At 48.9% G+C, this 60,948-nt stretch overlaps 5 protein-coding genes across 12 annotated transcripts; 2 read left to right on the forward strand and 3 right to left on the reverse strand.

Moving 5' to 3' along the window:
- Positions 1-7,746: 7,746 nt before the first annotated feature.
- On the reverse strand, positions 7,747-13,543 carry TUBG1 (tubulin gamma 1). Its single transcript, NM_001280021.1, is given in 11 exon segments — positions 7,747-8,141; positions 8,328-8,489; positions 8,573-8,725; positions 8,987-9,136; positions 9,252-9,338; positions 9,918-10,044; positions 10,485-10,564; positions 10,848-10,916; positions 12,401-12,568; positions 12,771-12,883; positions 13,205-13,543. Coding segments are annotated over 11 exon segments (1,356 nt in total). The 5' UTR covers positions 13,254-13,543; the 3' UTR covers positions 7,747-7,943.
- RETREG3 (reticulophagy regulator family member 3) lies at positions 13,486-43,162 on the forward strand. 2 transcript variants are annotated; one of them, XM_001162621.7, is made up of 9 exons: positions 13,486-13,904; positions 30,513-30,619; positions 34,819-34,849; positions 35,792-35,918; positions 36,544-36,628; positions 37,419-37,556; positions 39,092-39,174; positions 39,863-39,995; positions 40,399-43,162. In XM_001162621.7, the coding sequence occupies exons 1-9, from the start codon at positions 13,666-13,668 to the stop codon at positions 40,854-40,856; spliced, it is 1,401 nt and encodes a 466-aa protein (XP_001162621.1). In that variant the 5' UTR covers positions 13,486-13,665; the 3' UTR covers positions 40,857-43,162. The 2 variants fall into 2 exon arrangements, with proteins under 2 accessions (XP_001162621.1, XP_016787270.1); XM_016931781.4 differs by lacking the exon at positions 13,486-13,904 and adding an exon at positions 26,488-26,582.
- Positions 43,163-44,755: 1,593 nt separating this feature from the next.
- Positions 44,756-50,367, forward strand: PSMC3IP (PSMC3 interacting protein). Of its 2 annotated transcripts, none has more exons than XM_001164255.8 (8): positions 44,756-45,025; positions 45,117-45,217; positions 45,373-45,462; positions 48,458-48,569; positions 49,054-49,199; positions 49,313-49,366; positions 49,511-49,570; positions 49,653-50,367. In XM_001164255.8, exons 1-8 carry the CDS (start codon positions 44,845-44,847, stop codon positions 49,707-49,709), a joined length of 801 nt encoding a protein of 266 aa, XP_001164255.3. In that variant the 5' UTR covers positions 44,756-44,844; the 3' UTR covers positions 49,710-50,367. The 2 variants fall into 2 exon arrangements, with proteins under 2 accessions (XP_001164255.3, XP_003953063.1); XM_003953014.5 differs by having other exon boundaries at positions 44,949-45,025; positions 45,373-45,595.
- Positions 49,964-55,668, reverse strand: MLX (MAX dimerization protein MLX). 4 transcript variants are annotated; one of them, XM_511513.9, is made up of 8 exons: positions 55,544-55,668; positions 55,055-55,091; positions 54,149-54,238; positions 53,764-53,870; positions 53,404-53,503; positions 53,101-53,200; positions 52,524-52,725; positions 49,964-51,150 (listed from the first exon to the last, which is right to left on the reverse strand). In XM_511513.9, exons 1-8 carry the CDS (start codon positions 55,583-55,585, stop codon positions 51,094-51,096), a joined length of 735 nt encoding a protein of 244 aa, XP_511513.2. In that variant the 5' UTR covers positions 55,586-55,668; the 3' UTR covers positions 49,964-51,093. The 4 variants fall into 4 exon arrangements, with proteins under 4 accessions (XP_511513.2, XP_001163625.1, XP_001163548.1 ...); XM_001163625.8 differs by having other exon boundaries at positions 55,382-55,652; XM_001163548.8 differs by lacking the exon at positions 54,149-54,238 and having other exon boundaries at positions 55,544-55,660.
- A 762-nt stretch (positions 55,669-56,430) lies between these two features.
- Positions 56,431-60,634, reverse strand: COASY (Coenzyme A synthase). Of its 3 annotated transcripts, none has more exons than XM_063798557.1 (10): positions 60,487-60,634; positions 59,384-60,094; positions 58,531-58,745; positions 58,129-58,260; positions 57,808-57,997; positions 57,659-57,723; positions 57,395-57,479; positions 57,138-57,235; positions 56,901-57,047; positions 56,431-56,800 (listed from the first exon to the last, which is right to left on the reverse strand). In XM_063798557.1, exons 2-10 carry the CDS (start codon positions 60,081-60,083, stop codon positions 56,738-56,740), a joined length of 1,695 nt encoding a protein of 564 aa, XP_063654627.1. In that variant the 5' UTR covers positions 60,084-60,094; positions 60,487-60,634; the 3' UTR covers positions 56,431-56,737. The 3 variants fall into 3 exon arrangements, 2 of the variants coding, with proteins under 2 accessions (XP_063654627.1, XP_009430422.1); XM_009432147.3 differs by having other exon boundaries at positions 60,219-60,581; XR_010152846.1 differs by lacking the exon at positions 57,138-57,235 and having other exon boundaries at positions 56,901-57,100; positions 60,219-60,581.
- Between the last annotated feature and the right edge of the window lie 314 nt (positions 60,635-60,948).

Consider the following 60,948-nt stretch of genomic DNA (forward strand, 5'->3'; position numbering starts at 1 on the left):
GACTCACTCTTGTGGCCCAGCCTGGAGTGCAATGGAGCGATCTTGGCTCACTGCAACCTCTGCCTCCTGGGTTCAAGTGATTCTCCTGCCTCAGCCTCCCAAATAGCTGGGATTACAGATGCCCACCACCATGCCTGGCTAATTTTTGTCTTTTTAGTAGAGACAGGGTTTCACCATGTTGGCCAAGCTGGTCTCGAACTCCTGAAGTCAGGTGATCTGCCCACCTCGGCTTCCCAAAGTGCTGGGATTACAGGCTGAGTCCAGGAATTTGAGGCTGCACTGAGCTATGATCATGCCACTGCACTCCTTGTCTCCTAAAAATAAACAAACAAAACAAACAAACATAAAAACAAAAAAAAAACTTTTGTTGAGATACTTTATATCCATTTGTATTGCATATTAATGTATACAATTGTATATCATGAATGTATATTTTATAATACCTGTACACTAACTAATATATTATAGAAAGTTCATTTAGAATGTTAAGTTTTCTTGTTGGTCATGGTATGAAAAATATTGAGCTTGTTTCTTTGCTTGCTATTCTTTTGTAGTTCTAAATTTGAATCAAATATATCCACTTTTTTTTTTTGAGATAGAATCTCCCTCTGTTGCCCAGGCTGGAGTGCAGTGGCACAATCATAGTTGACTGCAGCCTTGAACTTCTGGGTTCAAGCAATCCTCCTCACTCCAGCCTCCTGAGTAGCTAGGAATACAGGCACCTGCCACCAGCCCTGGCTTATTTTTGTGGAGACAGGGTCTCGCTATGTTGCCCAGGCTGATCTCAAACTCCTGGCCTCAAGTGATCCTCCTGACTTGGCCTCCCAAAGTGCTGGGATTACAGGCATGAGTACCCAGCCTCCACTTGTTTTTTGAAATAACCCTAAACCCTCATGTCTCCCATAGTTTTCAGAAAGAGAGTAAAAATCTGTCTGAAATAAGAATGTATTGATCTCCACCACCAAGCAGTTAGATTTCTCCTTCTGTTCTGTTATAATCATCTCTGTTTTTCATATCTACCTTATTGTCATTTACCATCTGTGGCCACTTTAGCTTCTTTTCCTGTTTACTCTTCTACTTATTTACACTTAAAATATACTTCTTTCTGATTATAAAAGTAATACATATTAATTATAGACCATTTGGAAAATATAGAAAACAAAAAGAAAGGCCAGGTGCAGTGGCTCATGCCTTAATTCCAGCAATTTGTGAGGCCAAAGCAAGTGGATCACTTGAGGCCAGGAGTTTGAGACCAATCTGGGCAATACAGTGAGACCCCATTTCTAAAAAAAAAAAAAAAAAAAAATTAAAATTAGCCAGGTATGGTGGCACCACCTGTAGTCCCAGGTACTTGGCACACTGAGGCGGGAGGATTGCTTGAACACAGGAGTTCAAGGTTACCATGAACTATGATTGTATCACTGTACTCCAGCCTGAGTGACAGAGCAAGACTGTCTCTAAACAACAACAACAACACCCCCAAAAACCACTGAGTGTTTTTTCATTCAAAAAACTGCCAATTTGCTGATTTACATTTTAAGCCAGCTTCAGACAAAGTATCCTAAAACACAGACTTTTATTTTTTTTGAAACAAGGTCTTGCTCTGTCACTCAGGCTGGAGTACAATGGTGTGATCTCGGCTCACTGCAACCTCTGCCTCCTGGGCTCAAGTGATCCTCCCACCTCAGCCCCCCAAGTAGCTGGGACCACAGGTGCACACCACCATGCCCTGCTAATTTTTGTATATTTTCTAGAGACGGGTTTTGCTATGTTGCCCGGGCTATTCTCAAACTCCTGGGCTCAAGCAATTTCACTGCCTCAGCCTCCCAAAGTGCTGGGATTACAGGTGCAAGCCACCGCACCAGCCCTAAAACACAGATTTCATCATGTCCCTTCTCACTTAAGAACCTGCAACTGAGGCCAGGCCCAGAGGCTTATGCCTGTAATGCCAGCACTTTGGGAAGCTGGGGCAAGAGGATCTCTTGAGGCCAAGAGTTTGAGACCAGCCTGGGCAACATAGGGAGACCTTGTCTCTACAAATAATTTTAAAAATTAGCCAGGCATGGTGGCGCGCACCAGTGGTCCCAGCTACTTGGCAGGCGGAGGCAGGAAGATAGCTTCAGCCAAGGCTGAAGTGAGTCATGATTGTGCCACCCATACTCCAGCCTGGGCAACAGAGGGAGACCCTGTCTCAAAAATAAAACACAAAAGGCCGGGCACAGTGGCTCATGCCTGTAATCCCAGCACTTTGGGAGGCCAAGGCGGGTGGATCACCTGAGGTCAGGAGTTCAAGACCAGCCTGACAAATATGGTGAAACGCTGTCTCTACTGAAAATACAAAAATTAGCTGGGTGTGGTAGCATGCGCCTGTAGTCCCAGCTACTTGGGAGACTGAGACAGGAGAATTGCTTGAACCTGGGAGGCGGAGGTTGCAGTGAAATGAGATCGCGCCACTGCAGTCCAGCCTGGGTGACAGAGCGAGACTCTGTGTCAAAAAAATAAATAAATAAAACTCCCCAAACCAACAACTGCAATTCAGGTTGCATCACCTCTGAACACTTCTTAGTGGGTGTGGAGGAAAGAGTGTATTGATTTGGTGCCAGAGGACATGAGGTCTAGTGTGTCTTTTATGTACCAGCTGTGTGATGTTGGACAAATTACTTAACCTCCCTAAACCGATTTCCCTATGATGATAAATGACGAAAAAAACCTCCCTCAGAAAACCCAGATAATGAATGCATGTGCAGGTGCATCGTGCAGGGTAAAACACTATCCAAATGGTAACAATGCTATATCACCCCTCTAGTAAAAGTGGGAACCCCTTTAGGTAGGGTCCATTGTGAAGCTTAGTGCTGAGCAACTCAATCTCCGTTTTTAATAAATCCTTGCTTAATTCATGAACAAATATCTACCAGGCCTTAATTCAGCCCTGATTATTTATATGTACTGCTTTGCGATTTTCTAATCATTCTCCGTGGTGGTTTTTCATTTAGGGTGACCAACTGTCCTGGTTTTCCTAGGACTAAGGGAACGTGGGGATTTCTGGGGGCGGGGGGGTTGTTCTTATTTTATTTAATTTTTTGTCCCCATCATGGAATTTTTTTTTTTTTTTTTTTTTTTTTGGAGTGGCCAGGGTCTCACTCTCTTGCCCAGGCCGGAGAACAGTAGCGTGATCACAGCTCACTGTCTTTGACCTCCCGGGTCAAGCGATCCTCCCACCTCAGCTTGTGGAGTAGCAGGGACCACAGGTATGCACCACCATGCCTGGCTAATTTTAAAACTTTTTTTTTTTTTTTTTTTTTTTGAGGTGGAGTCTCGCTCTGTCACCCAGGCTGGAGTGCAGTGACACAATCTCAGCTCACTGCAACCTCTGCCTCCTGGGTTCAAGCAATCCTCCTGCCTCAGCCTCCTGAGTAGCTGGGATTACAGGCCTGCCAGCACACCTGGCTAATTTTTGTATTGTTCATAGAGACAGGGTTTCACCGTGTTGGTCAGGCTGTTCTCGAACTCCTGACCTCAAGTGATTCACCCGCCTCAGCCTCTCAAAGTGCTGGGATTACAGACATGAGCCACCGCACCTGGCCAAATTTAAGTAAATCTTATAAGTGATGTATTAGTAGTTCAGAATGTCAATTTCAAATATTTCTGTTACTTTCCTAGGGCAGCCCCTTCCCTGCTTGAGACACCTGAGAAGGAATGGAAAGGGAGCAAGTGCTGGAGGTGGGCATTACTTGGGGGTGGGTTACATGTTGGATTTCAATGGACTCTCCACTGAGGAGCCCATTTATTAGGGAGATCTAGAATGTTTGCAACTGGTAGAGACCAGGATAAGGCTTAATGGACTGACCCACCAACTCTTTGTCCAGTGTCTCTGCTCGCCACGTGCTCCCCACCCACCGCGTGTGCTCGCCACCTCTTCACGTCTCACTTTCCAAAGTTACAGCTTCTAAGTTTCAGATTCATTTACACAGCTCTATTTTTGCCTATGAGCTTCCTGATATAGATGTCCGTGTCATGCATGTTTGAGGGTCCCTGGGGTCACATCACACTGAAGTCTAGGAACATTAGCTTTAAACAGCTAATTTTCTTTTATTTAGTTGCAGAGAAGTTCCTATTCCAGGCTTGAGCACTGGCCAGCCTCCAGGCTTTCTCTTTCTGCAGCAGTCCTTGTCTCTCAGCGGGGACAGTCTCTTCTGTGGCTTACAGTCTCTCAAACCACAGGGACTTTTCACTACCAGCACCACCTGCTGTCCTGATTCCCAGAGGCCTCCCTCCCTTTCCACCTGGCCTCTGAGCTGCCCTCTAGTTGACACACTTTGGGGTTTGCAGGCTGGCCAAGAACAGGGAGGGGCTGCCCTGGTTTGGGGTGATGGGTGATCTGGAAATAGCCTTGGGGGAGGGATCTGGTTCTGAAGTTAGCACCAAAGGCTTTGTCTGTGCTTAGAATGCCTGATACTTAGCCATCAGGAAAAGGAGGTGTCTTTGCAGCTCCATTTTTCCCCCCAGGGCATGTATTCACCCCTCTGGGTTGGTGGCTGTAGTACTAACCAGACATAACTTTTATTCTGGACTACCTGGTGTTTTCTCCTGCTCAGGGCTTTACGTGCTACTTAACTGGATCCTCCAAAGGAGGGCCTGGGGGTTGCTTATGGCCTGGAGGTGGGCCAGCTGGCCACTCACATACAGCAGCCTCGCTACTTGTGCCAGCTTGTGATCCCCCACTCAGCACCAGCACTCGTGCAGATGCCTGGAGCAACTAATGCAAGGTTGGTCTTCAAGGGCAGGGGAAGGAAAGGAGGACTGAGGCAAGGAACCTAGTGGTACAGAAGTAGGAGGAGGAGCTGAGAAGGGACCAGGTGCACACTGGTTTTCACTGAAGTCATCTTCCTTCCTTTTGGGAGAACAGGCAGCTGGTTCACACCAACCAGGCTGGCTCTCCCTGAGTCAGCCCCCTGAAGACACTGGCAACTGATAATGACAGGCTGGTTGTCTTGGCTGTGATGATAACAGGCTCGTGGCCTCTCTGCTACCCCTCAGTCAGCCTAGGGCCTAGCTTCTGATGGCCTGTTCTCTGCCCATCAGTCCTGAAAGGGTTCCCTCTGTTCATAGGGGCCTGGCCTGTATATTGTTCTCTGTTCACATGTAGAGCTTTATGAAAGATAAACAGGTTCATACTTACCTGGCAAAGGGGGGATAACCATGAAAGATAAACAGGTTCATAGAAGGAAAAGTACATTCCTAGGCCAATAGTGAGCAAGTACAGTTGTCTCTTGGTACCCACAGGGTATTGGTTCCAGGACACCCAAGGATGCCAAAATCTGCAGATCCTTAATTAAATAAAATGGTTTAGAAAAAATAAAATATGGCCATGGCTCATGCTTGTTATCCCAGCACTTTGGGAGGCCAAGGTGGGCAGATCACTTGAAGTCAAGAGTTCGAGACCAGCCTGGCCAACATAGAGAAACCCCATATCTACAAAAAATACAAAAATTAGCTGGGCATGGCGGCGCATGTGTGTATCCCAGCTGCTAGGGAGGCTGAGGCACAAGAATTGCTTGAACCTGGGAGGAAGAGGTTGCAGCGAGCCGAGATGGTGCCACTGCACTGCACTGGGCAACAGAGTGAGACTGTCTCAAAAAAAAAAAAAAAAAACAGAAAGAAGAAAATATATAAGATGGTGTAGAATTTACACATAACCTATGCACATCCTCCTGTACAGTACTTTAAATCATCTCTAGATTACTTGTAGTACCTAATACAAGGTAAATGCTTGTAAATCATTGTTATACTGTATTGGTTTTTATTTGTACTTTTATTGTTATTTTTATTATTTTTTTGAGACAAAAGTCTCACTCTGTTGCCCAGGTTGGAGTGCAGTGGCGCGATCTTGGCTCACTGCAAGCTCCGCCTTCTGGGTTCACGCCATTCTTCAGCCTCAGCCTCCCGAGTAGCTAGGACTACAGGCGCCTGCCACCATGTCTGGCTCATTTGTTTTTTTTTTTGTATTTTTAGTAGAGAAAGGGTTTCACCATGTTAGCCAGGATGGTCTCGATCTCCTGACCTTGTGATACGCCCATCTCAGCCTCCCAAAGTGCTGGGATTACAGGCGTGAGCCACCACACCCGGCCTTATTGTTTTATTTTTATTTCTTTTTTTGAGACGGAGTCTTGCTCTGCCACCCAGGCTGGAGTGCGGTGGCGCGATCTCGGCTCACTGCAACCTTTGCCTCCCAGGTTCAAGCGATTCTCCTGCCTCAGCCTCCTGAGTAGCTGGGATTACAGGCATGCACCACCATGCCCAGCTAACTTTTTGTATTTTTAGTAGAGATGGGGTTTCACCTTATTGGCCAGGCTGGTCTCCTAACCTCAGGTGATCCGCCTGCCTTGGCCTCCCAAAGTGCTGGGATTACAGGCGTGAACCGCCTCACCCGGCCTTGTTATTGTATTTTAAAAATTAGTATCTACCAGCCAGGCGCGGTGGCTCACACCTGTAATCCCAGCACTTTGGGAGGCCGAGGCAGGTGGATCATGAGGTCAGGAGATCGAGACCATCCTGGCTAACACGGTGAAACCCTGTCTCTACTAAAAATACAAAAAAATTAGCCAGGCGCAGTGGCGGGCACCTGTAGTCCCAGCTACTCGGGAGGCTGAGACAGGAGAACTGCTGGAACCCGGGAGGTGGAGCTTGCAGTGAGCCGAGATCATGCCACTGCACTCCAGCCTGGGGAACAGAGCCAGACTCCATTTCAAAAAAAAAAAAATTAGTATCTACCACTTCATAGGGTTGTTGTGAGGATTCAACAAAATAATGTACTTCTCACAGCATATGTGTGCATGTTAGCTGTCACTACTATATAACTTTATGGTGTGTATAAGAGCCTAATGGGGCCCTGACAACCCACCATGCTCTAAGGAGAACCTGCTTTGCCCTTTTTATCCTGAAGATTTAGGTGGTGTGTGCCTGTGATCCCAGCTACTTAAGAGGCTGAGACAGGAGGATCGCCTGAGCCAGGGAGGTCGAGGCTGCAGTGAACCGTGATTATGCCACTGCATTCCAGCCTGGGTGACAAAGCGACAGAGCAAGACCCTATCTCAAAAAAAAAAAAAAACAATCCTGAAGACTTAGGCCCCTATGTACTACCTCCCTGCAATCTTCCACCAGAAGTAGAAGGCAGTGGCCATTTAAATTACTGGCAACCACTAGAGAAGAGAATTATGGTGCCTTAGCTATGGAACCACTTATGATCCTGCTTACAGTCTACGTTTTAGATTTGGTCGCTGACTTGATGCTGCTAGACTCCAACTGCCTGAAACGAGCGGCTCTCCTGGACTGCTTGCTAGAAGCTTAAAGGTATTGGGTTGGACTCCATTGCTTGTTCATGGCCTAGTGGCAGTGGTGGTGGCCTTGGGCCTCAGGTTGTGATTAATCAGACACTCTGATGTGGAAACATGAGGCTGGTGAATATTCACCTGATACAGTGAGGGTGGGAGGGAACGGGGACCCAGAAAGGGTCAGACAGAGAACAAAGTAATATCTCTGGGCCTTTTTACCCTGGAAAGGAATTTCAGGTGGGTCAAACCCCACCAGCGTTCTCCAAAACTAGGCAGAGGAAAAACCTAGGGGAAGCTGTTGGTTCAGAATTGAAGATGCTGGAAGTGGGTGAGGACCCTGTCAGAATGATGGAGAAAGAACAGGCATCCCCCCACCGCATCTCCAGAACCCAAAGGCTTTAAAGGGAGCAGTGACTTGATTTATATCCAGTGCTTTATTAAAGATAAATAGTCTCATAAGAGGAGAAGTAAATGTGTTTGCAGGCCAACAGAGAGTGCATGTATATGAGAAAGAGATGAGTGAGGTCCCTGATCTGTGCTCTGAGGGGGTGGTCAGTCAGGCAGGGCCTGGGCCAACCAGTAAGGCAGATGAGGGTCCCTGTCCTGGGGGACTCACTGCTCCTGGGTGCCCCAGGAGATGTAGTCTGGCCGTGTGGCCGCATGGTACTCATCGATGAGCTGCTGCACAATCTCCCTGGATGTGTCCATCTCATCAAAGTTGTCCTTGAACATGTCCTCCTTGCGGAACTGCTCCAGGAAGGCCTCCCGCTTACGCAGCTTGTCATATTGGCGACAGGTTCTCTCGAAGAGCTTGGGGTGTGCAGAAAACAGGGGTTACAAAGAACTTCAAAGAATAATGTGGCCCAGAAAGCTGGGGAACCAAGGCTGGGCTATGCCCACAGCAAAAAAGCTAGAAGCAGGGCCAGCAGATGCAGAGAGGTGAGGTATAGTCAGGAAACTGATTCAGGGAAAAAAGGTGCAAACTTTGAGACTCACCGAGGAGATGCTGGTGTGGTTGGCCATCATGAGCCCGCTGACCCGGTGGGCCGAGGGCAGGTAGGGAGACTTCCTCGACAGGGCCACCTGGATGCTGGCGGGGCCCCACGGGATGAAGTTGGCCAACTTGCGTTCCCGGATCCTCTGCAGGCTCTTGTGGACCTGGGGTGGGCACAGGAGCAGTGGAGGTGGCCTCTCCTCTACCCCTGCAGGTCCAGGGTGCGGGATGAAGGGGCCTCCCCTACCTGGGTGGGGTCCACCTCTCCCTGGATGATGTTGAGGATGGCGATGTAGCAGTGGTTGGTCTGGCGGTCTCGGCCTGTGGACACCATCACGTTCTTGGGCTGCAGCAGCCGCCTCATGACATCCAGGACCGTGGTCTTCCTCACACTGGCCACCTGATAGGACAGTGAGACAGGGACCCGGCCGGCGCTCAGGGCACAGTCCCCCTTTGGCTTCTCTTTGGCAGAAGCCAAAGGCAGAAGGAGGGTGGAGAGCAAGTCAGCAAGAAAGTCGCCCGCTCTGTGCCAGTCCCTGAGCGCAGCGCCTTGGGGTCCGCAAAGGGTAGCTCCTGGGGCAGTGGGGAAGAGAGAAAAGCTAGGACAGGGCCTGTTGGGCCCAGGGCCGGCCTGGCCTGGGACACTGAAGGCTGCTCTTACTGACTGGTCCGTAGTGAGCGGGGTGTAGCCGGTCATGAGGAAGTGGAGCCGTGGGGTGGGAATGAGCGAGGCGATGAGGCCGATGAGGTCATTGTTCATGTAGCCGGGGTAGCGCAGGGTGGTGGTGCTGGCCGACATGATGGTAGACACCTGGGGACAGGCGTGCCATGTTATGGGCCTCAGCCTGTGTGGGACCTCCCTTCCCCAAATGACCCTCCAACAAGGAGGGCTTCAAGTCCAAAGGAGTCCAGGAGTGGGGGCCCACCAGCTGGTTGATCTGGGAGAAGGATGGGTTCTGGATGTGCAGGCGGTCTGTGGCAATCCGGTTCAGGGCTGTGTTGTCCAGCACCACCTGGGGGGACAGAAGAGGATCATAGATCAGATCAATGGGGATAGGAAAAAACAGGAGCTCTGCCTGACCCTAGGCTCTGAAGCTTAATTTCCTTTGAGCTTCATGGCCAGAAAGACTCACTGGAAAGGGATTTGCACTGACCTAGGGCAAAGGAGAGCTCAAAATGGATTTTTAAATTTTTCTTTTCATCTTAATTATTTAAACAGTTTTTTTTTTTGTTCTTGTTTTTTGAGACAGGGTTTCACTTTGTCACCCCGGCTGGAGTGCAGTCAGTGACATGATCTCAGCTCACTGCAGCCTCTGCCTCTGAGGCTCAAGTGATCCTTCTGCACATATCACCACTCCCAACTAATTTTTGTATTTTTAGTAGAGATGGGGTTTCGCCATGTTGCCCAGGCTGGTCTCGAACTCCTAAACTCAAACGATCCAACGACCTTGGCCTCCCAAAGTGCTGGGATTACAGTCATGAGCCACTGCACCTGGCTAAAATGGATTTTTTTTAAATACGTGAAAATGATTTAATAGACTCGAGTGGGTATGGGGTGTTGAGAGTTGGGAGAGGTAGAATCCAGGACTCACCACACAGTCTGCATTCTGCGTCAGCCTCTTGAGTGTGAGGAGTGAGTTGTAAGGCTGGACCACCACATCGCTCATCTCGTCCTGGTTGGGAAACACTGAGTATGTCTGCACCAGCTTCTTAGGATACCTGGTGGGGGTTGGGGAAAGGATCAGGGCAACAGACTGAAGGCCTGGTGAACATGGCGCTCCCTAACAACTGTCCAGAAGCAGATAAATCTTGATGGCGAAACTGGGATGGGGTCAGATCAGTAGAGAAGGGAGCCTTGACTTTTGGAAGTCTGTAGCCCTACAGGGGGAAGGGCAGAGACATCTTAGACTCTGGGCTTCCAAATTGATACCTGGCCACACTCCCTCGACTTTCATCCAGGGCTCAGGTTCTAGGCTCCAGTTCCCACTACTGGGAGTGTGATGGGGTTCTCAGTCATTGTAACTTCATTTTCCTCTCTATAGGAGGGAATATAAGAACTCTTTCCTGTTCCAGCAAATATGGAGTTATATCTGCTGGGTCCCCTAGTCATTTAGGAAGCCAAGTTGGAGACCTTTCCTAATCCCCAAACACAAACTTACCTGTCATTCAGCCGTTCTAAGAGGTAGGAACCCAGTCCAGAGCCTGTCCCCCCAGCAATGGAGTGACACAGCACAAAGCCCTGCATGGGGAAGGGGCAGTCAGTGTACAGGTATCTAGTGGCAGGATGTCAAACTAGACCCATCTCATAGTTTTTTAGGACTCCCATTTTCCCGAGCCCTTGCTTCCCATCCAGTCCCCTCACTTATACAGCTTAGGCAACTGCCTTGTTTCCGGCAAGGCCTGATAGCTTCTGTCCAGTGCAAAGGGTACATGAGTGGGTCTTGTTCATAACAGGTCGCTTCTAGAGGGTGCTGCCAAGCCTTGCCCATGTCGGCTCCTACCAGCATTCCTGGGACACTTACCTCTAGACTGTCACTACCATCTGCCTCCCGGTCTATGATGTCAAAAATGTCCTCATGGATCTTTTCTCCCTGTACAGACATAGGGGAGGGTCAGAGTGGGACAGAACCATGGGAGGTCTCTGACCTCAGAAAAGCCACCCTCAATTCTCCTTATAGCACCCAGAAGTCCTTTTATGGAGCATAGCTACCTGCTTTTATCTACATTGAGAGGCAGTATGGTGCAGTGGTTACAAGAAAGCACTCTACACCCAGACTACCTGGGTTCATACATTAGCTCTATTTTTTTTTGAGACGGAGTCTCTCTCTTTCTCCCAGGCTGGAGTGCAGTGGCGCGATCTTGGCTCATGGCAATCTCCGTCTCCTGGGTTCAAGCGATTCTCCTGCCTCAGCCTCCCCAGTAGCTGGGATTATAGGCGCATGCCACCATGCCCAGCTATTTTTTGTATTTTTAGTAGAATCAGAGTTTCACCATGTTGGCTAGGCTGGTCTTGAACTCCTGACCTCAGGTGATCTGCCTGCCTTGGCCTCCCAAAGTGCTAGGATTACAGGCGTGAGCCACCACGCCTGGCCCATTAACTCTACTTCTATGTAGCTCTGGGCAGCTTATTTAATTGCTCTATGCCTCAGTTTCCTCATCTGTACAATGAAGGTAATAATACAGGTCCATATACCCTTATCTAACAGTGTTGGGGCCAGTTATGTTTTGGAATTCAAAATATTTCAGATTTTAGAAAGGTATTATGGTATATATACTATATATTAAATAAAATTCCAGTGGGAATTTTTATTTAATCAGAAGCACGTTAATCAAATATATTAGTATTTCTGTAATAAAAGGCATCACTAATGACAGTAAGTTGGATAGAAACTATAGGGCCGGGCATGGCGGTTCACGCCTGCAATCCCAGCACTTTGGGAGGCCAAGGCAGGTGGATCACGAGGTCAGGAGATCAAGACCACCCTGGCTAACACAGTAAAACCCCGTCTCCACTAAAAATACAAAAATTAGCCAGGCGTGATGGCAAGCACCTGTAATCCCAGCTACTCGGGAGGCTGAGGCAGGAGAATCGCTTGAACCCGGGCAGCAGAGGTTGCAGTGAGCTGAGAGCGTGCCACTGCACTCCAGCCTGGGCGACAGAGTGAGACTCCGTCTCAAAAAAAATACATAAATAAAAATTAAAAAAAAGAAACTATAAAACAGCCTGTCTTCATTGAAATTTGTTTTTGCTGATAAACTAGTTATGAAATGTCCTTTGGTTTCATGGCTTTCTGGATCCTGGAAAGGCAGATAAGGGACTGTGGACCTGTAGTACTTACTTCTAGGGTTGTTGGGAGATTTAGAAAAATTAATATATGTAAAGCACTTAGAATGACCTGGCACACTGCATTAGCTAGTGTAGGCGCTTGACAATATTACATAGTCCACTCCCTGCAGCCAGGTCTCTCCCTCCAGCATTCATACATCCCTGATCCGGTTTCCCCTCTCTTCGGGACGTCATAGAGCCTGTCCCTACCCAGCGAGTTGTGGGCCCTGCCAGGGAATAGGAAACGACCTGGGAGAATCCGCTGGCCCAGTTGTTGCCAGCTCCTCCTCCATGTTCCGACAGGTAGATGTTCTCTGGGTTGTAGAGCTTGGCATAGGGGGAGTTGAGGATGGAGTGGATCACCCGGGGTTCCAAGTCCAGCAGCACGGCCCGGGGGATGTAGTGCTCATCGTCTGCCTGTCAAGGGGAGTCCAGGAGGGGGCCCAATCAGCTAGGGCGGCCCAAGTCCGAAGTCCTCCCAACTCTGGCTCCCTCCGGCCCTCCCTCCTCAAGCCAGCCGCCTGGCCCTACTGCCCAGCGGGGTTCCCAGTACCAGGCCACTCCCTTCCCTTCCGCCCCCTTGGGCCACTGCCGCCCCCGGCCAAGTCGCTGGGGGCACCTGGTAGAAAAAGACGTCCTTGCGGTCAGTGCCCTCGGTGGCGAACTCCTCCACGATGCCCTCGGGGCTGATACCATGCTCGGCGCACAGCTGTTTCCAGAACTCGAACCCAACTGGGGGGAAGGGGCGGGCAGTGGAGAAAGAAGATATCTAGGTCCGGGCAGGTTCCAATCAGGAGCCGGGGGACTGGGCGCCTGCGTCCAGGGATAAGAAGTCAAGCCGCAGGACTCTCCCGTGTCTGAGGAAAGGACTGTACGCCAGGGACTGGGCAGGGGAGGGCCCCTCGGGGTTGGGCAAGTGGACACTGGGTCAGGGATGTCTCGCCTTTCAGAGAACTACGATTCTGGCAAGGACAGATGGAGTCCAGGATCCCACAGCGAGATCCCATTGACCCTAAGGAACCTGGCTAGCTGAGGGGCCGGAGTTTCGCTCACTCTGATTGCCGCACTGGCCCAACTGTAGGGTGATGATTTCCCTCGGCATCGCTCCTCAGGCACCGGCGTTGCAGCCGCTCCCGCCCGCAACGGCGCCGCACGCCAGCCCGCTCGCCGCAAGACGCAGGCGCCAAACAACCAGCTCCACCCACGAACTTCCTCCGCTCCAATGAGAACCGAGTTCTGGCAATGAATGGCAGGTCTTTAAGCACTGGCCTTCGTTCATGCAGATTGCGCGTGCGCAGCTCCGGATCCGGCTCGGCGCCTCCGGATCCGGCTCCGCGCCTCAGCGAGGGCGGGGTACGGCGTCCTCCCTCCCCTCTGGGTGGGCGCCTGCTTGCGCCTGCGCGCATGCGCGCTGTGGTGCGAAGCCACCTCCCCCGCCGAATCGCGCATCTGCGCAGTTGCTGTTATTGTGACTGTCGGGCCACGGCCCCGGATGTTGTGGCTGCCGCGGGGAGATGGCTGAGGCCGAAGGGGTTCCCACGACCCCAGGCCCGGCTTCGGGGTCGACTTTCAGGGGCCGCCGAGATGTGTCAGGCTCCTGGGAGCGGGACCAGCAGGTTGAGGCGGCGCAGCGGGCCCTGGTGGAGGTGCTGGGGCCTTACGAGCCTCTGCTGAGTCGGGTGCAGGCAGCCCTGGTGTGGGAGCGGCCAGCTAGGAGCGCTCTGTGGTGCCTGGGGCTGAACGCGGCTTTCTGGTGAGAGAACTGGACCCTCGGAAACCCTCCGAGTCCCGAATTCGTTGGTTCCTCTAGGGCTCTACTTCTCGCTTGCCCTGTTTTCTTCGCTGCACTGGCTCCTTCCTGTACTTGCCTAATTTTGCCTCACCTCCTTCCACTCCATCCCGCCTGCAGGCTTCGGCACCCCAGTTCTTCCCAGGGCCGTCCACCCATCTTCTCTGCCTTACCTGTGCCCGCACCCCCGCCCCGCACATCTGGCGGGAGCTTCTGGTAACATCTTGAGCCGCTCAAGAGTGAGCGAGGGCGCCTCTTTTGAGCCCGACAAAGCTGCGTCCCTTTAAAGCCATCACTTCCTTTCTCGTGTCTGCTCAAGTGCAAGTTCTAGATTGTTTCCAGAGGTTTTAGTAGTTTATTGTTGGAGTAGAGGCGTGAAGTCTTGCAAAGGTATCCATAGGTGTGATTATAAAACAAGCTTGAGCGATTCGCATGAATTAGCATGTTATATATCTAGGAAGGAAGTTTATGAAGTCTGAGCGTCAGTGTGAGCCCCCAAAGCTGAAAATTGAAAGAAAATTACAAGCTTTTAAAGAACAGTTAGGAAATGATGACGGAGATTTCACGCGTGTCAAAGCCACCTGTGATTGTAACTCCTCCCTGTTCCAAGGAATTAGAGAGGCATCCTTAGCCATGGTTTATAGGCAAGGAAATTGATGTCTAATACTGTGTGTGAGTTTTCCTGAGCTGGAAAAGTAGCACTGTAAATATGCTTTATTTGTGTGTGTCATGCTCTGTGAAAATGGAACTGCTGCTTCTCTCAGTTGTCATCACCTGAAGTGGACCTAGGACTTCATAGGATCTACCAACCATAATTTTGGATTTATTTGTAATGGAGGAGGTTCCAAGGGAACTGGATTATAGGGGGCTTTCTGCTGCTGAATGGATTAAGACTATTCTGGATAAGCCTGAAACAACAAAATATGTGTGTTTTTTAAATGTGTTTTTGCTAAAAATAGCTTTCCCCTTAAAATTGGTTTTAAAATCAAAACATTTATTATCCTTTATCTGAAAGATTTTCAGTGAGCTGAAGCAGAACAAATAATTCCAAGTTCATTGACCCGAAAACAGTGTTCAGCTATTAAGCTAATCCTCTCCCAGTTTGAAAGAGACCCAGTTAAAGGTGTCACAGTAGTCTCTGGCATTTGTGGCTTCCAGAGCCTTTAGCAAACTCGATGGTAAACTTTTCCTACCACGTTCTTCATTTATTTTTGGTAGTGCTTTTTCCCTTTTTTTTTTTTTTTTTTAAGACAGAGTTTCACTCTTATTGCCCAGGCTGGAGTGCAATGGCGTGATCTCGGCTCACTGCAACCTCCGCCTCCCAGATTCAAGCATTTCCCCTGCCTCAGCCCCCCAAGTAGCTGGGATTACAGGCATGAACCACCACAACCGGCTAATTTTGTATTTTTTTAGTAGAGATGGGGTTTCTCCATGTTGGTCAGGCTGGTCTCGAACTCCCGAGGTCAGGTGATCTGCCTGCCTCGGCCTCCCAAAGTGCTGGGATTACAGGCGTGAGCCACTGCGCCTGGCCTTTTTTTTTTTTTTTTTTTTTTTTTTTTTTTTTGAGACAAGGTCTTGCTCTATCACCCAGGCTGGAGTGCAGTGGTATGATCTTGGCTCATTGAAACTTCCACTTCCTGGGCTCAAGCAGTCTTCCCACCTCAGCCTCCACAGTAGCTGGGACCAGAGGTGCACATCATCATGCTTGGCTAATTTTTTAAATTTTTTGTGGAGACAGGGTCTCACTATATTGCCCAGGCTGGTCTCGAACTCCTAGGCTCTGGTGATCCTCCTGCCTTGGGCTCCCAGAGTGCTGGGATTATAGGCATGAGCCACCGTGCCCAGCCAAGTGCTTCTTCCTTGACCCCTAGGTACTGATTCCCATTGCTCTCTGTAGAAATCTTCACTATAGCACCTCACTGAAGAGTGTTTTATCCAGTCAAAACATTTCCCACAGTGGTTTTGGTATCTCTAGCAAGAAGGCTGGGCCTCATTAAACCAATTTGTATCAAGGTATGACTGCCTGATGGAAAAAAACACTTTATCAGGGTTTACTTATTTTTGTTTTGAGACAGTTTGGCTCTTGTTGCCCAGGCTGGAGTGCAATGGCACGATCTCGGCTCACTACAACCTCCTCCTCCCAGGTTCAAGCGATTCTCCTGCCTCAGCCTCCCGAGCAGCTGGGATTACAGGCATGCGCCACCAATGCCTGGCTAATTTTTGTATTTTTTTGTAGAGACAGTTTTGCCAGGTTGCCCAGGCTCGTCTCAAACTCCTGACCTCAAAGCAATCCACCTGTCTCAGCCTCCCGATGTGCTGGGATTACAGGTGTGAGCCACTGCACTGTACCGGGCCTTAAATGGATTTTTAAACCAAAGATTTATGAATGCAAATGAATTAGTAGCATGTATGCTGTTCTTTTTGAGGAGGGGACCTTTTTTTTTAAATTAATTTTTGTTTTTTGAGATGGAGTCTCGCTCTGTCGCCCAGGCTGGAGTGCAGTGGCGCCATCTCGGCCCACTGCAAGCTCCGCCTCCCGGGTTCACGCCATTCTCCTGACTCAGCCTCCCGAGTAGCTGGGATTACAGGCACGCGCCACCACGCCCGGCTAATTTTTTGTATTTTTTTTTAGTAGAGACGGGATTTCACCGTGTTAGCCAGGATGGTCTCAATCTCCTGACCTCGTGATCTGCGAGGAGGGGACCTTTCGTCTGCCGCTTGTCTGAGAGAGGTTTCTGAAGCAGAATGTGAGGTTGAGGTCTGCACATAAAAGAGCTGCTGTGACTGGGACATATCTTTAGATGTTACAGCTAGCTTTAATTTGCTGGCCTCTACCAGTGTTTACTTAAGCTTATTAACATGCTATGTTTAGAGGCTCACTTAGAACCCCTTTTGTACTCTGGGTCTCTTAAAGCATTGCTGTGATTGGTCTTTATCTTTGGCATTTCCCAGTAGCTTGTCTGTTGTGTATCCAGAACACAGTTACTCTTGTTACAGTCCCATCACATTTTAAGAAGGTGCAGGAGAGAGACAACAAAATGAGGATGTGACTTTTTTTTTTTTTTTTTGAGATGGAGTCTCGCTCTGTCACCCAGGCTGGGGTGCAATGGCGTGATCTTGGCTCACTGCAACTTCCACCTCCTAAGTTCAAGCGATTCTCCCACCCCAGCCTCCCGAGTAGCTGGGATTACAGGCACCCACCATCACGTCTGGCTAATTTTTGTATTTTTGTAGGGTGGAGTTTCACCATGTTGGCCAGGCTGGTCTTGAACTCCTGACCTCAGGTGATCCACCCACCTCGGTCTCCCAAAGTGCTGGGATTACAGGCGTGAGCCACTGTGCCTGGCCGACAATGTGACTCTTGAGACTAAAAGAACAGTTGGGTATGCCATTTCTGGAGAGGACTCCTACCTGTGAAAGGCACAGATACTGTTAAGTCCCCAGAAACTTGGATAGTCTGGCATTGGAGTTCACAGAATTGTTTGGGGAAATGAGCTTCCTTGGTAGGTAATTAGAGATTTAAAATGAAATTTGGGCTTCACATTCTAGTAGTGTCATATTGAGTATGAGTGTTGACATTTCGCTTAGAAATGTGGAAGAGTAACTGTTCAGTTAACAAACATTTTAAATGTTTAAGAAAGGGAGGAGGATCATTAGCTCAAGTCAGAAAAATCAAATCTGAAATATTTAGTTTCTCTTTTATTGTATTGAATAATGGGACAAAAATGACATATCATTAACTGAGATTTTTATGCATTTTGAGGTATTAGGAGATAGGAGTACAAAAAAAAAATCAGAATTCAGGTAGGTAGCTCTTAATTTTCAGTGTTTTGTATCCTCAGTCATATTTTGCTGTAACTGTGAATATGCCCTCTTACATCTTAAAAAAAAAAAAAAGATGGAGATAGATGTAGATACCTTGTCACCATAGTATTCCAAGGTTTTCACACTTTTTTTTTTTCAGGTACCAGAGAATTTATGGTGGCCATATCAGAGGTCTTCCAGCCTAGATTACTTCTGGTCACTGATCTGTTATTGTCTCTAGGATAATAATAGAAATGTCAGGCCGTTACTTCCAATAGCTTGTGTTTTCATTAGTCTCAACCTCATCTGTGAATGAGTGATTTGGGGGAAGAATATGAGAGTAAACAAGCATGTATCCTGACAGGATCAGAAAAGAACAGGTTTGGGTAACTTTTTGGTTTGACTTGTACTCTGAGATCAGAGGAGGGTAAATGAACACTGGAAATGTGTGAACTCCAAGCTCCCTCTCCCACCTAACATGAAGAGATAGTTCAAGGAGGCCTACATAACTGCTGAGCTCTTTCGGTTTTTTTTTTTTTTTTTTTGCTGGGGAATCGGGGGTTGTTGGGGGGGGACAGGGTCTCCCTCTGTTGCCCAGGCTGGAGTGCAGTGGCACAATCATAGCTCACTGCAGCCTCTACCTCCTGGGCTCCAGCAGTCCTCTTGCCTCAGTCTTCCAAGTAGCTGGGACTAGAGGCACATGCCACTGGGCCCAGCCTATTTGCAAAACTTTTGTAGAGACAGAATCTTAATATGTTGCCCAGGCTGGTCTCAAACTCCTCATCTCTAACAGCCCTCCCGGCTTGGTCTCCTAAAGTGCTAGGATTACAGGCATGACCCACTGCACCTTGACTGCTTTGTGGTTTTTAACAATCTGTGAATCTACATAGTCTATGAATTAGGAATATTGTTTTGGAGCAGTCCACAAGCTGAGTACCAAGTAGAGATCTCTGTTGGGATCTGCTTTTTGCAGTCACAAGTCTCAGTGAACCATACTGTATTTCTAGGAGGTTATTATAGAATTTGTTATTTCACAAATGAAATGTAAAAATTGTATCTTTGTCCGCCCCCCCAAAAAAATAAATAAATAAAAATGACCCAAAAAAGTGATTAAGGATATACAGCAATTCTGAGTTAGAAGGTTAGGATTTGAGTAAAAAATAATAGAAACAAGAAATGGAAGATGGGGAGCCCATTTAAGTAGAGATATTTGTTCTGTTAAAAAAAATCTACACATCTGATTTCTTTTCTTTTTTTTTTTTTGAGATGGAGTCTCGCTCTGTCGCCCAGGCTGGAGTGCAGTGGCGCGATCTCGGCTCACTGCAAGCTCCGCCTCCCGGGTTCACGCCAATCTCCTGCCTCAGCCTCCCGAGTAGCTGGGACTACAGGCGCCCGCCACCATGCCCACCTAATTTTTTGTATTATTAGTAGAGACCGGGTTTCACCGTTTTAGCCAGGATGGTCTCAATCTCCTGACCTCGTGATCCGCCCGCCTCGGCCTCCCAAAGTGCTGGGATTACAGGCGTGAGCCACCGCGCCCGGCTACACATCAGATTTCTAATGAAATCTGTTGAGCGAATGTTCCTGATGATAGTCTTTGTAGGGTTCTTGTCTCTGTGAGCCGAGAAGACTCCCAAGGATGCCTTGGTTTATTTACTTCCCCTCTCTTTACCTTTAGTTTTTATCTGCCCTAATTGTATGGTTGAGTGCTTTCTCTCCACTGTTAGCAGCTAGCTGATTTCATTTCTGGTTTTTTTGCAAGCAACAACTGTCACTGCATAATATAGGTTGGGTTAATTTTTCCTTTGAATTTACCGGTGACTTGGGCTCATTAACCAGGCGGTCACAAGTGCTGTACAGTAACAGGCTTTCTGTCCCTGTAGAATGGGATGCTTTGTTTTGAAGTGCCCTTGAGACAATCTTAATCTGTAATAACAAAGGAACCTAGAAATCATGTCTTTGAAAATAGACATGTGGTCATTATTTATGATTATAGCAAACTTTAATTTACTGGTACTAATAGTGAGGCTCCATGGTATAGTTAATCACAAAAGTTTATGTTTGGTTCTGGAATTTCTCACGATGTTTCTGGACACCAATTGCTATTCCAGGGATATTTTATTTAGACTGATCATTTAATTGGATTTTAGTCCCTGACAAAGTGGAGGGACAGTTCACAAAAGGGGAAAAAAAAAATCAATGGATATATAAAATTTCACTCTCACAAATAAGAAAAGAATTCAAATATATGTAAATGGAAATTATTTACTAATTTCTATCTTAAGTTTTTTTTTTGGCGGGGGACAGGATCTGACTGTCGCCCAGGCTCGAGAGCAGTGGTGTGATCATGGCTTATTGCAACCTCAACCTCTGGGCTCAAGCCGTCCTCCCACCTCAGCCTCTCAGGTAGTGGGGACTACAGGTGTGTGTCACCACACCTGGCTAATTGTTTTGTATTTTTCGTAGAAACAGGGTTTCACCATGTTGCCCAGGCTGGTCTTGAACTCCTGGGCTCCAGCAGTCCACCCACCTTGGCCTCCCAAAGTGCTGGGATTACAGGTGTGAGCCGCCACACCTGGCCTTAAGTATTTTTAATGATCATAATTAATTCTGGGGAAAATATGGAAAAATGGGCATATGGCTGATAGGAACATAAATTGGACAGCCTTTCTAGCAAGTAGTTTGGTAACATATTTTAAGCCACTTAAGAAGCTTTTCCAGGGCTGGGGGAAATGGAGAAAGAATACTAATGGGTATGGGTTTCTTTTGGAGTGATGAAAATGTTCTGAAATTACATAAGGCTATTAGTCGTACAGCATTGTGATTTTTTTTTCATCTCTGCTGCTGGCAGATGAATTGAAAGAGAATTTTATCGTATACAAACCATTATCTCAATAAAGCTATTTTCTTACCTTTTTTTGTTTTTGAAACGGAGTCTTACTCTGTGGCCCAGACTGGAGTGCAGTGGCGTGATCTCAGCTCACTGCAACCTCTGCCTCCCAGATTCAAGCAGTTCTCCTGCCTCAGCCTCCCAAGTAGCTGGGACTACCGGCGTGCACCACCATGTCTTGGCTGATTTTTGTATTTTTAGTAGAGATGGAGTTTCACCATGTTGGCCAAAGTGGTCTTGAACTCTTGACCTCAAGTGACCCACCTGCCTCGGCCTCCCAAAGGCTGGGATTACAGGTGTGAGCTACGGTGCCCGACCAATAAAGCTATTTGTTTAAAATAGTTAATGCATTTGACCCAGTAACATGCTCAGTGATGTATAGTTCAGCTTTTATTACATCAAAAAATTGGAAACTTTCGGCTGGACGCAGTGGCTCATGCCTATAATTCTCAGCACTTTGGGAGGCCGTGGCAGGCAGGTCACCTAAGGTCGGGAATTCAAGACCAGCCTGACCAACAATGGAGAAACCCCATCTCTACTAAAAATGCAAAATCAGCCGGGCATGGTGGCGCATGCCTGTAATCCCAGCTACCTTGGGAGGCTGAGGCAGGAGAATCCGTTGAACCTGGGAGGCAGAGGTTGTGGTGACCCAAGATCGCGCCACTGCACTCCAGCCTGGGCAACAAGAGCAAGACTCCGTCTCAAAAAAAAAAAAAAAAAAGTTGGAAACTTCTTAGTTTATTTTTCGTTTATTTTTCTTTTCTTTTTTTTTTTTTGAGAGAGTCTTGCCCTGTCTGTTGCCCAGGCTGGAGTGCAGTGGCGCGATCTCGGCTCACTGCAAGCTCCGCCTCTCAGGTTCCCGCCATTCTCCTGCCTCAGCCTCCCGAGTAGCTGGGACTCCAGGCGCCCACCACCACTCCCGGCTAATTTTTTGTATTTTTAGTAGAGCCAGGGTTTCACCGTGTTAGCCAGGATGGTCTCGATCTCCTGACCTCGTGATCTGCCTGCCTCAGCCTCCCAAAGTGTTGGGATTACAGGCTTGAGCCACCGTCTTAGTTTATTTTATTTTATTTGAGATGGAGTCTTCCTGTGTTGCCCAGGCTGGAGTGCAGTGGCACAATCTCAGCTCACTGCAACCTCCGCCTCCCGGATTCAAGCAGTTCTCCTGCCTCAGCCTCCTGAGTAGCTGGGATTACGGGCACCCGCCACCATGCCTAGCTAATTTTTGTATTTTTAGGTAGAGATGGGGTTTCACCATGTTGGCCAGGCTGGTCTTGAACTCCTGATGTCAAGTGATCTACCTGCTTCAGCCTCCCAAAGTGCTGGAATTACAGGTTTGAGCCACTGCGCCTGGCCCATTCATTGTTTTTTTTGAGACAAGGTTTCACTCTGTCACCCAGGCTAGATTGCAGTGGTGTGATCATGGCTCACTGTACCCTGGAACTCCTGAGCTCAAGTGATCAATCCACCTCATGGCTGATGAGACCGCAGGAGTTCATCACCACACCAGGCTAATTGTCTATGTATTATGTGAAAAAGTTTTAAAACCATAGTGTTTTTATATGTGAATTTTTTAATGAAGAGAATAGCCTGTCTTCACATTTTTTAGAGTACATATGTGGATAATGGATCATTTTAAAAATATTTTATTATGGAAAGCTTAAAACGTGTAAGTAGGCAGAATAATATTGTGTGCCACCATGTACATAATATTATTTTTTTCAATTCCTGGCCAATTTTGTGTCTTCCATACCCCAGTTCTTTTCTACGTCTTCCTTATTGTTTGACACAAATTATTGATGTGTCATATCATTTAATCTAGGTATTTCAGTGTATTTTTCTGAAAAAGAGACTTTAAGAAACATCTGCCATCATTATCGCATGCAAAAAATTAATGATTCTAGTCAGTGTTCACATTTCCAGTTTTCTTATAAATCATAAATGATACTTTTTTTTTTCTTTTCGAGACAGGGTCTTGCTCTGTCTCCCAAGCTGGAGTGCAGTGGCACAATCAGAGCTCACTGCAACCTCAACCTTCTGGCTCTAGCAATCCTCCCACCTCAGCTTCCCAAGTAAATGGGAGTACAAGCGTGCACCACCACACCTAGCTAATGTTTTTCTTTTCAGTAGAGATGAGGTCTTGCTGTGTTGCCTAAGCTGGTCTCAAACTCTTTGACTCAAGTGATCCTCCTGCCTCAGCCTCCCGAAGTATTGGGATTACAGGCTTTAGGTACCACATGTGGCCTGTTGTGTGTGGTTTTATTTGTTGTTTTTTTTTAAACTCTTTTTTTTCCCACAAACCAATTTGTTAGTGTTTAGGTGGTTTTTTCTGTTTTGCTTTTTTGTTTTTTGAGATAGGGTCTCGCTCTGTCACCCAGGCTGGGGTACAGTGGCACGATAACGGCTCGCTGCAACCTCAGTTTCCCGGACTCAAGCTGTCATCCCACCTCAGCCTGTTGAGTAGCTGGGATTACAGGTGCCCGCCACTATGCCCAGCTAATTTTTTGTATTTTTAGTAGAGACGGGGTTTCACCGTGTTGGCCAGGCTGGTCTCAAACTCCTGACCTCAGGTAATCCACCTGGTTTTTTTGTTTGTTTTTGAGTTTTGCTCTTGTTGCCCAGGCATGTGCCACCACACCCAGCTAATTTTTTTGTGTTTTTAGTAGAGACAGGGTTTCACCATGTTGGCCAGGCTTGTCTCGAACTCCTGACCTCAGGTGATCCACCTGCCTTGGCTTCCCAAAGTGCTGGGATTACAGACGTGAGCCACCATGCCTGTACTTTTTTTTCGATAAACATGAATTCATGTTAGTTGTATAATTTTTTTTTTTTTTTTTTGAGACGGAGCCTTACTCTGTCACCCAGGCTGGAATGCAATGGCACAATCTCAGCTCACTGCAACCTCTGCCTCCTGGGTTCAAGCGATTGTCCTGCCTCAGCCTCCTGAGTAGCTGAGATTACAGGCATACACCACCACGCCCAGCTAATTTTGTATTTTTAATAGACATGGGGTTTCTCCATGTTAGCTAGGCTGGTCTCAAACTCCCGATCTCAGGTTATCCACCCACCTAAGGCTCCCAAAGTGCTAGGATTATAGGCATGAGCCACTGTGCCCAGCCGACAACCCTATTTCAATTTTTCCAGCCTACCACCTAAAGGATACTGTGACTATATGTAAGATTAAAGAATAAAAGCAGCTTAACAGAAATAAGCCTCTAGAGCTGCCTCAGGCCATTGATCTTCTCTCTAAAGCCAGTGCATCATCCCAACAAACAAGCACATTTAACAAGGCCAAGGAGAAGAGCTCTAGGGTTTCTTGCTCCCCAGTGCTGCTGCTTCCCTTCCCCAGCAGCAGCACATGGCATCGCTGTTTTCTCCAGAGTACTTGAAAGGGCTCTCTAGGGAGGCTTGCCAGACTGTTGGCAATTTCCCCTTCCCAGAGCACGATTACTAACACAAATAGAAACTAGGGTAGGGAAAGGATATTAAGCTCTCCTAAGAAGGTTGGTTTTCCAGAGATGATGGCAATAAAAACATATCCCTTATAATAAACTGGTAAACGTTAAAAAAAAAAAGACTGTTTTCTAAGACCTGGACTATTTAAATTGCTTGTTACAGCCCTTACCTTCCATTCTTAGAAGCTATGCTTCAACTCAATTCAACATACCTTTGAGTACCTGTTACATGCCGAGTACCTGTTACATGCCAAGGCCTTGTGGTAAGAAGCCCAGTTACAGAAAAAAATAAGACACAAACTTTACTCTCAAGTAAATTCATGTGTGTTTGTGTTCACGATATAACGTGACAGGTAATAATAACAAACAGGAAGATATCTAAGCTGTGATTTGCAAGATAAATGTTAAGGAAGTGGGGCCAAAAGGTGTGGTAAGAGAGAGAAGACATTCAGATAGGGAAAACACCAATCTAGTAAGATACTTAAGGAATTGCAAGTAGTTTGATAAAACTGAAATATAAAAAACAAAGGGAGGGAATCAGTGTGGGGAGAGAGGCAGGATCCAGATCATGAAGGCCCTTTTATGACGGGGGGTAATGGGATTTCATCCTGCAGATGAAGATAAGCCAATAGTTTCATAAAGGGTATATTTTCTGGGTCTTGAAGGCTAAAATTGTGAGCATCTTCCATAACAAGATTAATCCTTGTCCATAAATCAATTTTAGTCCCAGATTTATCTTTTTTTGGAACAAGCCACAATAATAACTTCAGAGGAAGAGGCCGGGTGCGGTGGCTCACGTCTGTAATCCCAGCACTTTGGGAGGCTGAGGCGGGTGGATCACGAGGTCAGGAGATCGAGACAATCCTAGCTAACATGGTAAAACCCCGTCTCTACTAAAAATACAAAAAATTAGCCGGGCGTGGTGGCGGGCGCCTGTAGTCCCAGCTACTCGGGAGGCTGAGGCAGGAGAATGGCATGAACCCGAGAGATGGAGCTTGCAGTGAGCCGAGATCGCACCACTGTACTCCAGCCTGGGCAACAGAGCGAGACTCCGTCTCAAAAAAAAAAAAAACTTCAGAGGAAGAAGAGTTTTCTTTGTGGTATAAAATAACGTTTCTTGGCCAGGCGCGGTGGCTTATGCCTGTAATCCCAACATTTTGGGAGGCTGAGGCGAGCTGATCACTTGAGATCAGGGATTCGAGACCAGCCTGGCCAACAAGACGAAACTCCGTCTCTACTAAAAATACAAAAATTAGCTGGGCGCAGTGGCGCACACCTTAACCCCAGCTACTTAGGAGGCTGAGGCAGGAGTATTACTTGAACCCTGGAGGCGGAGGTTGAAGTGAGTGGAGATCTGTGCCACTGCACTCTAGCCTGGGTGACAGAGTGAGACTCTATCTCAAAAAAAAAAAAAATATATATATATATATATATACACAAAATATATATACACAAAAATATATATACGAAATATATATATATATAAATATATATATATATATATATATATATACATACACAAAATAGATTCTGGCTGGGCGCGGTGGCTCATTCCTGTAATCCCAGCACTTTGGGATGCCGAGGTGGGTGGATCACAAGGTCAGGAGATCGAGATCATCCTGGCTAACATGGTGAAACCCCGTCTCTACTAAAAATACAAAAATTAGCTGGGCGGGGTGGTGCATGCCTGTAATCCCAGCTACTCAGGAGGCTGAGGCAGGAGAATTGCTTGAACCTGGGAGGCAGAGGTTGCAGTGAGCCAAGATCACGCTACTGCACTCTAGCCTGGCGACAGAGCTAAGACTCCGTCTCAAAAAAAAAAAAAAAAAGAAAAAATAGATTCTTCTGGCCAGGTACAGCGGCTCATGCCTCTAATCCCAGTACTTTGGGAGGCCGAGGCGGGCGGATCACTTGAGATCAGGAGTTTGAGACCAGCCTAGCCAACATGGTGAAACCTTGTCTCTATTTAAAAAATTTAAAAATTAGCTGGGCATGGTGAGGGCACCTGTAATCTCAGTTACTTGGGAGACTGGGACAGGAGAATTGCTTGAACCCAGGAGGCAGAGGTTGCAGTGAGCCAAGATGGCGCCATTGCACTTCAGCCTGGGTGACAGCCAGACTCTTATCTCAAAAAAAAAAAAAAAAAAAAAAATTCTTCCAAACAGCAAAACTTAATAGACAGATCACCTCAAAGAACTAGAGTTGACCCCTCCAAGGCAACCAGGTAATTAATATTAATGTTCTCTTACAGGTTTATCAAATATAAAATGGTATAGATAAGTGTGTGCTTCTCCTTTCCTTCCAGCCCTCAACACAAAATTCCTAAATAAAAGGGAGTATCAACATCAGATTGATGTATTTTGTATATAATAAGGTCACATTATACTTGTCATTTTAGAGATGTAACCTAGAAGTCAAGCGGTAAAACAAGCTTTGCAACTATGTGGATGGACAAGATGTAATTGAAGATGAAGTACTTTAGAGATGGTGTGGGTAAGGAATGGAGGAAAAAAAGGGAGGATTCCTCTGCATTCGTTTAGTCCTGCAATGTCTATTCATGCGGGCCAAAAAACTCACAAGCAGATATAACAGTGTAATAAGAAAAAAACTAAAACATTTTTATTTCTTTTCTTTTTTTTTTTTTTTTTTTTTTTTTGAGAAAGGGTCTCAGATTTGTCAGCCAGGCTGGAGTGCAGTGGCACAACCACGGCTCACTGGGGCCTCAACCTCTCAGGCTCAAGCAAGCCTCCCGAGTAGCTGGGACTACAGGTTTGCATCACCATACCCGGCTAATTTTTTTTTTTTTTTTAAATAGAGACAGGGTCTCACTATATTGTCCAGGCTGGTCTCGAACTCCTGGGCTCAAGCCATCCTCCCACCTCAGCCTCCCAAAGTGTTGGGATTATAGGTGTAAGCCGTTGCACCCGGCCGAAAACATTTTTCGGCAACGATAATGAGCATGAGAACTTTCCAACTTGGCAAAAACAACTGCAAATATAGTCAACTCTGGAAATTCACACATGAATTATTCAGTTTGGGGACTGTGATAGCCTGTTACTCCTTCTACCTACTGTAGGCTCACAATCTATTTTTTCTTAATGATTTTTTTTTTTTTCTTAGACAGGGCCTTGCCCTGTTGCCCAGCCTGGGGTGCAGTGGCGTGAACACGTTCACTGCTGCCTCAACCTCCTGGACTTAACCAACCAATCCTCCTGCCTCAGCGCGCTGAGGCAGGGAGAATCAATCTCTTGAATCTGGGAGGTGGAGGTTTCAGTGAGCGGAGATCGTGCCATTGCACTCCAGCCTGGGCGACCAAGAGAGAGACTCCGTCTCAAAAAAAAAAAAAGAAAGAAAGAAATAGGGTTGTCATTGGTGACTGGATTTCTGAGTTCTTGTTGCCGTCCATCCCTCATTCTTTGTATGATTTTAAAATGTTATTTTTAAAAATTATGGCCAGGTGTCATGCCTCACACCTGTAATCCCAGCTACATGGGAGGCTGAGGCAGGAGAATTGCTTGAACCTGGGAGGCAGAGGTTGCAGTGAACTGAGATTGCGCTACTGCACTCCAGGCTGGGCGACAGAGTGGAACTCCGTCTCAAAATAAATAAATACATACATACATACATACGTTTATCCGGCTGTACATTTGAATATACATACATAAATGGGGGACTGGCCTGAGGAACTTTACATTTTGTTTGTAGATTTTTTTTTTTACTTTTTTTTTTTTTTTTTTTTGAGACGGAGTTTCACTCTTGTTGCCCAGGCTGGAGTGCAATGGCGCGATCTTGGCTCACTGCAACCTCCACCTTCTGGTTGAAGCGATTCTCCTGCCTCAGCCTCCCGAGTAGCTGGGACTACATGCATGCACCACCACGTCCAGCTAATTTTTTTTGTATTTTTAGTAGAGACGGGGTTTCACCATGTTGGCCAGGATGGTCTCGATCTCTTGACCTCGTGATCTGCCTGCCTCAGCCTCCCAAAGTGCTGGGATTACAGGCATGAGCCACCGCGCCCAGCCTTTATTTTGAAATGGAGTCTTGCTTTGTCTCCCAGTCTGGAGTACAGTGGCGCGATCTCAGCTCACTGCAACCTCCACCTCCCAGGTTCAGGCGATTCTTCTGCCTCACCCTCCCGAGTAGCTGGGACTACAGGCACGCCACTGCACCTGGCTAATTTTTGTACTTTTAGTAGAGACAGGGTTTCGCCATGTTGTCCAGGCTGGTTTTGAACTCCTAACCTCAGGTGATCTGCCCACCTTGGCCTCCCAAAGTGTTGGAATTACAGGCTTCAGCCACCATGCCTAGTCTTTTCGGAATACTGTGAAATGCTATTTATATTCTGTCCTAATCTATACATGATTTTCATATTGGCTCCAATATTTGTTTTTTTGAGACCAGAATCTCACTCCGCTACCCAGGCTGGAGGTGCAGTGGTGCGATCTCCGCTCACTGCAACCTCTACCTCCGAGGCTAGCAATTCTTGTGTCGCAGTCCCCCAGGTAACTGGGACCGCAAGCGCGCCACCATGCTCAGCTCATTTTTTGTATTTGTTTTTAGAGATGGTGTTTCCCCATGTTGCCGAGGCTTGTCTCGAGCTCCTGAGCTCAAGCAGTCTGCCTGCCTCAGCCTCCCAAAGTGCTGGGATTACAGGCATGAGCCACCACACCTGGCCAGGGCTCTATAGTTCATGTTCACATCACATGTTACTTAGGGGGAAAAAAGGGAAAAAATGACCCAGAGTGTAGCATTTATGCTATCTGTACTAATCTGTGTTTCTGAATTTCCTCATTTAATATTAAACCAAAATAGATCTGAAAAAAATAACTACCTTAACACTTAGCATCTAAAAGAAAAAATTCTTTAGTATCATTAGATGTGTTCTCAATGTCAGATTTCTCAGATTGTTCAATTTTTTTTTTTTTTTTTTTTTTGAGACAGAGTCTTGCTCTGTCGCCCAGGCTGGAGTGCAGTGGCGCGATCTTGGCTCACTGCAAGCTCCGCCTCCCAGGTTCACGCCATTCTCGTCTCAGCCTCCCGAGCAGCTGGGACTACAGGCGCCCGCCACCATGCCCAGCTAATTTTTTTGTATTTTTAGTAGAGACAGGGTTTCACCATATTAACCAGGATGGTCTCGATCTCCTGACCTCAAGATCCGCCCGCCTCTGCCTCCCAAAGTGCTGGGATTACAGGCTTGAACCACCACGCCTGGCCTCAAAATGTTTTTATGGTTGATTCCTTCAAATAAGAACTAGCTTTTCCTTTACCTTATTGATGTGATGCCTTACACTTACTGATTTTTTTGTATGTTAAACCGCCCTTGCAGTCTTGGGATAAATCTCATTTGTTCATGGTGTATAATACTTTTAATATGCTGCTGAATTTAACTTGCTAGTATTTTATTGAAGATTTTTACATCTATATTCATAAGGAATATTGGTCTACAGTTTTATTGTGTCTTTGGCTTTGGTATCAGGATAATGCTGGCCTCACAAAATAAATCAAGAAGTGTTTCCTTTTTTTGGTTTTTTGGAAGAGTTTGAGAAGCATTTGTGTTAATTCTGGAGAACTTGCTTTTATTTATTTATTTATTTATTTTGAGACAGAGTCTCACTCTGTTGCCCAGGCTGGAGTGCAGTGGCATGATCTTGGCTCACTGTAACCTCCGCCTCTTGGGTTCTAGCAATTCTCGTGCTTCAGCCTCCCAGGTAGTTGGGATTACAGGCATGCCTCAGCCTCCCAGGTAGCTGGGATTACAGGCGCACACCACCACACCTGGCTAATTTTTGTATTTTTGGTAGATACGGAGTTTCACCATGTTGGCCAGGCTGGCCTCAAACTCCCGACCTCAGGTGATCCACCTGTCTCAGCCTCCCAAAGTGCTGGGATTACAGGCTTGAGCCACTGTGCCTGGCCAGAACTTGCTTTTCAATATAGCTTTCATGCCAACTTTCTGTGTGACCTTAATCAAATATTTTTCAGGCCTCAGTTCCTATATCTGTAAAAAGATATGTAATTGAATTAAATGCTCTTGAGTGCATCTCTGTCAGTTTGTTGCCCTACACTAGGGTCTAATTTGGTAGAAAGATGTTTGCTTTCATTATAACAGCTTGTTATCAAGGATGAATTTCTCCGTGAAATTAATAGAGATATAGACTGGAAAGCTGAAGGAGCTTTAAGAGGTTATTTGATTTAGTCCTCTGCCTTTACAGCAGCAAATTATTTTCTCTGCCCCATAGGTAGAGTAGTTAAGGTCCAGAAGGTTTAAATGATTTACCGAAGGTGTATAACTAGTTAAGTGTCAGAACAAAAAAAGCTAGACCTCAAGTCTGTTTACCACAGAGCCCATCGTACACACGTGGCCTTTTCTGAAATTAGGATAACTAGGTAAATGATCTTTCTTCTGTTTTTCTTCCTCTGTAGGTTTTTTGCCCTGACATCTCTTCGTCTTGTGTTTTTACTTGCATTTGGCTTGATGATCATTGTGTGTATTGATCAATGGAAGAACAAAATCTGGCCTGAAATAAAAGGTGAGTTTGGTAGCATTTAGAACAATCTGAACTGAAGATGGCCTTTCCTATAATTTGTACCTTTAGTATTAGGGGTTTATGAGGAGGTGTATGGAGCTGGGGACTGTCTTTTGAAGTCTGAATCATTTGCTTTAGGAGGCACTTGAAGGGCTTGTGCCCCAATTATGGTTCCTTAGAGCTGGGTTCTGCCCTTCCCATTGTTACTAAGCACAGGAAATCTGCACTCACCACCTGAGTTATTTTTGCCAACATAATGGCCTGAGGAATAAGTAGTCCTCAAATGAAAAATAATAAATTATCGTTATTGGACACTGCATCTTTATTGAGGCAGTACCTCTCAGGAATTCCTTTTACATTGCTCACTTGCAAAACACTAGGCTAGGCAATTGTGACTTATAGAAAGTACCATGATGGCCGGGCGCAGTGGCTAACGCCTATTAGTAATCCCTGCACTTTGGGAGTCCGAGGCGGGTGGATCACCTGAGGTCAGGAGTTCGAGCCCAGCCTGGCCAACATGATGAAACCCCGTCTAATAAAAATACAAAAAATTAGCTGGGCATGGTGGTGCATACCTGTAATCTCAGCCACTAAGGAGGCTGAGGCAGGAGAATCACTTGAACCTGGGAGGCGGAGGTTGCAGTGAGCCGAGATCGTGCCACTGCACTCCAGCCTCAGTGACAAGAGCAAAACTCAGTCTCAAAAAAAAAAAAAAAAGAAAGTACCATGACATGTGGTGTCTTTTTAAAAAGCTAATACATACATAAACCAATGAAAAATTAAGTGACAATTATAGACCAGCACCACAGATGTCACAGTGCAGTATGTGATTGGTATACTTAGCATGTATTTTTTCCCTAGCCTGAGAGTGGAACAAAGCAAAAGATTTGAACAGATTGAGAAAAAAGTCTGTTTCTAGAGAGTCCAGTGGCTTGATTAGTCTGAGGAACCAGAAGTTGCAAAGCATTTCCTGACATCAGAGAATTGATCATATGGCCAGGATGAAGGTTCATTAAAGGGAGTGCTAGGAAATAAAACTGAAAGTATGTTGGGATTAGGTTTTTTGTTGGTTTCTTTTCTTTTCTTTTCTTTTCTTTTGAGACGGAGTCTCACTCTGTTGGCCAGGCTGGACTGCAGTGGCGTGATCTTGGCTCACTGCAACCTCCGCCTCCCAGGTTCAAGTGATCCTCCTGCTTCAGCCCTGCTAGTAGCTGGGATTACAGGCACGCGCCACCATGCCTGGCTAATTTTTGTATTTTTGGTAGAGACGGGGTTTTACCATGTTGGCCGGGCTGGTCTCGAACTTCTGACCTCAGGTGATCCACCCGCCTAGGCCTCCCAAAGTGCTGGGATTACAGGCGTGAGGCACCGCACCTGGCGCATTCTTTTTTTTCAGACAGAGTCTTGGTCTGTCACCCAGGCTGGAGTGCAGTGGCGCAATCATGGCTCACTGTAGCCTCAGCCTTCCGGGCTCCAGCAATTCTCCCACCTTAGCCACCTGAGCAGCTGGGACTATAGGCACTTGCCACCATGTCCAGCTAATTTTTGTATTTTTTCTATAGATGGGGTTTCTCCATGTTGGTCAGGCTGGTCTTGAACTCCCAACCTCAGATGATCCGCCCGCCTCGGCCTTCCAAAGTACTGGGATTACAGACGTGAGTCACCGCGCCCAGCCCTATTCTTATTTTTTAACAAACTAGGTCTCACTGTGTTGTCCAGGTTTTGGAGTACAGTGGCGTGATCATAGCTCACTACAACCTCAAATCCCTGGGCTTAAGTGATCCTCCCACCTCAGTCTCCCAATTAGCTGGGACTACAGGTGCATACCACCACACCCAGCTAAGTAAAAAAAATTTTTTTTGAGACAGAATCTCGCTTTGTTGCTCAGGCTGGAGTGCAGTGGCGCGATCTTGGCTCGCTGCAACCTCCACCTCCCAGGTTCAGATGATTCTCCTGCCTCAGTCTCCTGAGTAGCTGGGATGACAGGCGTGCACCACTACGCCCAGCTAATTTTTTTGGTATTTTTAGTAGAAATGGGGTTTCGCCATGTTGGCCAGGCTGGTCTTGAACTCCTGACCTCAGGTGATCCGCGTGCCTTGGCCTTCCAAAGTGCTGGGATTACCTGCGTGGGCCACCACGCCCAGCCGATAATAAAGATTAATTTAGTAGCATTTTTAGGACCACATGGAAGGAGGAAAAGTGGAACAGGATGACCTGTTAGGAGACTGTGGCAGTGTCTTTGTGAGAAGTAGTCAGAGAGGCCTCAGTGAATACAAATGATGGGTGGCCTGGAGAGCTGTGAATAAGGAAGATCAAGACATAAATAGTTGGGGCCAGGTGCAGTGGATCATGCCTGTGATCTCAGCACTTTGGGAGGCCGAGGCAGGAGAATTGCTTGAGCCAAGGAATTTGAGACCGTCCTGGACAACATGGCGAAACCTTGTCTCTACAAAAAATAAAAAAATTACCCAGGCATGGTGGTGTGCACCTGTGGTCCCCAGCTACTTGGGAGGCTGAAGTGGGAAGATCCCTTGAGCCCTGGAGGTTGAGGCTGCAGTGAGCCGTGATCGCACCACTGTACTCCAGCCAAGACAACAGGGCGACACCTGTCTCAAAAAATAATAATTGTTATATATGTATAATAAAAGACATAAGTGGATGGGGGTTAAAGCTAAGAGAGTGGCAGAATGGCATTACACTTAGCAGGCAAAGGCAGACAGGAAAGTTGGTTTGAAGGGGTGAGAGAGGAAAACTGATGTAGATTTTAGGCAGGTTAATTTTGAAGTGTTGGCAAGATATTCAAACCAGAGTATACAGGTTTTAAATACATGCCCATCATATTTTATAGAGACTTCAAGGAATCGTGTAGTTCATCTGCCTATCTAATGGCTGGTGAATATCAAAAGACTTATACATCATTCAGGTAGATAATGGGTCTCCCCATTTTTTTTTTTTTTTTGGTTAGAGACAGGGTCTCACTGTGTTTCCCAGGATGGACTTGAACTCCTGGGCTCAAGTGATCCTCCTGCTTCAGCCCCCCAAGGAGGCAGAACTATAAGTGAGCATCACTACACCTAGCTCTGGGTCTCTTTTTAAAGAGAACAGGCAGGCTGGGTGTGGTGGCTCACACCTGTAATTCCAGCACTTTAGGGAGGCTATGGTGGGTGGATCACCTGAAGTCAGGAGTTCAAGACCAGCCTGGCCAACATAGCAAAAACCTGTCTCTACTAAAAACACAACAATAGCCAGGCGTGGTGGCAGGTGCCTATAATCCCAGCTACTTGGGAGGCTGAGGCAGGAGAATTGCTTGAACACCAGAGGTGGAGGTTGTAGTGAGCCAAGATCATGCCACTGCACTCCAGCCTGGGTGACAGAGTGAGATTCTGTCTCAAAAAAATAAAGAGAACAGGCAGATTTCGGCTGGGTACGGTAGCTCACGCCTGTGATGCCAGCACTTTGGGAGGTGGAGGAGTTCGAGAGCAGCCTGGCCAACATGGTGAAACCCCATCTCTACTAAAAACACAAAAATTAGCCAGGTATGGTGGCGTGCGCCTGTAATCCCAGTTACTCAGGAGGCTGAGTGAGCTGAGATCACGCCACTGCACTCCAGCCTGGGCTACAGAGCAAGACCCTGTCTCCAAAAAAAAAAAAAAATTAGCCGGGCATTGTGGTGGGTGCCTGTAGTCCCAGCTACTCAGGAGGCTGAGGCAGAAGAATGGGAGGCGGAGCTTGCAGTGAGCCAAGATCGTGCCACTGCACTCCAGGCTGGGCAACAGAGCGAGAAGACTCTGTCTCAAAAAAAATAAAAACAACAGGTGGATTTCTAGGGTTGGAGTTGTTACAACGTACCTTGTGTAGCCTGGCACAGATTGATGTGTATGGGTATCCCAGACACACTCAAGGGGTGAGATGGACCATTTTTCTTGTACACCTTGGCTTTCAGCTGAGGTCATTAGAAGGGGGCTCAAATAGTCCGTTTGGACCTCCCTTCCTTCCCCTCGAAAAATGAGTAGGCATAAGTGATTATTCCCTTGTCTGCAGCTCCCTAACTGGCAGTATAACACAGTGTCTCCTTTTTTATCGGCTATTACTGTTTTCTTTTCCCCAACCTATTAAAACTTGAGCTGTCAGACCAACAGCCTAACATTTTCATGTTTAGTTTTCCCTACCAACTAATGCTGGTGTTTGTTTTAATATTGTAGTGCCAAGACCCGACGCATTAGACAATGAGAGGTATGGAACACTAATTAAATCCCTTTTTGTTGCTCTGATTCATTCTCTTGTAATATTCTGGTTACATGTTGTTAACCCCATGTTCTGGACACACAGTGTAAACTGAGAACCTAGGCTGTTCCAAATGATCATTTTAACACATCCTAAAGTTCAGGCAGCAATATGTTGAGATGGCCTGTGTCCTCTGATCTTTACAAGAGAAGTTTCTGAAAAAGAAGCATTACAGTGCCCCATAACCTGACATGCCAGGGAATCAGCTGCATTATTCAGTCCCAGTGAGAAAACTTAAAGGCAGCTAACTTCATTTGTCTCCCGGCTTTTATACCAGGTCATTTAGTGTTTTCTGTGACCTCTGGCTATTTAAAGTTCCCGGTCAGAAAACACATTGGTTCCTGGCATCAGCAAGTCAAAGCCAAAGATTCCTCTTGTGTCTTACAGCTCCTGCTTTCATTTCTCAGTTCATCCACTCCATTTGTTTGATCCAAGGAATTTTCTCTGCTATGGTTTATTTTGGTTTTGCTTTATTTATTTTCTTTCTAAGGGGCACATCCACCATTTCCTCCCCCTTAGCAGCAGTGGTGTCAGTCAGACTATGCTCACTTTTATCCCTGGATTGCAATCACAGGGAATTGGAATGGTCTGAGTGCAAGGAAGAAAACGTTTCTAAGCACAAAGGGCCTTGGAGCTGGGGGCAGGTTTACACACGTGGATTGGGCTGCTTGCTCATAGGGTGGAGTTGTCAGAACAAGTTTGTCCTCCTTGTACCTAAATTCAGGTTTCAACCTGGTGAGCCAAGAAGAAAGTCATGCTTCACCTCCAAAGCACCTGGGCCTAGTCACTCCCCAAACCCCATTTAAAACCGGAAGCACTGGCTGCCTGCACAGCAAGATGGGGGGACCCTCAACACCCTCCTTTCACAGCTCCCCCTTCTCTCTCCCGTAGCTGGGGCTTTGTGCACCCTCGGTTGCTCAGCGTGCCCGAGCTCTGCCACCATGTAGCTGAAGTCTGGGTTAGTGGGACCATTTTCATAAGGAATGTTTTGCTTTTCAAAAAGCAAAACCCAGGCAAGGTAAGACTCTTCCCTTTTTCACTTTCATCTCTGGCCTCTCAATTCAGTTCATGCTAAACTGAAACAGCTCCTTTACTATGTGTCTTCATTCAAGAAAGTAAAGACTATGATGTTCATAGAGACAAAAGGAAGCTATAGGAAAGGCCTTCTGACCAGCCATTAGGACTAACACAGGAGCTTGGTGACTGCTCATTTGGTGTGGTTGCCACTTAGATGAGGCCGTTTTCTTGCTTCAGGATGGGAAAGAAAGCTTTCTTGTGTACATTCTGTGTCATATTAAATATGTGATAGGTTGTTGTGTTTTTTTGGGTTTTGTGTGTGTTTCTGTTGACTTAAAAAACCACCACCAACATTGCTTTCAGAGAGAATTTTTGGCTAAGTCCTATTCAAACCAATTTCTTGGCAGGAAAGGTGCAGCCCTATGGAGTTAGCCATGTAAAAGGAGTTTGAATAGAAGGGGACATGCTCCTTTTCTTCCCAAACAGAATCACCTTTGGATGCAACAGTGGCTGCACGTCCATGCTTGACTTACAGTCTTTCTGTCATATCTCTACCCTAACCCTTCACACCCACCCCAGTCCCCTGCCATGTGACAGAAACTTAATACTCTTTCTTGATTCCCCAGTTCTGCTTGCTGAGCTGTGGGATACTGACCTTTTTGGCTGTCTTGGGCCGCTACGTCCCTGGGCTTCTGCTGTCCTACTTGATGCGTAAGTATGACATATACCTCCCCTACAAAGTATACCCTGCTCATAGCTTTCCAACTATGGCTAACTCTAGGTGTGGGGAGAGGACTTTTATATTTCAATTCTCTAGGATATGACCTTTGCATATTTTCATGACCTGTTTAGTGTCATGAAAATATCCTTCTTTAGCAGGCTCTCCACATACAAAGTTCATTTCTTACCAAGTCAGAAATTGATGAGGGTCCACTAACATATATTGTTTGTATTACCAACTATAAAGGACTGCCTGTCCCTGTTTAAGGAGAGAATTTTTAGAGCCAGGGTATTGTCAGCAGAACATAACTCTTAGGGGTTTCTCTGGTAGGTTCTATTTATGCCAGAGTACTTTTTTCCCACTTGGAGCATAGTTTTGTAAATTTAGTTACTTCCTGTTGGCATGTACTCAGCTTGCTTGGGGCTGGAAGAACTAAGTACTTATGCCTGTGGCTTTTGTATATCAAAACCTCGCATGATTTGTTGTGTAATTTCCATTTATGGCTCAGTGACACCCATTGCCAGGTTCTGCCCTTGGCCTGTCAGCAGCATACTGTGCTGTGCACAACCCTGCAGTAGGCTTTGTGGGTGGCTATAGAAGTCCCTGCCCTCAAAAACTCCTTCATGTGTAGGGGAGACTGGTGAAGATGACTGGCAGACTTGGGCAGATCTGTTCCACACTTTGTGTCCAAGCCCTAAGGACCAATAGCAGCGCTACAGTTGGGAATGTTTTTTGCAGCCCCTTCTCCATTTTGTCACTGTTTCCCATGCCTCCTCACAGTTGTCACTGTCATGATGTGGCCCCTTGCTGTGTACCACCGACTGTGGGATCGAGCATATGTGCGGCTGAAGCCAGCTCTGCAGCGGCTAGACTTCAGTGTCCGTGGCTACATGATGTCCAAGCAGAGAGAGAGACAATGTAAGTGTCATGGTGTCATTCTTTCCACTTAACGCAATTTGGGGCGAAAAGGAGAAGCCCATAGGTCTGACATACTGGGTGGGTCCTCAAAAGTGGAAGTGGGGGGTAGTTGGTGGGGGTGAGGATTGATAGGTAAAAATGATATTCTGTTCTAGGGAAACCTGTGCAGGCTTGCCAGTTTTTATCATTTGTAATCCTAGGCTCCCGTTTTAAACCTATCTGATAAAAGCTCTTTCAAGTTGAATAAAAGCTAGACAGTGAAGATAAATTCCTAGTATTTGTGTTTTTTTTTTTTTTTTGAGACAGGGTCTCATTCTGTTGCCCAGGCTGGAGTGCAGTGGCATGATCATGGCTCACTGCACCCTTGACCTCCCAGGCTCAAGTGATCCTTCTACCTCAGCCCCGCCAAACCCTTCAGTAGCTGGGACTACAGGCATGTGTCACCGCATCTATCTGATTTTTAAATTTTTTTGTAGAGATGGGGTCTCATGTTGCCCAGGCTGATCCTGAACTCCTGGGCTCAAGCGATCCTCCTGCCTTGGCGTTCCAAAGTGTTGGGATTACAGGTGTGAGCCACTGTGCTGAGCCCAGAGCAGATCCTTTCAACTCCTAAGCCTGGTCTCTTCACTAGTAAAAGCTGCCTCCCAAAGGTGATTAAAAACTGCTACCTCAGAGGTTGTAAGTGTACTAGCCTGAGATCCATGCAACACAATGATGGTAGTACAAACTTTTCCCTCCCTTGTGTGGTCTTGTCAGGTTTTGTGTTTTATGGAGGCCTGGCCTTCAAAGAGCCCTGCACTTGGTCACCAAGGCCCAAGTCCCCTTGGGGCAGCCAGTTGAATAATACCAGTCCTCAAAAGTCTGATTTAACAAGGTGTGCATCTCCTTTTGCCCTCTCTTTGATCATGTCCACTTAACACCTTGACATTAGGTCTGCCTTTAGCCATCCAGAGAGTTGTTGACAAAGCCTGGTATTTGATCATCTGACCAGAATAGAAATGTGTGCCAGGCCGGGCGCAGTGGCTCACACTTGTAATCCCAGCACTTTTGGAGGCTGAGGTGGGCGGATCACCTTAGGTCAGGAGTTCGAGACCAGCTTGACCAATATGATGAAACCCCGTCTCTACTAAAAATACAAATATTAGCCAGGTGTGATGGTGAGCACCTGTAATCTCAGCTACTCAGGAGGCTGAGACAGGAGTATCGCTTGAATCCAAGAGGCAGAGGTTGCAGTGAGCCGAGATCGCGCCATTGCCCTCCAGCCTGGGCAACAAGAACAAAACTCCATCTCAAAAGAAAAAAGAAATATGTAGGGTCTGGTGGAGAGGGTGTTGGAAGCTGAGATATTTTCTCCAGTGTTTTCAACTCACCTTGCATTTAGGCTCAGCAGCTCAGCCTTCTGTTATTATTATGTAGGCTTAGAGCCAGATTCAGAGAGGCTCTTTGTTTTGTGTTCTGATTTTATGTCTTTAAAGTCCAAAGGGGATTTTACGCTGGGAGAAGGTATCAAGCAAGACTTTGTGCTCTTCCCACAGTACGCCGCAGAGCTCTCCACCCAGAACGAGCCATGGACAACCACAGTGACAGCGAAGAGGAGCTTGCTGCCTTCTGTCCTCAGGTATCTTGAGTGTGGGAGCTGCTTCACTGTCCAGTTTTTTCTTTAGCTCCCTTTTAACCATCCGACAGCTCACATTTAGGCCATAACCAGGTTTGAGGCCTTAGACTCCCCTTGTTCCCAAGACAAGGAGAGAAGTGAGACTTTGTTCCTAGATCTCAATTTTTTTCTTTATCATATCATTCCTGTAATCAACCTAGGTCTCAATTAGAGCCTGATGCCCAGCACCGCTCTTCCGTATCTCTTTTTACCCTACCATTATGGAAGAACTTCTGGAGCTAGTATGATCATCTTTTAAACAGCCCAGTTCACCCTTGGGTCTGTGCAGTATATGTATCCTCCTACCACTTTGAAAAATTATCTCTGGATCAATTATTTGCCTTAAAGTAAGTGGGTAATTGACTCCCCCAAGACTGCTTTTCTTCCTGTGCTTAAGAGGTTATGAATGAGTGTTTTCTTTGGGAGAGCAGCCTAAAAGGGGTCAAGATTTTTTTTGTTGTTGTTACTTTCACATGTATTGATTAAAAAAAAAATAAAGGGGAGAGGGAGTTTTCAACGGGAAGTTACCATCTATCCCTGGTTACATTGATGGCCTTCGGTTAACTAATGCTAGCTGATTAGTAAAGCTGTACCTGGTGACTACACCTGGTTCCTGATGGCATTATCTCACGTTTGTTGGTCTTTTCCTAAGCTGGACGATTCTACTGTTGCCAGGGAATTGGCCATCACAGACTCTGAGCACTCAGACGCTGAAGTCTCCTGTACAGACAATGGCACATTCAATCTTTCAAGGGGCCAAACACCTCTAACGGAAGGCTCTGAAGGTGAGGGGAGCCTTTGACCTCAGTTGATAATGGCTCTGACTGTTGCCTCTTAGCTTCCCTGAACAGAGGGGATACTGGTGCTTGCTTCTCTCCTGTTTTCTGAGCTATGGATCAGGCGGCAGAGCAGCCTGAGTGCTGTGGCTACAGCCAGGATGGCACTGCTGCCCTTCTTGAAGACTTTAGTCCCTTAGTAGCCTCAGGCACTAGCCTCACAGGGGACATAGAAGAGAGGGGGAATTGTGTAGAGATCACAGCCATCTATAAGTGGAGGGGAAAGTTACACCAGTCCCATGGGTTTATTTCGCCCTGAGAAAGCCAGGGTGGGAAAAATCTGGTCATGTGGGGCTGGGGCACAGGAGGGCCAGGTAGGTGCCATGACTCAGACACTTCTGTATTCCACCAGACCTAGATGGTCACAGTGATCCAGAGGAATCCTTTGCCAGAGACCTTCCAGACTTCCCTTCCATTAATATGGATCCTGCTGGCCTGGATGATGAGGACGACACTAGCATTGGCATGCCCAGCTTGATGTACCGTTCTCCGCCAGGGGCTGAGGAGCCCCAGGCCCCACCTGCCAGCCGGGACGAGGCTGTGCTGCCGGAGCTCCTGCTTGGTGCTCTGCCTGTAGGATCCAACCTCACCAGCAACCTTGCCAGCCTGGTCTCCCAGGGTATGATTCAGCTGGCCTTGTCAGGGGCCTCCCAACCAGGCCCTTCTGGAGCACCTGCCCAGAGAGCAACGAGAGGCTTCCTCCGGTCCCCCAGTTCAGACCTGGACACTGATGCTGAGGGGGATGACTTTGAACTTCTGGACCAGTCGGAGCTGAGTCAGCTGGACCCTGCCAGTTCTAGGAGCCACTGAGGCAGAGACTCCTTTTGGGAGTCACTGTGGTTTAGGTTTTTTTCTCCCCATCCCACTTAAGGTGATGGGGCAAGGGAAGAACTCGGCTCCCCTCCCCTGAATTATATTTGTATGCTGGGTGGCCTGGCTGATGCTCAGAGGCCTCCTTAGAGAGGACACTCACTCCCCTCCCACCAGCTGGATGCCCATTTCTGAGCTCAGTCACTGAAGTGAGAGTGTGCTCCCCCAAGGGAGGCTTCTCTCCATCAGGATGGTACTTTGGGGGAACAAAATAGTCAGGGATATTGGTTCCCCTTTGAGGAGGTGCTGCTGTTTGCTTTTAGGTATGAGTGCTCAGGGGCCCTCACTGAAAGAGCCCATGCCTGCCTTCCTCCTTTCATCGCCTCTCTAGAGCCCCCAAAGTCAGGCAGCAGCTGGAGTAGTTACATTGTCATCATCTTTTTTTTTGAGAGAGTTTCGCTCTGTTGCCCAGGCTGGAGTGCAGTGGTGTGATCTTGGCTTTCTGCAACGTCTGCCTTCCAGGTTGAAGAGGTTCTCCTGCCTCAGCCTCCTGCGTAGTGGGATTACAGGTGCCCGCCACTATGCCCGGCTAATTTTTCTTTTGGTATTTTTAGTAGAAATGGGGTTTCACCATGTTGGCCAGGCTGGTCTCAAACTCCTGACCTCAAGGGAGCCGACTGCCTTGGCCTCCCAGAGTGCTGGGATTAGTCGTCATCTTTTGTTAAACCAGGATTTGGTTTTTTTCTCTTTTTTTCTTTTCTTTTCTTTTTTTTTTTGAGACAGAGTCTCACTCTGTTGCCCAGGCTGGAGTGCAGTGGCACGATCTCGGCTCACTGCAACCTCCGCCTGCCGGGTCAAGCGATTCTCCTACCTCAGCCTCCTCAGTAGCTGAGATTACAGGCATGCACCACCATGCCCGGCTAATTTTTTTTGTGTTTTTAGTAGAGATGGGGTTTCACCGTGCTGGCCAGGCTGGTCCAGAACTCCTGACTGCAAATGATCAGCCCACCTCAGCCACCCAAAGTGTTGGGATTACAGGTGTGAGCCACTGTGCCCAGCGTGATTTTTTTTTTTTTTTAAAGCAAACTTGTCCTTTGGTTTTGCAGAACAGGCCTGCTCCCTCTCCTCTAGCCCATCATTTCTTGGGGCCTGAACCCCAGTGGTCCAAAGTATTGCTTGTGAAATTTTAAAAATGTGAATATGATGTGGGGATGGGCCTCTTCTACATTACCTTGGCCCAGGGGGATCAGCTGGCTGGGAGGATTAGTGAGCACCTCTGTATTTTGAGGTCTGAGTCTTCTGGAGCTGTGTAGTTAATCTTCGGTTTCTGATAACCCCTGGGTCCATCTGGCCATCAGCCTCAGCAGTGAGCAAAGCAATACCATACTCATTTCTATGTTCCTGTTCCTTCCTCTGCTCCTCCTTTGGAGAAGCAGTAATTCATGGGGGATGATACAGTCGCACTTTACAAATGGCTCCATGTCATTCATCCCAAGGGCCATAATCTCTTGCACCACCTATTCTTACTTCCTGTTCAGCTCCTTTACAGCTTTTATTTTCAACTGCTTCCCAACTTGGTGGGGCCTCCTTTAAGGATGAGCCAATAGTAAGAATGTGGCTGTAATCAGCAGAGACCCCTCTGAGGGGTATCTGTTCTGCAGCCCCTAGTAAAATCATGTGATGTGAGACAGAAACCTAAACATGGTACTTGATTCTAAACCTGTGCCAGTCTATAGCCTCTGCCTCCCCAATCAGAGCTCAAGCCAAACGCTTCTGTCCTCTTTCCTTCTGCATTAACCCTTTGCTGATCCTCAGGGGCCACTCCCCCAACACCCCTGTACTTGGGTGAGGGATGTTGGACAGAGCCTGTTTTCATGTACTGCAGGTGGGGGTGTGCTGACATGTTTGCTCTTGGTTGATGGAGAAGGTACAGAGGCCAGGGAGTGAAAATGGTTGACAGAAGAGGGAAGAGTTAGGTGTCTCATAGTCACTCATAGTGGGGTGGTCAGGGGTAATGGCATCTCCCCACTTTAGGCTTCTCAAACAGACTTTTGACACCTCTCTTCTCAAGTTCAGAGCTGTGATGTGGAAAGACAGGAGGTGTGGGGAAGGAGGGGGATTTCGTGTGTTTGCATGAGTGTGCGCTTCAGGCCTTGGGAGTTGGCAAGAGGGAGGGAAGGAAGGAGAGCAAAGTCTTCGGAAGGTGTTTCTTGTACCTGAGGGATCCTGCCCTGAATCTCCATAGTCTCCACTGTGAACTGAGGAGGGGAGGGGTGTGCTGGGGAATAAATCTTGTATGAGAACAATCTTTAAGAGACTGATGCTGAATGGTGTCCTACCCTTGATAGGTCTTCTCTTGTAAATCTGAGTTCTGATTAATTTGAAGTGATAGCCTTAAAAGAGGAAGCCCAGGTATGAGGGACCCACCAGCCCACCCCTATTTTTACTTCGTGATGGCCAGAACATCACCATAGTATGAGGCTACTTTCCTTCTTGTGAGAGCCCCACCATCAGTATAACTGGCACTCTTGGCTAGTACTTAGCCTGTATTTCCTTCATTTCTAATTTCTTTTTTTTTTTTTCTGAGACGGAGTCTTGGTCTGTCGCCCAGGCTGGAGTGCAGTGGTGCGATCTCTCACTGCAAGCTCCGCCTCCCGGGTTCACGCCATTCTCCTGCCTCAGCCTCCCGAGTAGCTGGGACTACAGGCGCCCGCCACTACGCCTGGCTAATTTTTTGTATTTTTAGTAGAGATGGGGTTTTCACAGTGTTAGCCAGGATGGTCTCGATCTCCTGACCTCGTGATCCGCCCGCCTTGGCCTCCCAAAGTGCTGGGATTGCAGGCGTGAGCCACCGCGCTCGGCCCTTTCATTTCTAATTCTTAATATTGTCTCCTAAACGTGCAGAGACAAGCACATGTTTTAAAGGCTAAGGAGGTTGTAGGTAGCAGAAGGCTTTAAAAAGTAGCACCTTACTCCACTGGATGGTTTGAGCTGCAGGGACAGCTGCTCTTTGGCCTTCAGCTCACCTCAGAAACTAGAAATATTTATTTCAGGCTCTGTCCCATTGGCCACTGTGGTCAGGGGTGGAAAGCACCTGCCAGGTGTTGCCCTGAGATTGTCTGGGCTAACAAACTTTTCCACAAGCTTTGTGGTTGAACAGTAGCCCCCTCCTAACCCTATCGTTCCTTGGCGTCCAAACTACAGTAGGTGTCGAGTGCCCCCTGGGTGCGAACCTCGGTATTAGGCAAATAAGGGTGGTTGCTCTCCAAGGCGCTTAGCTGTCCCCCCTTCCCACTTTTTTTTTGTTGTTGTTCGAGACTGCGTCTCGCTCTGTCGCCAGGATGGGGTGCAGTGGCGCGCTCATAGTGGCTCACTGCAGCCTCGATGTCCGGGGCTCTGGTGACCCTCCCACCTCAGCCTCCAGAGTAGCTGGGACCACAGAAGCGCGCCACCACGTTTAATTTTTTGTACTTTATTTGCAGAGATGGGGTTTCATGTTGCCCAGACTGGTATCGAATTCCTGGGCTCAAACGATCCGCCCGCCTCAGCCTCCCAAAGTGATAGGATTGCAGGGGTGACATGCCACTGCGCCCGACCAAGGCGCTTAGCTTTCTATTGTTTTCACAACCACTTTCCTACTACTATCTACTGTTCCTATTTTACAAATGACAAAACTAACCGACAAAAGAGCACTGGACCGTGGGACCAGAGCACGTCCCTGTGGGGTAACCTTGAGCTGGTCGCTTGCCCAGGGCGGCAGCGGATGTCTGAAGCGTCTTCCAGTCCCAACATTAGACCTAACTCAAGGTCACCAGCGCTCAGCTGCGGCTGGAACTGGGTCTCGAAACTTGAAGGCCTTCTCTGCTACAGCCTTCGTTCCCGGGAGCAGAAAGAGGAAGTTTCTTAGCCGTGGGCACGCCGGCGCCTTCGCAGAGGCCCATGGCTTGAGGTCCGGCCCGGATGCGCAAGTTCCGACCTGAAATGAACTATGGAGTCCGGGAGGGGTCGCTTTGCCCCTCCGGAAGGCTTCCCCTTCAGCCAATCACCGTTCGAGGCCCGCCCCCGTCGCCGGAAGGAGCCGTCGCCCCGAGCAACTACAACGTCCGGCTTTCTGAGTTGGGTGGCGGGAAAGGCGATGAGTAAAGGCCGGGCAGAAGCTGCGGCGGGAGGTAACGGCGGCGTGGGCGCGGGGAAGACCCGGGAGGGCAGTGGGTGAGGAGGTCGGTTGAGTGGCCCCCTCCCCTGCCTTTCTCTCCGTAGCCGCCGGGATCCTCCTGAGGTACCTGCAGGAGCAGAACCGGCCCTACAGCTCCCAGGATGTGTTCGGGAACCTACAGCGGGAACACGGATTGGGCAAGGCGGTGAGGACCTTCTCCCGGGATTCCCTCTCCGTCGGACTCCCTGGATTCAGGCTGGGGTCGTGCCCTTTGGAGCCTTGGGCGTTTTCCACATCACTGGCTGGATTTCCCCAGACCCAGGCTCAGACTCCTCTGATTGCTCCTCTCTCCTCTGCCAGGTGGTGGTGAAGACGCTGGAGCAGCTGGCGCAACAAGGCAAGATCAAAGAGAAGATGTACGGCAAGCAGAAGATCTATTTTGCGGATCAGGTGAGGAGAACCTGCGCCGATTGTCACCCATGAGAGCCCGACAACGGGTGAATCTACTCCTAGTGTGAACTCTTTGGGGACAAGGCCCCCCATGGAAAACTCACCTGTCTTAGGCCACCATCCTTAAATCAAGGTGTGTACTCCTCTTGTTAGGATCCCAACTTCACGAGGTTTCCAGATTTACAATATGATGGATGACAGAAGATTCTGTATTGTTGCTACCAAGATCCATTTCCGCTCCAAAGCTCTTATTCCTTATCATCTACATTAGCAACACCCTCTGCCAAATGATGTTCCTCCTGCCTCCATCCGATTCTCTAAACACACATATCAAATTTATATTCTCCAGCCCAGACCTCCAGCTGGAATCTGTCAGGCATTAATATCAGAGTCAAAATTGCCACAGTAGAATGCCTCATCTTCCCCCCACCCCGGACTGGTTTCTTTCTAACATTCTCCTCCCCTAATGGAATTACTCTTCACCCAAACCAGAAACTTGGGAGCAATTCTTGACTTCCTTTACTAGTCAACCATCAAGTCCAGCTGATTTTTCCGTTTTTTATTTTTTTTATTTTTTTTATTTTTATAGAGATGGGTCTTACTGTGCTGCCCAGGTTGGTCCCAACTCCTGGGCTCAAGTGATCCTCCTGTCTTGGCCTCCCAAAGTGCTGGGAGGACAGGCGTGAACCACAGAGACTGGCTGATTTTTCCATTCTTGAATCCACTCTCCTTTCCATCTGCCATGGTTGCTCTAGTTCACGCCCTCTTTATTTGTTGCAGTATCCTCCTAACAGATCTTGGCTCTTCAAACATATCTTAAACTCTTAAACATTGCAGTCAGAATGATCTGTCTAAATACATCTGGTCATGCACCTTCCCTATTTAAAACTCTTCAATGGCTCTCTAGTGCTGCAAAAAACATGTAAAAGGCACCGGAAGACGCCCCAGCCAGCCTCTGGCCTCACCAATCCTCATTATTTTTCTATCCACGAACACTAGATAATTCTGATGTGTTTTACTGCTCTGTCCTTTGCATGTTGTCTTCCCTGTACCTGCTTCTCTTCCTGGCCAGCTCTTTCTTTCCTTGAGGATTTCACTTAGACATCACCTTTTCCAGAAATCTTCCTTGAATGCTCCGAGCTACCTGTTTCTTTTTCAGGCCCTTACCATTTTTGTTATTGTTGTTGTTGTTGTTGAGACGGAGTCTCGCTCTGTCACCCAGGCTGGAGTGCAGTGGCACAATCTCGGCTCACTATAAGCTCCACCTCCTGGGTTCACGCCATTCCCCCGCCTCAGCCTCCCAGAGTAGCTGGGACTACAGGCACCCGCCACGAAGTCTAATTTTTTTTTTTTTTTTTTTTGGTATTTTTAGTAGAGATGGGGTTTCATCGTGTTAGCCAGGATGGTCTTGATCTCCTGACCTCGTGATCCACCCGCCTCGGCCTCCCAAAGTGCTGGGATTACAGGCATGAGCCACTGTGCCCAGCCTGGCCCTTACCTCTTTTGAGGCATGCTGTATTACAATTATTTTTACTTGTCTCCTTTATTCAACTGAAGTTCCTCTAGGGCAGACCCCATTTCTCAATTCATTTTTATCTGATCAGCACCTCCGCAGTATCTAACATCCAGCAGATATTACTCGTTAAACTGAACCAAACCACTTTTAAGGCTGACTTTCCTAAAACAGGCTGCATTGTGTTACTCATCTAAAGATAATTCTCTAAAGGAGGGTTTGGCAAACTTTTTCTGCAAATGGCCAGACAGTATTTTTAGGATTTGTGGGCCATATGTATCTCTTGTCATGGCTGGCTGTACAACTGCCACAACTACTCACCTCTGCCACTGTAGAACAGAAGCAGCTGTAGACTATGTAAATGAACGGGTGGGGCTGTTTCAATAAAATTTTGTTTTCAAAAACATGCATCTGGCAGGATTTGGCTTGCTGGCCATAGTTTGCTGGCCTCTGCCCTATAGGTTCACCTTGCCCAAGTGTAGAGTCCAGACTGCACTGGCTGGCATACTTTTTCAACCTGCTCCCCATCACCAACTGATGTGACCTCCCCCACCCCCACACTGATCCCCAGTGCAGTTCTTTTCTAGCAATGGCCCCTCATGAGAGAAGCTCCTCAGACTTACTGGAATCCCTTATCTACATGGATCCCAAGACCCAGCATAGTGGCTCATGCATGTAATCCCAGCACTTTGGGAGGCTGAGGCGGATGGATCACTTGAGCCCAGGAGTTTGAGACCAGCCTGGGCAACGTGGTGAAACCCCTTCTCTACTAAAAATACAAAAATTAGCTGCGCTTGGTGGTGCGCGCCTGTAATCCCAGCTACTCAGGAGGCTGAGGCATGAGAATCGCTTGAAGCCAGGAGGCGGAGGTTGCAGTCAGCCAAGATTGCACCACTGCACTCTGGCCTGGGCGACAGAGAAAGAAAGAGAGGAAAAGAGGGAAGGAAGGGAGAAAGAGAAAGAGAGAGGGAAAGGGAGGGGAAAGGAGGGAGGGAGGAAAAAGGAAGGAAGGAGGGAGAGAGGAAGGTGGAAAGAAGGATGGGAAGAAAGGACAGGAAGGAAGAAGAAAAGAAGTCCATCCATCCCATCCATCATGCTTCTTCACCTGTCCAGTTTCTATCTATTATGGAAACCCATGATCTAGGTTTCCCCACCGTGGGAACAATGTTACTTAACTGCTTCAGCCCAGGTAGTGGTTTTATCACTAAATGGGAAGATTTCTGTCCTAATCAGTATCCTGTCAACCTAGTAGCTTAAGGACAAGCATTAGATTTCAGCTTTTCTTTCCTACCTTTTTAGTGGGGCCGCTCCTTAACTGAAAACAATTTCTCAAAAGTACTCTCCCACTATTTCTGCAGACCCTCTGGAGAGTTTGGGGTGTGGCTGGTTCCTGAGCGTATCCAAATGGTGCCTTCCCAGGTGTGTGTTCCCATCTTTGTGCCTCACAACAGTTCACTTGTATTTTCCCTCTTTGTCTGGCAGGACCAGTTTGACATGGTGAGTGATGCTGACCTTCAAGGCCTAGATGGCAAAATCGTGGCCCTCACTGCTAAGATGCAGAGCTTGCAGCAGAGCTGCCGCTACATGGAGGCTGGTAGGACTGGGTAACCCCTCAAAAGTGCCCATAGGCTTAGGTTCATTCTAGAGGTCAGGAATTACTAAATGAATGGTTCAATTGACTGCAGCATCTTGTTGCAGCTAAGACCCCTTTGCTGGGCTCCCTTAGGCATAAAAAGAAATGTAGGATAACTAATGGCTTTTGTGTACCAACAAATGGACAAGATATGCCATTTGTTCTCCCTGCCACGATTATCAGTACACTGTCCCCACGTTTCCCTTTATTCCTGCTTCTTTAACTGGCTACGCCTAAGTGTTCAACCTCACACCCACGCTACTTGTAGATGGAGGAGGAAAGAAAATTAGAAGAATAAATAATCCTGTAAGGCTTAGTTTCCTGAGCATTTCCATGTGAGATGATAGATCCAGAGCAAGGTGGAACACCTCAGAGAGCACCCACTGGGAAAGACAGAACTCCTTCCTCAGGGGTAGCAAGTGACCCCAGGGGGATGTGGTTTCAGAGCTCAAGGAATTATCTAGTGCCCTGACCACACCAGAGATGCAGAAAGAAATCCAGGAGTTAAAGAAGGAATGCGCTGGCTACAGAGAGAGATTGAAGAACATTAAAGCAGCTACCAATCATGTGACTCCAGAAGAGAAAGAGCAGGTGAGCTGGAAGGCTGGAGGACCGCTGTGCAGGTCCAGAGTGAACATCAGGGCTGAGCCCCAGAGGGCTGCTGTGGTTCTGAGCAGTTAGAGGAACTTGCTTTTTCCTTCTAGGTGTACAGAGAGAGGCAGAAGTACTGTAAGGAGTGGAGGAAGAGGAAGAGGATGGTAAGTGTGTGGGAGCTCCGAGACAGGCCCTGGAGGTGCCTTTGAAAATGGCAGGCACCAGATCAGCCGCTACACAATATCATAAACTGACAGGCAGTGCCCAGTGCTGCCCATCTGAAAACGGGTGGTTTTATTTCTTGTCAGGCTACAGAGCTGTCTGATGCAATACTTGAAGGATACCCCAAGAGCAAGAAGCAGTTCTTTGTAAGTGGAGCTCTCTTCCTTCTTTGCTTCCCTGTGGTCTTATCCTGGTGACATCTCATTCACTTGTCTCCCTGTCTCACAGGAGGAAGTTGGGATAGAGACAGATGAAGATTACAACGTCACACTCCCAGACCCCTGAGGGGCCCACGGTCGGGACTGGTGGGGACTGCAGGATGTCAGAAGAGTGAGATGTCTTGCACTGGCTACCTTGTTTTTGGTTGGCTTTTGTTGTTGTTCCTGCTACTTTCACCTTTAAGCAGAGCAGTCAGGAGACAAGCATAAACCAGAGCACTGGGTAGAGAGGATGAGGGCTGGTGGCTGGGGGTAGACCCAGCCCATTTCATTGTCTAAATTGCAGTAGCTTGAGGTTAACATTTAGACTTGGAACAATGCTAAAGGAAAGCATTTGGCAATATTTATTATAATTTAATTTTATATAAAAATATTTAATTTCCTCTGGATAGTCAAATCTGCCAGATATCAAACCTGAGGAAGGCAGAAGTGAATTTGGAGAACTAGGGTAGAGAGAGGTTGCTATAAAACGAGCATTTGGAGGGCCCACGGCTTCACTCAGGACCTGCTGGGCTTGTGTACCCCAGGAGCCCTTTTAAGTATCTTTTGTACGCTTTTCACCCCACCCCCAAGTCCTGGGAGAAATGCAGGCAACACTGAGACATGGGAGAGGCCAAGATATGCTTGACAGAAAGGGTGATTTTGAGGCTCAGTTAATATTTCAAAATTGTAACCGTAGCAAAACTGCATTGGTATTTAGAAAAATAAAAAATTTCCAATATGTAGTGCTGTGTTATACCTGCCTCTGCCATGCAGCATCACAGCCTGTGGGAACCGGGAGGGCTTCCCTTACCACCCAGAGCAGAGGAGGAAGGTGATGGAATATGGGGTGAGGGGAGGAACCTGGTGGCCCCTCCCTGAGACGGCCAGAAAGCCCTTGGCCTCACCTGGGACTGACCAGGCAGCCCTAGTCTAGGCACAAGGTGCCCTTTCACCCTTCATGGCTGTGGGAATATTTCCTCTTACTCTTTTTCTCCCATACAGCTACTGCCAAAATGCCCAAACTTGGGCCAAATGTTGCCCAAACTTGGGCCAAATGTTGCCCAAACTTGGGCCAAATGTTGCCCAAGAGACCAAAACAGAGGAAAACAGTTTCCAAATCTATGTAGATCATGAGCAGAAATCTGAGGCTTGAATAAAGGGCTGAGAGGGCAGGAGCTCTTTGGGGTGTCCAGAGCAGACGCCCATCCCAGGGACTTCCATGGAGTGGGGGGAAGGCTGGGTAGGTTTGAGTTTTATCGTCAATATAATAAATTAATCAGAAGCTTTCACAAAACAAACACCGCAGCTCCGCTGAAGATAAAATGGGGCTGGGAAAAACCAAACACCAAGTAGAAACCAGCTGACCAGTGTGAGGTGTTGTAGTCCAGTCTCCCGGGCCCAGCAGTTCAGTGGCCAAGTAGAGATTCAAGGGCCTCTTGTTGGCTGTTCTGCAGGTTTCCAAGAACCGGTCAGTAAAGCTGGTTTTTCAATTGGTGTAGGACGCCAATCACAATCTCCCGCAGGGTCTGGCGAGGGCAGCAGAGGAAGAAATAGACAATGCCCAAGTCAACGCAGAGTAGTTTCCAAGATGCCTGCCTAGATCAGCCATGTACTTTAGAAAAGTGCTTTAAAAATAGCCCCCCGGGGGCCAGGTGTGGTGGCTCACGCCTATAATCCCAGCACTTTGGGAGGCCAAGGCGGGTGGATCACCTGAATTTCAAGACCAGCCTGGCCAACATAGTGAAACCCCGTCTCTACTAAAAATACAAAAATTAGGTGTGGTGGCACATGCCTGTAATCCCAGCTACACAGGAGGCTGAGGTATGAGAATCGCCTGAACCCAGGAGGTGGAAGTTGCAGTGAGCTGACATCACACCACTGCACTCCAGCCTTGGTGACAGAGTGAGACTCCGTCTCAAAAAAAAAAAAAAAAAAGAAAAGCCCCCAGGAAGTACTGATGTCTGCAGTTTAATTTGAGGTGCTCCTGAAGCAAGATGGAGAGATGGAAATATAGTAAAATGTTTCGGTAAAATTTAGGGAGCGGGTATACGAGTGTTCACTGTGAACTCCTCTCAACATCACAATATGTTTAATGTGTTTCACAATAAAAATGTTGGGAAACGAGGCCAGGCACAGTGGCTCATGCCTGTAATCCCAGCACTTTGGGAGGCCGAGGCGGGTGGATCACAAGGTCAGGAGATCGAGACCATCCTGGCTAACACAGTGAAACCCCGTCTTACTAAAAAATACAAAAAATTGGCCAGGTATGGTGGCACACGCCTGTAGTCCCAGCTACTCGGGAGGCTGAGGCAGGAGAATGGTGTGAACCCGGGAGGCGGAGGGTGCAGTGAGCCGAGATTGTGCCACTGCACTCCAGCCTGGGCGATAGAACGAAACTCCCGTCTCAAAAAAAAAAAAAAATGTTGAGAAACGAACAAGAAATCTCAGACACAAGTTTAAAACCTCAGAAAAAGCAACTAGACTTCAATTAGAAGACTTAGTGCAATACCATTAGCACATCTCCATTATAAATAAATTTTTAAAAAGCTCTTGGGGCAACTACTTTAGGGGGCCTAAAGGTAGGGTCCCAGAATTTGCGTTTCCAATTCTGCTGCAGATGCCTGGGGCTTCCATACAGGGGCAGTGATAACATGGGCTAGACAAAAGCCAAGAGCTGGACTTCACATTGAGCTCACGTCACACTTGCCGAATGAAACCGTAACATGAAGATGTGGGTTAGACAGCAAAGAAAAGGGAAAATACCAGGGCCCTGAAAGCTGTAGAAACGCCCTTAAGATCTAAAAGCAGCTGCCATGCTTTTCTCAACAGCTGATGGCTTGGGCCACTTTGCTTGATGGTAGAGAAAACCGCAGACCCTGTGCCTATTGTTGCCCCATACCTGAGGCTTACAGTGCTCCTCGATCCAGCTGAAGACACACGCTGACAGCTCCTGGAAGCTGGCCACTGAGATGGAGGCATTGAAGGACTGGAACAGGGAATCCATGATGCCTTGAAACACGTTGAACTTGACCTGGTCAGAGACCTGGTCCTCCCCTTCATGGGGGTTGTCCTGGTGTGCCTTCACAATCTGCTCATAGTTCCTAAAAGCATGCAGGCCAGGGCTGAGGTGCTGCAGCAGCTCCGCCCACCCAAGAAGAATGACAGGACTATCCTGTGTACTCCCAGGAATGGCAGCCCCAGAGAGCTTCTGGGTGGGGTTCAGTATCAGGGAGATACTGCTTCCAGGCCAGGAAAGGTGGCCCTCTCTCTCCAACCTTCCTTACATTAATCCAACAGGCATTTCCTGAGTGTCTGCCATGTGTAAGGACAGTTGGGGATACACAGTCCTACTGGCTAGCTCAGGAACTAAGAGTATTATCTGTACAGCAGTAACTGATGTGGCCTTTGAACAAGGGAGGGTGTGCAATGAAGTTGCCTCAGAAGTTCTGGTTCCCCCCATTCAGCACCCCTCTTACACTTTCATGATCTTTAGGGCGGTGACATCCTTGCGTAACGTGGACACCTCCTCCTCCTGCTTTTTCTTCTCCTTGTGCAAAAACTGAATGTAGTCAATGGCTAGGGTGGGGGCAAGAAAAAAAGGACAGGTACAGAAGTATTCTCAACCAAGAAGATAAGGCTGACTTTGTTCCCCTTACCCTAGACCCCAACTATCCCATGGCAATCACCACACCAAGGCCGAGCCATGGGTGGGTAGGAGGCACTGGCCTCTTCACAGCCCCTCTTGGCTCCATCCCCTCCAGTGCTTTCCCTAGCCATACTCTTTTGTAGAACGATGGCTTTGCTGAGCTTTTGGGAGCCAATGGAGAAGTCCTGCTGCTGGCAAGTGGGGACGATGGTCTGAAGGTCATCATAGCCTCTCTGTGGAAACAGCAGGGGAAATGGGTTCTTTAACCCTGAGAGATTAAAGCAAAATGGCACAAAGTTCCTCCATGACACCAAGTTCTATGCTCACAAACTCAACGGGGTGGGAAGGCTGCAAGGGAGGTGTTTGTGCCTGGGACTATACTACCTGCCCACCCCCTAGGGTGCCTGGGACTGTCTGAGAGGGTCAGGGCACAAGGAAGCTAAACTATGCAGGGCCCTCCTGCACTGGCTGAGGCACAGGCCTCCCTGTTCACCTTGATGGCGTCCCTCCTCTTCTGCTCAGCCTGAGTGTGTGCGCGCCGCCGCCGGTCTTTGTAGGACTCCTTGTAGGCCTCCTGGTGGTAATCACTGTCCTCGTCATCTACGCTCAGAGATGGGGGCAGGGAAAGGTCATCTTGGGGCCCAGTGGGGTCCAGCTAGCCCACCTTTCCCCAGCTGGGAAGAACCTGGTATCCAGAGAAGGCAGATGGACAGAACCACCTAATGTTCCAGATGAGGTGAAAGATGGTGAGACCTTGTGTCTGATACTTTGGCTCCAGCACCCCTGCGTGGATGGCTGGGGCTTCCCTGTCTAGGAAAGGTACTACAATTATGACATATCTGAGCCCCCCGAGGTGGGGGGGGGATGTTACTGCCTACCTGTGTTGGGGACAGAAGAGGCACTGGTGGAACCGATGCTATTAGCTCTGGACACTACACTCCCCTTGCGGGTGCTTTCTACAAAAAGCCCTGGAAAAGAGAGGCCCCAATCACTAAGGGGTGGGGTGGGGAACATTGCCAGACCCTCAGACACCTGTAGGACACAATGGCTTTCTTTTATTTATTTATTTTTTTTTTTTGAGACAGAGTCTCGCTCTGTCGCCCAGGCTAGAGTGCAGTGGCGCGATCTCAGCTCACTGCAAGCTCCGCCTCCCAGGTTCACGCCATTCTCCTGCCTCAGCCTCCCGAGTAGCTGGGACTACAGGCGTCCGCCACCACTCCCGGCTAATTTTTTTGTATTTTTTAGTGGAGACGGGGTTTCACCGTGTTAGCCAGGATGGTCTTGGTCTCCTGACCTCGTGATCCGCCTGCCTCGGCCTCCCAAAGTGCTGGGATTACAGGGGTGAGCCACCGCGCCCGGCCACACAATGGCTTTCTTAAATGCTGACCTCTTCCCTTCAACCCAAAGCCAACCATACTGGGCCCCCCACTTCCTGCCAGACCACGCTGCAGTGCTCTGCTCCCTAGTGTCTACACTGCTCCATAGGCCTGCATGATACCCCCTGGCTCACAAACGGGCATGTGGACGTGATGAGGGTGTGAGTGATCAGCTGCTCCACTGAGTGGTGAGTGATCAGTTCCACCACTTCCCTGTTCCAGAGCAGAGGGAACTAGGTGTCCCCCTCAGTTGTTTTCTGCCCTTGTCCTTCAGCTCCTGCTGTCTCAAGCCAGGAACTCTGCTCAGGGACAGTGGACTGTGCTCAGGCGTGGTTGGCAACGCCACAAGAATCTAGAGAGCCTGGGCGGGAGTGTCCCTCTAGAGCTTAAGATGGGGCAGCTACTCACCGGGGTCCAGGCTGTTGTCGCTGTAGGCATACTCCACCTGCGGCACAGAGCACGGGAAGGGCCCGTCAGACCTCCGCCCCTAGGGGGAGGCGCCCCTTCCACTGCTGGCACGCACAGCGCGCCCCCCATTCCGGGAAGGCGCCTCTGTCACCCTGCGTGCGCGCACACACACAGCCCGGGGTGCGCGGGCAGCTTAATGAGTCCCCCGAGACTGGCACAGGCTAGGGCGTGCGAGTGCCTCCCCTGTGTATGATCCCTTCCGCCCCTACTCCACCCCAGTGCCCCGTTCCCCCGACTCGCGCGCATACGCCTCGTTTATCTCCCCACCTTGGCACACGCGGGGTGAGAGCTGTCTTCTCTGCAGCCCCGGGGGACGGAGAGCGTGGGGGACTTTGGGGACAGGAGGGAAGCCCCTCGTCTTCCGGCCCCCCTACGTGCACGAGCCCGACCCGCCCTCCCCTCGCCGGCGTGCGCGCCCACGGGGCTTGCCTTGACCCAAGGGTCCTCGGGAGAGGCGCCCGGCTCCGTCATCTTGTACCCACCGGACCGGAAACGGGCCAGCGGGCGGGCCCCCTGCGGCGAGGAAGCGGGTGGTGTGCCCACGTGACCCGCGCCCGCCAATCCGCGACCGAGAGGTGGGGCAGGGCGAAGCATCGCGCATGCGCGGCCCAAAGACTTTACTCCACGGTTCCAGCCGTCAAGGCCCGGCGCTTGGCCTGGCGCCAGCCTCCTTCGGGACTGCTCCCCGCCGTGCCTGCCCTCCCCGGGTTAGGCAGTGGAATGGCGGCGACATGAAGCGCGTTTTGTAAGATGGAGTCCCCTCAATTGGCTTGTCAGCACACCGCCGCAGATAGTGTGTGCACGCGCACTGTCCGGCCGGCTCCCCACGTTACCCTGCGGGCGGCCTCCCCGCGCTCACCGGACCTGCACTGCTGGCCGGTGTGTCAGGAGCCGGGCAGAGAAGCCCCCAGCCACATCGTCCGACCCCACCAGGCTGCAAGCTCTGTGAGGGCAGAGGCCCCGCCTGGCGCGTGGAAGGCTGATCTTCCAACACCCAGCCCAGTGTCTGGCAGGATGCATGTGGAATGAACCCTTGCAAAGAACCTGCTAGCTAGGTTATGCGGCCTCTCATATTAAAAACAAAACAAAAACAATAAAACACGGCAGTACCTAGAAAGTCTACACCTTACTCAGAAGAACACAGCTGGTCAGTGGGAGGGCCAAAGCTCGCCTCTGGCTAGCCTCAAAGGCCATTCTCTTAACCACTGCATTGCCCAGGCTTCCAGCTCAGGCCTGGGCCCTGCACTTGTGGCTTAAGGATCCCAAAGATACTTAGGGGCATTGGAACAGGAAGCAGACACCATACAGGCAACATCTCAGAACATTCACCTTTAATTCTGTTACAGGTTCCAGTATTTGTGCTGGCCCTAGTCAGCTGTGGGTAAGAGTCACCCATGGGCAAGAGTGGGGAGGGGACTGCTCCCCCACGAACCACATCCTCAGTGTTGGCCAAATACCAGCGTGTTGGGTAGGCTTCCTGTGTCCACCAGGCCTGGCCATGTCCTGCACAGTATAGCTTGGACCTCTGGGCCTGAACCAGGGTGAGCATCAAGGCCCCCATTTCTCCTCACCACGGGGTCGCTTGTCAGCTCCAGGAGCCAGTCTGGCCCCACTGAGAACTTTTCAGTCGAGGGCCTGATGAGTCTTGGGAATGCGCTTCTGCAGGAGGGCCCAGGCTTTCTCCACCTTCAGACAGGCCAGGATGTTGGGAGGAAGAGAGGGCAGGGTCAGGCAGTACCCACTGGAGACTCCTTCCCCACAACCCGGCCTTGCCCTGGGCACCAACCTGGCGTTGGGTGATATGCGGCTCCCACAAGGTGCTGAGCACCACGTGGCTCTGTTCCACAAGCTGCTGCCCGCTCATCTGGCTCTGCAGCCGGCTTTGAGCTGCGGCTTCACTCAGGCCATCCCTCTCCACAATGCGTCTTACAGCCTGAGCACAGACGAGACATTTGTCAGGAAGAATTCCAGCTCACAGGATAGGATCTGCAGTAGGGATGGCGTGGGGGGTGGGGCGAGATACCTCAGTCTCAGGGATGACAGCAGTCCACACCTCATGGACCAGGTTCTGCCAGCCGGCTTCAAGCAACACAGCGGCATCAATCACGCACACACGCTTTCCTGTGGGGAGACCCCAGTCACCGCCAGCAGTGCCGACGTTCTCCCAGGCAGAACACAGTCCCAGGGTGAACAGACAGTCCCACGTGGGGCAGGGAAGCTCCCAGGGGAACAATCAGCTTAACTGTCCCCTTAGCTGTTCCCATCCTCCCTCCCACTCACCCTCAGCCACAGCCCGATCCATCTCCTCTCGGGCCAGCTTTGCGATAATTGGCCACATAATGTCCGTGAGTATCTTCAGCTGCTTCTGGGGAGGGGAACAGAGGGCAGAGGTTACCTTCTCTAGAAGAGGCAGCCAGCCCGAGCAAGGTGGTGTTGGGAACAGATCAATGGAAATGGCATTCTGGGCCAGACCAGAGAGGTCCACTGGACCCTGACCCCTGGGTCTAGTAGCAGCTTAGGAGCCCTTAGGAAGTTATTGTTTACCTTATTCCCAAACACCCGGCTGCCTAGGACCTTCCTGTTGATGACGCCATCTTTATGGAGAATATCTGGACAACACAGACAGACAACTGAGCACAGAGGCCTGGCTAGCTCCTCACTCCAGGCCACTTTCAGCCTTCCCCAGTTATTACCTGTTCCAAAGGCCTCCACCACAGGCTGGTAGGCAGGGCCACCTGGGGCATAGGCCCGATGACCCAGGTGGTCACTGTCAATGACAAACGCCCCCAGGCCCTTCAGTCGCTGAGCTATTGAGCTCTTCCCAGAGCCACTGATGCCAGTCAGCCCAATTACATAGAGACACGTGGGGAGCTCTGGCCTTTCCTGGGGATAGGTGAAAGGGAACCCACAGTTACTGGGGCCCTCAGCCTCATGCCTGGGGCTGAGCCCCTCAGCTTCTACTCTCCAGCATTGCCAGGACACCAAGCAGGAGGGAAGGAGGGAGAGGAGCTTACATATGGAGGCCGAAGCAGGTTCCCCAACATTCGCTGGCGGAAGCTGGAGGAGCTGACTTTGTCCTCTTCATTCTCTGTATGTCTGAGGTCCTTCAGCAGCTGGATCTGGTACAAAGCAAGTTCCTCCAGGTCCTGGGGTAAAGAGGAAAGGGTAAAAAGAGGGAAGGAGGGAGTGAGAGGAAGACCCTGACATCCAACCTGCCCCCCCATCCTCCCCTTCCTACCCAGGCTCCTCCTCCTCCGACTCAGCGGGCAAACTGAGAACCAGTTCCTCCTTGCTTCTTCCCACCACCCTGAGCCCCCACTTCTCTCCTCTGGGGCCATGGTACTTCCAACAGCCCCCTCAAAATGGCCTTCCCCGTCCCCCATCCACTCCCTCTGCCAGTCTCCCTCAGGGGTTACATTCTCAAGGCGGAAGCGGTTGATGGCCATCCCCCCACGATAGGTCTCCTCGCTGACCACCAGGAACTCCAGGGAGGGGTCAGAGCCAGCGGGCCCATAGGGGTCCAGCAGGGGGATGACATCAAAAGTCAAGGAGGGCTTGATGTCCACCAGGAACTCACTCAGATGTTCCACACGTTCTGTATAAGGTTGGAGCAGCTCAGGGAGCAACTTGCCTGGGGAAGGAGCCCAGAAGAACAGTGAGATCTTTTTACTGGGGAGGAGAGTATGGGCCAGTTTGGGAAAAAGTGTCCCTAAGTACAGTATCCCCAGAGGGGGTGGCAGAAAGGGTTCAACTGGTAAGGCCTATGGTGATGGTGAGGGGAGCATGAAGGTGAAGAAACAGGCAAGCACAATAGTCACTCCAAGGGCTGGCATGTGTCCAGAGAATAAGCCACCAGGAAACCACTCCAGAGAACGAGCAGTGCCAGAGGGCATCAGAGGCAGATGGAAAATTCCAAGACCCATGCCATGCTTGAGTTTCCTCCTCCTGTCTGTGGCACTGCTACCTGCAGCTCACTCACCCATTCATTCCCAGTGTCTCATTAGGGTGTATCACCTGGAAAACTTGCTAAAATGCAGATCCCTTTGCTTCACATTTGGGGTATTCTGATTGAGTGGTGACTGGACCACATGCTGAGAAAGCTGTTCATTTGACAAAATGGCCTTAGCACCAACTGAGTGTCAACCACTGTGACATTTGGGAAGGGTGGGAAGTAATGAATGGCCCTACCCTTCCTTGATCTCGGCATAAGGGTCGGGGGTGGGGAGATTTGGGGATCCTCCACCCTAGTCCAGGGTCCCTCTTACTCACTCTTCAACAGATCTTTGTCTGCTACTCCCACCACAAGCTGCTCCTGGGCCAGGATGCACGCGACACTGAGCAACACCTTGTGGGCGTTGTGCAGGCGGTCAAACGTGCCACCGACAGCGCCACGGTAGTAGCCACGCACCGGCTGCTTTGGAGACCTGGCCACGGGGGAAGCTGGCCTGATCGTGGTGGGTAAGGGGACATCCAGGGGCTCCACGGGCACTTCTCCTATCCCATAATCGGGGTATAGCAGCACCGAGGCCAGTCGCGGACAACAGCTGTAACAGCTGGTGGCGTAACGCACTAGCTGCTGTTTGACCGGGTTGTACTGGCTTCCATCCAGGGTCTGGAAATCTGTCAACACGACTTCTGGCGGGTGGGCGAGATTCTGGACTGAGGTGGGCAGGGGAGGGAGAAAGGTGCTCTTGGTTCGGATATTGGTCAGTAGGATTCTGACGTCCAAGTGCCTGTGGACGTCGGCGCCAGCATAGAGGTGCGTGATGAAATCAAGAACCTCAAACGTGGCCTGCACGGGGCTGGACTGGGGCTGAGCCGGGCCCTCCAGGCTCATGCCCGGCTGCAGGTGTACATAGAGTGTGTGATTCACCAGCCGGGCCGCCGAGGTCAGGATGGAGGCCAGGCGAGGGGCTAGGGAGGCCAGCGGCGTCGTCAGCACCAGGAGACCCGACCGGAATACGGCCATGCTGCCCAGGCCTGCGGACAGTCAGGGAGACGAGACGACGGTGACTGAAGGGCCTGCGGCCGAGGCAGAGGCCTGTATGGGACCTTGGACCCCAGAGAAGGAGGCCTGGAGCAGGGACGGGGTTTCAGTGCTGACCGACAGGAGCCGGGGGAGGGGATGGGGCCTGGTAGACGGCGCCTCGGGGCTGTGCTCTAAGCCTTGGTGTCCTCATTTCTCAGACGGGGCGGTGACTTCGCTGAACTGAGTCGAAATCCTGGGAGGGGGAAACTGGACAGGAACCCTTGTCACAGGGCTGGGGATCCAAAAATCCTGGGCCCTCTTGCTAAGCTGCACCAGGGTCTTCAAGGAATCGAAGAGGGAGGCTAAAGGGGGACGCTAAAGCTCACGTCGGCCCCCTACTCACTGAAACCTCAAGGCCTGGGTTCCACTTGCACCACCGCGGAGGCTTCCCTGGGCTGCAACCCGGAAGCACTAACGGAGAAAGCGCAACTCGGAACTACGGAAACGGAGGAAGGTCAAAAGTCTCGACTTCGCTTCAGCGCGGGATTCTCACGAGATTTCCAGTGGCATGGGCTGTGTCCTGCTGATGGGGCGGGGCTGATCCCGAAGGCTCTGGGAGTGGGTGAAGCCTTGGTGCCGATCGGACCCCCGCTGGGACCGGGCGGAGAAAGGCAAGGCAGGTTTCAAAGCCCATTTCACAGATTCCCTTCTGGCCTGATGAGGAGAGATTAGTTTCAGCCAGGCCACCCAAGAGGCATCGGCAAAGCCAGAACTAACACCCAGATTTCCTTCATTCCAGGGACAGAGGTGGGGATCACAGGGCTGCGCTGTATTAGCCCTCCTAGTACCCTCTCAGTCCGAGGAT

The sequence above is a fragment of the Pan troglodytes genome, chromosome 19 (assembly GCF_028858775.2).
Source record: "Pan troglodytes isolate AG18354 chromosome 19, NHGRI_mPanTro3-v2.0_pri, whole genome shotgun sequence".
Classification (NCBI taxonomy): Eukaryota; Metazoa; Chordata; class Mammalia; order Primates; family Hominidae; genus Pan; species Pan troglodytes.

Coding starts and splice junctions, on each gene's coding strand:
- COASY (XM_009432147.3), bottom strand. CDS start 60,294: ATGAGGACACCAAGGCTTAGAGCACAGCCCCGAGGCGCCGTCTACCAG. Junction 58,261..58,530: donor ACCGCTTCCGCCTTGAGAAT/GTAACCCCTGAG, acceptor TCTTTACCCCAG/GACCTGGAGGAACTTGCTTT. Junction 57,236..57,394: donor GGATCGGGCTGTGGCTGAGG/GTGAGTGGGAGG, acceptor GTCTCCCCACAG/GAAAGCGTGTGTGCGTGATT.
- MLX (XM_001163625.8), bottom strand. CDS start 55,585: ATGACGGAGCCGGGCGCCTCTCCCGAGGACCCTTGGGTCAAGGCAAGC. Junction 54,239..55,054: donor CGACAACAGCCTGGACCCCG/GTGAGTAGCTGC, acceptor TCTCTTTTCCAG/GGCTTTTTGTAGAAAGCACC. Junction 53,871..54,148: donor CTCTTCTGTCCCCAACACAG/GTAGGCAGTAAC, acceptor CTCTGAGCGTAG/ATGACGAGGACAGTGATTAC.
- RETREG3 (XM_001162621.7), top strand. CDS start 13,666: ATGGCTGAGGCCGAAGGGGTTCCCACGACCCCAGGCCCGGCTTCGGGG. Junction 30,620..34,818: donor AATCTGGCCTGAAATAAAAG/GTGAGTTTGGTA, acceptor TTAATATTGTAG/TGCCAAGACCCGACGCATTA. Junction 37,557..39,091: donor CAAGCAGAGAGAGAGACAAT/GTAAGTGTCATG, acceptor CTCTTCCCACAG/TACGCCGCAGAGCTCTCCAC.
- PSMC3IP (XM_001164255.8), top strand. CDS start 44,845: ATGGAGTCCGGGAGGGGTCGCTTTGCCCCTCCGGAAGGCTTCCCCTTC. Junction 45,218..45,372: donor AACACGGATTGGGCAAGGCG/GTGAGGACCTTC, acceptor CTCCTCTGCCAG/GTGGTGGTGAAGACGCTGGA. Junction 49,571..49,652: donor AGAGCAAGAAGCAGTTCTTT/GTAAGTGGAGCT, acceptor CCTGTCTCACAG/GAGGAAGTTGGGATAGAGAC.